At 43.8% G+C, this 66,407-nt stretch overlaps 3 protein-coding genes and 1 long non-coding RNA gene across 7 annotated transcripts in view; 1 reads left to right on the top strand and 3 right to left on the bottom strand.

The window, feature by feature from the left end:
- The first annotated feature begins 8,387 nt into the window (after positions 1-8,387).
- Positions 8,388-37,123, top strand: LOC139370774 (rho-related BTB domain-containing protein 3-like). The gene is made up of 12 exons (XM_071110529.1): positions 8,388-8,543; positions 9,052-9,280; positions 10,100-10,292; positions 11,955-12,112; positions 12,337-12,445; positions 14,445-14,849; positions 26,915-27,024; positions 27,749-27,858; positions 29,053-29,222; positions 31,769-31,935; positions 36,059-36,155; positions 37,005-37,123. Coding segments are annotated over exons 1-12 (1,869 nt in total). The 5' UTR covers positions 8,388-8,541.
- Positions 27,927-32,180, bottom strand: LOC139370775 (uncharacterized). Its single transcript, XR_011627179.1, has 2 exons — positions 31,864-32,180; positions 27,927-29,234 (listed from the first exon to the last, which is right to left on the bottom strand). It is a non-coding gene; the product is annotated as an uncharacterized lncRNA (long non-coding RNA).
- Positions 36,653-42,300, bottom strand: LOC139370773 (glutaredoxin (thioltransferase)). The gene is made up of 3 exons (XM_071110528.1): positions 41,998-42,300; positions 40,189-40,317; positions 36,653-37,143 (listed from the first exon to the last, which is right to left on the bottom strand). The coding sequence occupies exons 1-2, from the start codon at positions 42,202-42,204 to the stop codon at positions 40,204-40,206; spliced, it is 321 nt and encodes a 106-aa protein (XP_070966629.1). The 5' UTR covers positions 42,205-42,300; the 3' UTR covers positions 36,653-37,143; positions 40,189-40,203.
- Positions 42,301-48,509: 6,209 nt separating this feature from the next.
- The window catches only part of LOC139370772 (RNA polymerase II elongation factor ELL2-like), a 24,906-nt gene continuing 7,008 nt past the window's right edge, over positions 48,510-66,407 (bottom strand). Inside the window, exons 4-12 of one of the 4 annotated variants that reach the window (XM_071110524.1) lie at positions 66,347-66,407; positions 63,110-63,369; positions 61,419-61,543; positions 61,208-61,280; positions 60,175-60,967; positions 54,198-54,264; positions 53,831-54,002; positions 53,189-53,233; positions 48,510-51,470 (exon numbers count right to left, since the gene is read on the bottom strand). The exon at positions 66,347-66,407 is cut by the window's right edge and continues 103 nt beyond it. In XM_071110524.1, the coding sequence (XP_070966625.1) occupies positions 51,354-51,470; positions 53,189-53,233; positions 53,831-54,002; positions 54,198-54,264; positions 60,175-60,967; positions 61,208-61,280; positions 61,419-61,543; positions 63,110-63,369; positions 66,347-66,407 (1,713 nt within the window). In that variant the 3' untranslated portion in view covers positions 48,510-51,353. The remainder of the gene's footprint in view (positions 51,471-53,188; positions 53,234-53,830; positions 54,003-54,197; positions 54,265-60,174; positions 60,968-61,207; positions 61,281-61,418; positions 61,544-63,109; positions 63,370-66,346) is intronic. The other 3 variants (XM_071110523.1, XM_071110526.1, XM_071110527.1) reach the window with 3 other exon arrangements.

Below are 66,407 nucleotides of genomic sequence, written 5' to 3'. Positions count from 1 at the left end.
TGCAGCATCATCTGAATATGTTTGTAACAGAAGTTCAACATTTACCTTCTGCTACCATTTCTGTCGAGCCGGCTACGCATACAGTTTGATGCATATGTTTGATAAATACAAGGTAGGCACCACACAGAACGCACTGCAACTGAATCTGCAACAGAATGCTGCAAGACAAACATAGCGTTCCATTGGAAATTAATGTACTTCTGGTGTACCAAATTGCAACAGCACTTTCAGTGTGACCGAGTCATTATGTGCTGACCACACCGCTCGCGTTACAAAATAAATGTACACATACATGTTATTCAATCATTGCGTCCAAACTGCTTGCTTGTCAATGAGCGTCTGCAAAGCCAGACACTAAAATATAACTTGGTTCTATTTGTGATGCTTGAAGCGCTGCAAGAACCGCCTCATCCATCTCCTCATTGATTTTTAGGAGCATATACGCCCACGTGGGTGATTTAAGCAATAAGGCCCGAGGTGGTGTGGTATATGGCCAATATACCACGGCTAAGGAGTGTTCTTATGCATGACGCAACACGGAGTGCCTGGACACAGCCCGTAGCCATGGTATATTGGCCATATATCACAAATCCCATAGGTGCCTTTTTGCTATTATAAATAGGTTACGGACGTAATTAGAGAAGTAAAAATTTATGTTCTGTCATACAGAACACACATTTCAATGGTCCTTCGAGCAGGATGATGACTGAACCAAAGACAGGTGAAAAGAAAATGGAGGCGGAGAGGGAAGAATTGTCTCCACTGGAAGGAAGAAGAGAGGAGAGAGCAGCTGAGAGAAAGGTCTTGGAACAAAGGAAATATCCAGGAGCTAAGCCTAAAGCAACAAAGGCTTCATCCTCAATCACCAGCAGCACCAGAAGAACCAGGCAAGCACCTGGTTATCTTTCGGATTATGTGGTCAAGTTTCCGACATCAAAGGGCAAGCCCACCAGAGCTCAAAGTGTTGATGGATCAACTATATGTTTCAGCCATCAACCATCCCCTCTGAGCCAAGGACTGGAAACTGCTTTGGAGCAGGAAAGTGGTCTACATGAAGAACCTATGGAGGAGGTAACTCCCACCGCACAGGTCGACCAGCTTCCTGAGGCAGGCTCCACTCACTCCTTAACTAATGGGAAATCATCGAAGCACTCTAGACGGAGTGGGAGTTCGACCAGTGGATACCCCTTTGGGAGTGGCCATGGCAGCCGCCATTCACTAGCCCTCAGCGATTCACAGACCGCTGTCCTACAAGAGAGGATGAAACTATTAGCTTTGGAAGAAATTGAGCGTCAGATTGAGGAGGAATGACAGGCTGATGAATGATGTCACCAATTGGATGTGCAGGCCCGTAGAGCTCTACAGGAACGGGAATTCATTGCCAAGGAACTGGCACAGCAGCGAAGGCACCGTCAAGCCAGAAGGGAATTGGAGGAGGCACGGATGGTCTCATCCTTCCTGGAGAGGAACGAACAGGGAGTTGACCTGACCACCCCTCCACATGGACCTGAACTGTCTGCCTTTCTTTCCCAATCTGCCCCTCTGGTACAGCATGGCACACAGTCCCCGGAGGCTCCGGGGTCAACAGCCAACACGGAGCACGGGAGACAGGCCGCTCCGCCAACGCCCTCTATGCCAGTGACACAAGTTAGCATTCCTCCATCTGGACAAAGCATCACTCCTTCGCCTTTCCGCCAATTACCAACCAAGGCAAATCGTTCCTTTCGTCCAGGGCCATGGCAGTCCTCAAACAACAGGTCGGAGGGCTCTCGCCCAATTCCGGCTGCCACAAATGGTGGGTCTGGGAAAGTAGGGGACCGGCCCAATGAGGCCACAGTGGGATCATCAGAAGTCCCGGGTTTATCCTTCACGCAACCAGAAGAGGGAGCCAACATTATGAAACTTCTAGTAGCCTCAGCCTATGGAATTCCCAGACCCAAACTGCCATACTTTGAAAACGGAAAGGAGAGTGAATTTGTCCTTTTGGAAATGGCATTGGAGAGCCTACTGGGTATTCACAGTCATCTGTCAGAACACTACAAATACCAAGTACTAATGGATCATTTGCGGTTTCCCAGTGCATACAGGCTGGCCCAATCCTTTATGCACTCCGCAACACCATACACTGCAGCTCTCCAGGCCCTGAAGGAGAGATTTGGTGAGCCACGTCAGCTAGTCCAGAATGAACTAAACAACATCCTGAACACGTCTCCAATTAAAATGGGAGACCATGCTGCCTTCCAAGAATTATCCCTGGCTGTCCAATCCCTGACCTCGATGCTCCAATCCGTTGAAGGAGAAGACGGGAACGAGCTTAAATGTGGTTCCCACGTGGACAGGCTTCTTGGCAAACTTCCAGTGTACCTCAGAGACAGTTTCATTGAACATTGTTTGAATAAGGGCATCCTGAAAGAGGGCTCGAGAAGCACCTATGCTCTTGGAGACCTGGCCGCATTTTTGGAGGTGAAGGCAAAGGCGAAGAGCATCGCTCACCAGGCCACAATCTCAGCCATAGCCACCGGGGGAAGGAAGGAGTTTGAACGCCAGGAGGGACAGAAAAGGCCAAATCCCACTACCATGTACTTAAATAGTGAGGCCCGGGAGGAACCCGGGAAGAAGACCCCTCTCAAGAGCAAGAACATCAAATTCCAGCCTAACTGCCCATATTGCAATAGTAAGGGGCACTTCCTTGGCTCATGCCCCAGGGTAAAAAAGCTCACTCAAACTCAATTGAAGGCCTGGATCACTTCAGGCGAGCGATGCTACAAGTGTGCCCGTAGCCATAAGGCGGAGACCTGCACATTGAGGAAACCCTGCAACCGCTGTAAAGAAATCCATCTCACCGTGTTGCATGATCTAATTCCCCAAGCACAGAAGGAGCAGAGTATGCTCATGGTAGGAGCTGCAAAGGAGCTGTACCTCGACCAGCAGAACCGGTCTCCAAGGGTCATGTTGAAGGTGGTCAAGGTCACTCTGAAAAGTGAAGGGAGAAGCATTGATACATTCGCTGTTCTAGATGATGGGTCAGAAATAACAATCATTCTCACGGCGGCCACCCGTCAGCTTAACCTGGAGGGGACCCCCGAGACCCTTAATCTCAGAACGTTGCGACATGATGTTATCCAAATGAAAGGCTCTGCTGTAACATTTAGCATTTCACCTTCAGGAAACAGGGCCGTGGCCTATAACATCACCAATGCCTTCACAGCAGGTGGCTTGAATCTCGCAGAGCACTCCTGCCCGGTAAGTGTTCTACAGAAACAATATCCTCATCTACGAGGATTGCCTCTTCCTAACCTGGCCAGAGTAGCGCCACTTGTCCTGATTGGGTCAGACCACCCACATCTCGTCACCCCGACTGAGCCTATACGAGCTGGACCAGAAGGAGGGCCCATTGCTGTCCATACATCCTTGGGTTGGGCTGTGCAAGGTCCATCCCATCTACTTCTCTCCACCCAAGCTGTACAGTCACAGCAAGTCCACTTCACCAGAAGCAATCCAGATGCAGCCACTAACCTCCTTCGGAATGTTGAGATGCTCTGGAAGATGGACACATTCTCCAATCGGAAGCTACAGGAGGTCACTCGCTCGAAACATGACTCCTATGCATTAGACCTCCTGGAGAAGAGCACCACCACCACTGAAATGGATGGCGTTTGCAGGTATGCAACCCCACTGCTACGGGTGCCCAACCATCCTCCTCTGGCAACCACGACACGGGCTGTACTCCCACTACTGCGTGGAACGGAGCGACGCCTGGTGAAGAATCCTCAGCTGGATCAGATGTGGATCAGATGGAGTTAAGGAAGAGAAAGCAGCGAGATCAGGCGATGGCAATTTCCTCCTTTTCTGGAGTTGAGATCTGTCGGACATTTCCACCTGACCTAATTAGAGCGCCCCTGGTCCAGCTGAGTAAATGGCAATGAATTAAAGGAGTATTCCACCAACTCCATGGGCCTTTTCTACAGCCACCCCGGAAATTTGTTAAATTCCACACTCCTCAAAAAAGGCTCATTGCTCCCCGTCCTCTGTCATCTCAGGGAGAGGAATTAGTCGGGCAACTGGCCGAATATATGTCCGGTTCTTCACCTGGATCTCCACTGATCTAACACGACCATCGGTCCCAGGCATAGTCTTAGTTATACGGCCCACCGGCCAGGAGGCTCGAGGCAGCTGAGGGTCCACCATCATTACTACTTGGCCAGTTTCCAGGCTGGCCATTTCTCTCCGCCATTTCCCTCTGTGCTGTAGACTTGGTAGGTAATCCCGAATGAATCGGGCCCAAAAATGGTCAGCTAAGATTTGGCTGTGTCGCCACTGGCGTCTGCCTACGAGGTTGGTATCAGCATACATGGCTTGAGGAAGTGATGCATCTCGGCGTCCCATCAAGAGCATATTCGGTGTAACTGGATCGGGGTCAGCGATGTCTGCAGAGAGATATCCCAAGGGTTTGGAGTCAATGATAATTGGGTGGATAGCATCTGGGTCCAAAACCTCTGCTTGGCGCAGCCTCCCTCCGACTCTGATCACTCCAAGGATTGGATCATATTCTGGGGCAAGAGAGAGAAGACGGCTGTCCTTAGCCACTTCCCTACCGGCTTTCAGAGCTTTTAACTCCTCAGGGAAGCTAACTGCTTGTGCTTGCTGGAGGAGTAGTGTCTCTGCCGCGAGGGAGGTAGGTATAGAAGCCACCCCATCTGAGGTCTGGTTTGTGGCGGTGATCAGATCCGACAGTGTTTGGGATTGTGTTAGGTCAGGGAGAGCCGTTGTTGGTTCCGTAGAAATGCTGTAGCATTGGGCGGATCTCCTTAACTCATGAGCTTCAGTTGGTTGCGGAGGGGCCGTACGCCTGGGGGCTGTCGGCCACTCGTTCTCTGGTTGGGACAAGCCTGCCTTCACAAGGTTATGAATCTCTCGGTTATGAACTTCTGCAAGCTCAGGATTCTTCACCAGGCGTGGTATACGGTCTAATATACCACAGCTGTCAGCCAATCAGCATTCAGGGCTCGATCCACCCAATTTATAATGAAAGATGAACTGATGTCCACACTTCAGTCCAGTTGGTGGTGGTAATGCACTTTAAAGTTGGTTGCCAACCACCATATAAAGTCCAAAGAAGAAGAAGATGACTGAAGGAGGAGAGATTACTAGAAATGTACTCGGTTTACCCTTTTATCTGTGGATTAATTGTCGGAGTAGAGGACCTTGTGCATTTCAGGTAAAATAACAACCCAATGTTTATATCCCAGGAGAAATGAACTAGCAGCAGCAAGCTAGCTAGCTAAATTGCCATGAATATTTAATGCTTTTCGACCTGTCCCCAAATTAATATAGTTGGTTTGATATTTGAACCTGCATGTCCTGATCACGTCTGGTGTGGATGGACAAAATCAACATGAGCATGAGCACACCCGGTCTAGTCAGCATGTTAGGCTACACACACAAAAAAATGGTTCTAGTGCCAAATTAGGGTTATTTGGCTTGTAACCATAGCAGATACCTTTTTGGTGCTATATTGAACTCTTTTTTTGAAGGTTCTATAAAGAACCATGCTCATGGGGTTCTAAATGGAACATTTATGGTGCTATAAAGAACCCTTTCCTAAGGTTCTACAAAGAACGGTTCTATATAGCATGAAAAACGGCTCCGCTATTGTTCCAAACTTTTTTGGTTTTATATAGAACCCTTGTTAATGGTTCTATAAAGAACTTTTCTCAATCTCAAAGGTTGAAAAAACGTTTGAAGAACCATACATGTTTTTTTCCTTCTGGTTAGCTATATTATAGTGTTAAAATTACATAGGTGTTAATATTGTGTTAATTGACAAGTTGAATCATGTGTGCTGGTGTCACGACTCCAACCGAAGTTGGCTCCCCTTCCTGTTTGGGTGGCGCTCAGCGGTCGTCGTCACCGGTCTACTAGCTGCCACTGATCCTTTTTTCCCCCTTGTCTGTTTATTAGTTACACCTGTGTTTAGTTAGGTTAATTGGTTGGGCTTTATTATCCAGCCGGCTCGCCTGCTGGGTGTACGGGATTATTTTCTGTGTACTATTGTGCACGACTGTAAGTCACGGTTGTCCGTGTATGTGTGTTTTTCTAGACTGTTTAGTTCCCCGTGTTTTGGGGCATTTGTTTGGTTGGCGTCGTTTTCACCGGTGTGGTGAATTAAAAGTATAGCTATCTTGAACTCTCTGTTACCTGCGCCTGACTTCTTCCTCCACTACAACCAGGGCATTACAGCTAGCTGGCGGTACATGAGGAGAGAATTGAGAACCACTGATTTAATCAACAGTTCTCAAGTGACACAATGCCTTACACGAGTATTTCACGAGACACCATTACTGGCCATATGTTATTTAACATCTAATGAAACAACACAACGGATTAGATAAGCTACAATGTCACTCTTACTCACGGTTGCACAAAAAGAGCTCTGCGCAAACCACGCCCCAAAATATTAGAATGAGCCACTGCATCTACATTTTAGTTATAACTAAAAGATGGAACCCTCTTTTCTTAATGTATATTTTTGGTTCAAAGACAAGGACAACGTTGCTAAGCATTTGAGTGCAAAGTTTGCAAGTCTTTCTTCTGAAGACATGAATATAAATATAAAACATAGTCTGCTATGTCAGTCATAGGTCTTTGACTCCTCTGCATCAAAAGGGTTGGAACCATAGCCGCGGGAAGTAGGGGTGCTGAGGGCGTTGCAGCACCCCGGAAAACATACAAAAATAAAAAATATATATATATTAAATCATCGCTGCACCCCCACCCCCAAACTACTTCCCGTGGCTATGGTTGGAACCATGGTCTTCTATACACTGAACTAAAGCAAACGCATCACACAATCCAAAACATGTTACACTTCACCCCCTTTTGACCTCTTCTTCTTCGCAGATATACATCCAAGTCAGAACTGCGGACTCAGACTGTGTTTGCCCACTGAGCTAAAGGGCAGCCGGTAGCCTAGCGGTTAGAGTGTTGGGACAGTAACCGAAAGGTTGCTGGTTTGATTATCAGAGCCAGCAAAGTGAAAAGTCTGTCGATGTGCCCTTCAGCAAGGCACTTTACCCTAATTTTCTACAGTGGGATCTGTACTACTATGGGTGACCCTGTAAAATAACATCTGGTGTATGTGACAATAACAAATATTTTTTTTGTAAAGGCATTAGCTCTGAGTGTCAACGCAGGTCTTCAGGTCTCACTCAGGCAAGGTTATTATCTGAGCGTGGTTCACCGAACAACCTCTATTACAGTTAGGCCGCTTGTCTTGAGGTCCATCCCTCACAGTGAACAACCCCCGTAGGTCCTAGAGACTCTACTTATACTGCACATAACTCATTAGAATTGACTACAGTATCACACCGCATCAACCCTAACACCAATTATTCCACCGACTCAAGCTTAATCAGCATAACAGCCCACTTCAACACTTCTTCATTATCATGTCATTATCATTGTATAGGGCAACATGTCTTGGTGTGCATATGGTGTCTTGGTGTATAGGCCCTATTAGCAATCATGTCATAAACTTAAAGTATTGCAAGTCAATTCCATACATTGGGAGAGTAAAATAGCCTTATTGGTTATACATGATCCTGAGAGACACAACGTTGGAGCGGTCAAATAGCCTACAGTGAGAATAGAGCAATGTTTGTCACTGTGTCGATGTTCCATGTTTTAAAGATTATCCGGCCTAATTACATTTTATTGGAATGTATTTGTGTTCACAGCCACTGAATAATGCTAATCTAAGACCATGTTGGGAAACTCCATCCCTTGCATTAATTAATAATGGGAGCTGGAATAATGAGAATAAATAAGATTAGGTTAACCAACGGGCGAGATTTTTTTTTTTACAGTCCGGAGAAAACACAGTGGGTGTGTGGAGAGGTTCGCCTAATGAGGTAAGGACATAACAATAGCAATTTGTGCTGCGCGTCATTTTGTGGCTGTAGATGTGTACTGCTGTTGGCGTGCGTGCGCGCGTGTATTGTTTGCTGCTGAGTCAGGCGCGTCCACTCTCCATCAGCACGGTCTGTTGCTCTATCCCAGTCTCTCTCGCTCTCTCCGTGCATTACCTCCCCACTTTTCTTCCTCTGCCCAGTGGACTTTGTTTTATACAGCGACGTCAATTTTCATTGGATAAAGCGGTGGCATGAGTGCCAGGAATATTGAGGTGCTGGTTTCTCCGCGTCGTTTATTTAAAAAAATATTTTTTAGCTATTGACAACTTGTTAATTTTTTTAGCGCAGTGGTAGTCCACGGCGCCGGCTGGATCCAACCAGTAGTGTTTACATTCCTTTACATTACCGTAAACTGTAAGAGGTTTTGCTTTATGAATGAACAACGAGAAGGAAATACACGGGATTGTGAAACTCTTCAACCGCGGTCGCGGGGAGCGAGTCACCGATATGAGGGATTAACGTCCCCATACTCGGGACTCATTGCGGAAAAGCCTCTCACTGCGGACCCATGTGAAAACGCACGGTGGGAGAACGTGTTCAAGGCATTGACCAGCATAAACCCGTGGTGACCATGTAAGTTGCTGTCTGCACCTCATGAATTGATGCAAAAGACAGGGTAGCCTACTTTCCTCCCGCGTTTCTACTGTGTGCTTGTACCACGCATGTTTTGCCAATAATGGGCTATGAATAGGAGAATTGCATAATAATAATTCAATTCTCAATTGTTTTTTTAATCTAAACAAATACGACAGAGCAACGCCTGTCGGTGTCATTCGCTCAATGACACAACCTGATGCAGTGTCTCCGTGATAGACATGTATAATAAGAGGAAAAGGCTCTTAATTCCCTCCTTGTTGCATCTCTCACAGGCGCAGTATTAGAGACATGTTCACCTGACTTCCCCCTAATTCCCTCCTTTGCTGCATCCCACACTGCATTTGAGAGACACATCACATTCACCCTACCTACCCCGTAGTGTACCAGGCAGCACACCATATCTGTCAGCCCATCTCTGCTTGTCTGGTTCCTAATGGGTCTGACCCTGACTGTGTCCCCCCCATCTGGTGTGCTTTACTTACAGGTCCATTCATATTGTTGCGCTGGGCAGTGAGTGCCCCGGGGGAGTGGGGCCAGGAGAAGAGGCCATGGGTCAGGGCCAGCTCCAGGGGGGCCTGCTGTGGAGTTATTTGGGCCATGGCGCCATGGCCGGAGGGCCTGAGGAGAACAGCCTGTCCAACCCGGCCTTCATGGAGTACACGTCCCACGTTTTTGGAGACGTCACTGTGGTGGTGCAGGACTGCCCTAGCTGGGTAAGTGTGTGTGTGTTTTGGCTCTGGAGATGTTGGGGTGGGTGATTATTTTTATATTATTTAAAAATGTTTCTCGCTGCATTGTTGGGAAGGGCCCTAAAGTAAGCATTTCACTGTTAGTCTACTTTCCTGAGTTTTGTCTTCACCCAATGGTGGCTAATCTTTTCCCTTTCAGAATAGATTTCATTAGTGGAGACAGATGTAGGTTATCAGGGGCCAAGCCAGACCAATAAGCAGGCAGGGAAAAATGCATTTGTATGGTCAGATGAATATTGTCGTTATAAAGGAGTGAGTCACTCTGCCAGCCACTGTTTGTGTTTGCTTCCTTGAGTGTGAGGAGCGCTCTTAAGATGCACACGCATTTTGATTTCCGAAACTGTTTCAGCAAGGGCAGTGGAACAAATCTGACCACTTCTTCTCAGGTCTGATGGAGACTAATTACAAGTCGCAATTAACAGTTATTTTTAGGGGGGGGTGGGGCTTAAACTGGATCTGGGAAACGGGCCCTATAATGTTGATACTAAAAACACCAGCCCCTTGTGTCACACTTAAACAGCCTTGGTTATCAATGCAACTTGTAGTGCAGATATTTAGGGGTCTCGGGCATGACAGTACGTGGCCTTCAGATTGCAGGACTGCATAGGACAAAGGCAAAGCAGCTAGCAAAGTACTGCTCTGTGTCAGCTGTCATGGGCAGCCTAGCAGTTTGGGGAAAATTATATCTGTGTCCTGTAAAATGTTTGAATCCTCGACTGTAATGTGATTTGTGGATTCAAATAAAGTATTTAAAATGTGTGTATGTACTCTGTGTGTGGACAGGATCTGTTGGACAGTGACTGGGCCAGTGTGCGGAGCGTTCTAGAACAGGCTGACATCCTGGTCATCAAGTACTCGATCAACGACAAGATGGCCTTCCAGCAGGTGCGCAACGGATATGCCCCTAGACTCCGCCCCCTGCTACGTCACTGGGGCGTGCCCGTCATTTTGGTTGCTGTGGGCGCACGCCTAAACGGTGAGATCCCATTGGTCTATCCTTGACCACAACACCATTTTGTCCTGTTGGGACGTGTTGTGTCTTCTTGTGCTGTATTACCGTGCACTTACCACATGCCAGGTCATCATCTTAAATAAAATACAAATCTTAATGGACCTGCCTGGCTAAATAAGGATGATATTTTGTATCATGAGTCAAGTGGTGAAGTTTTGCTAGGCAGTCTTACATTCCGTTGCAGTCAGTGGTTGCCTCATAGCACTTAGAGTATAGAAATATTGACAATGATTGGTTATGTGGCCTCACACCATTCATAAAAGGTTATGACATCCAACCATGTTTATGACATTTGACTCAACTCTGTTTTTACGATCCAATAAACCCAAACTAATATCATCCAAAAATCACAGAATTTTGAGTCTTTTGAAATAGTCTTAATTAATTGATCTTTATATTTGCAAATTTGACAAATATGGCTTACCAAACGATTGCTACATTACATACTCTCGGAGCAGGGAAAATTGCTGAAGGAGTGGATTTGTCTTTTCCCTGTCCTCTCAGTTAAGAGCATGATGCTCATCTTATGATTCAATCTCAAACAGGCCCCAGGATTTTGTCTCTAAGTAATGTCTTTGTGGCTAAAACAACAAACAAACCAAGCATAATTTGATGCAAGAAAGAAGTAGGCAAAGTCCAAAGCCTGACACACACACACACACACACACACACACACACACACACACACACACACACACACACACACACACACACACACACACACACACAAAAAGAACCACAGGTCATTTTGGTGGTACAGTGTGACATGTAGCATTGCCCAGGTCGGTGGTATTAAACTAGCAAAGTATTAACCCTCAAGCCCACTTTAATGTCTATTTGCGTGACCATAAGTCATTTTCATTTCAGCGGTATAAACAAATCCAGGACATTCATGATGGGTTACTTTTTAGCACAGTGAGATGCTTTTAGATCTTGCCAGAGCTTCATTGCAAGATGATAATAGTATTTGATAACTCTTTGGTGGTGAGAGAGGGGCCTTGTGGGGTAGTGGTGGACCTGACACTATGTTTTCGTGTTGTTTTGTCACTGCTTTTATTGTCTATGCTAAAACTATCCCCTAATGAATGTGGAGAATGACAGCTGTGTTTCCTGTTGCCTTGTTTTAGGAGACCACCTAGGGCAGAATCATTGCAGGACACGTCACATACTGTACACACACATGCACACACACACCACAGACAGTGTCTGGCTTTCACTCTATGCCTGTAGTTTTATTAGCAGAGTGATTTATCCCTTGCATTTGGCACTGAGCAGACCGCCACACTCTTTCTGTCTCTCTCTCCGGCTCCTCCTCTGCTTTTATGCTGTTTCTGTATCTCTTTACTCCTCCCTCCATTTCCCTGTAATTTTCTCTTCATATTCTCACACTCTGACTGTCTCTCTGCATGTAGGCTACAGTATGCGCATGCACGGTGTGCCTCTGTGCATGCATTGTAAATCTGTCTGAATTTCAGTATGTGGTTATATCTTTGATGGATAAAATAAAATCTTGATATGTTCCGCTGGAAGTTTTGTGGGTAATATCTATTTTTTGCTGGTGTGCGTTTAGAGGAGGTAAATGTTGTCCTGTCTCACTCACCTCTTCTCTGTCCCCTCACTGTCCAGATGAGGGGCCCCCCTGCACGTGCCCCCTGTGTGCATCAGACTGGAGCAGCTGTGTCCCCCATAGTGAGGGCCTGCAGCTCTCTAGGGACCTGGGGGCCACTTACCTGGAGCTGCCCTCTCTGAACCATGTCTTTGTGGGTCGCTACTTTGGCAGCGTGGTGAGTGTCGGCATCAGCCAGTTATGAACTGATTATATTGTTTGATGGTGTGGTATATAATTGGAGTGTTCTATGCTATCAATCATCATTGATGATGCAGATGGCAAATTATTGGCCATTGTACTAGTGAAGATAAGAATTGGGACTGGCTGCTATGTGATTAAAATGTTTTATTGGTGTGTGTGGGTTTATTCTAACAAGCGTGTGTTTGTGTATGTTTTCAGCTGGAGTACTTTATGATTCAGTGTTTGAAGCAGAAGGCCAAAGAGAGGCCGGAGAAGAGGCGGAGCAACAAGCTGAATGAGCCCCACCCACCTCATCTGGAACAGCCAGGTGAGAGACTGGCATTGCAAGATGAGAAGCCCCTTTAAATAATTTATATGCGTCTTTGTATGGTATCAACTTTACTTGTGGTGTTCCTCAGGGTTCAATTCTCAACCCTTTCTTGTTCTCTCTGCACATGCTGCTGTTGTTGTTAACATGCTACTAGATATTATTATTAACTTAATTAAATTATATTTAAAAATTTTAAATCAGCCGACAGTTTGAGTTTGAACTAAATCGATAGCAGACACAGATTAGTGGAATAGTGTTAAGATGTCTTTGACAATTGCTCCAGTATAGTAGATTCATTACTTTTTATTATTGCATGGATCCAAAGTCTGTGAGATCTGAGATGAGAACGCCAGGGCTATTTTGGGCTCATGGACTTAATTTTGAATTATGAAAAGTGAGTAATTGCACACATCCAAACATGCCACAGGAGACAAATAAAGCAATGAAAATGAATACAGACTCACCGTTTGCTGCTCCTAAAGAACAGTTAGTGAAGCTTAGTGATAGTACTACAATACTCAAGTGACGAAGATCATATCATGTTGGTTGAAACATTGTTGAAACGTTGTCACTTCAATAGAAGATCGCATTTCTGTGTAGCAAACAGTTAGTGGACAATTTTCTTCCTTTACTAAATATAGAATATAGACTTTCATTGCTTTATCAAAGTTTCGAATCATCTGTTAGTCAGCCCTTCACCCTATAGTGTTTATTATTTTATTCTTTATTCCTGTAAATGTGCTATTACAAATTTGACACCTATCTGTGTTCATGGACACAGAAATAAATCAAATCAAATCAAATTTTATTTGTCACATACACATGGTTAGCAGATGTTAATGCGAGTGTAGCGAAATGCTTGTAGGAACACACGGCTAAGCCAATAGAACACACGGCTAAGCCAGCCGTGACCGGGAGTCCCATAGGGTGGCGCACAATTGGCCCAGCGTCGTCCAGGTTAGGGGAGGGTTTGGCCGGGGTGCTTTACTTGGCTCATCGCACTCTAGTGACTCCTTGTGACGGGCTGGGCGCCTGCAGACTGATTTCGGTTGTCAGTTGAACAGTGTTTCCTCCAACACATTGGTGCAGCTGGCTTCCGGTTTAAGCGAGCGGGTGTTAAGAGATACGGCTTGGCGTGTCATGTTTCAGAGGACGCATGACTCGACCTTCGCCTCTCCTGAGCCTGTTGGGGAGTTGCAGCGATGAAATAAGATCGTAATCACGTAATTGGGGAGAAAAATGGGGCAGAAATAATTTAAAAAAAATCTATAATAAAAATCTAACACACGGCTAAGCTACAGTTAACGTACTGAATATAGCAGCCTTCCATTTTGCTATGTCTGATGAACTTTGGCCTGGTGATTGACAGATAAGAGCAACACTGCCAAAGTGGGTGCGTGGGTGGGCTGGCTTGGCTGGTGCCCGTCCAACTACTTAACTTTCTCTCCTTATAGTGCACAGTCCATGAAATATGAAGTGCATTGATTCCTGGACAGCCATGCCTGTATACCAGGCTAAAACAGAGTGGCCATAAAAAAGTGATGAGGTGCACAGGGGTACAGCATGGATTAAGCATAAATAGGTTTATAATAGAACAGTGATTTACATACCTTCACACGCTCTCGCTCTGTTTACCTTTTACTTAATATTCTCTGCTTTTCCCTCATCCCTCGTTCCCACGCCCAACTCCCTAAGCTAACTGTCTGATCATCTTTCTGTTCTCCCTATTTTTTTTCTCATCAATCCTTTATTCTTTCGCCCCCTCTTTCAACCTTCTCCCCTCCATCCATCTGTCTGTTTCTTTCTCTTGATCTCTCTCTCGCTAACCTTCCCCATTTTTATTCCATCGGAGCCACATACGTAACAATGTTGACACTTACTCCTCCCCTTTTCCCTCTGTGCTTTTACTCTCCTCTCTCATTCCAACATCTCCTCTCTTCCCTTTTCTCCCACGACTCCCCCTTTCCTGTACACATCTCTCACTCCATCCCTTCAGCGCGTCTTCCCCCCATCCGAGTGGAGGAGTCCAGCTTCTCTAAGGACCTACAGTGGCTGCTGGAACGTGGCGGCCAGTTCGCCGACGTGGCCTTCTACTCTGGGGACTCTGGCAAGGAACTGGGCTGGGGGCACGCCGCTGTGCTCTGTGCTGTCAGTCCCTATTTCAGACAGCTGCTGCTGGGCCCCAAGGCCAGGGAGAGGCCCATATCGCGCTGCGCCTGCCGGGGGGATGGCCGGGGGGATGGTGGCCCCCCATCGCTGCTCTCCACCTGGGATGGGGGCCTGGGCATGGAGGACGGGTCGCGGCCAGACGGGCATCTGGCCGGACGGCTATCGCGCCTGGTGGTGAAGGACCCACTGCTGTGCTTGTGTCTATGGGAGACACTCATGTTCCTCTACCGAGGTAAACTACTGGTTTAAGTGCTGTTGTTTTGAAACAAGCTTAAATGTCAAAGTTAGTTTAAGTGCCAAGTGCTTTAAGCATGTGGATCAGCACTAGAGAGCGAGGCTTTAGCTAAGTGAGCTAATGTCTGCTTTGGTGGGTGCAATCATTTGCAGTGGATAATTTCCCATCACTGTATGAAGCATCCTGCTATGACTCTATCCGTAGTCTCCATGGTGTGTGTGTGTGTGTGTGTGTGTGTGTTGGCTGTGCTTAGTCATGGTACCACACAAAGATCATCAGTGTTTAATTAAGATGATTTTACCCTCCATTTACCCTGCATTGTGAACCAAACTAACCAATTAACCTTTTCCTTGAGTCGACCTACCGTTGTCTTGGAGGAAATTTCAGCAGTTGATTTTCAGCGAGAAAGCTTTATGTCACAGCTTGGAATTAATCTCCTGAATGAGGTGTTTGTGGGATATTACCCTGCGCTGGGTGTTTAAATTAATCCTTGTATCAGCTAAAGTACCTCCATAAAAAATGATGAGCTAATACCCCTATAACTCACCTCCTCATGCTGCAATGGTCTGTTTGCCTTCATATTTGAAGGAATACTCCACCCACCCCTTCAACCTTCAAGGCTGCCTGAAGGACTGTTGTTTGATGATTTCAAGGAATATGCTAATTGAAAGAGTTTTCCTGCCTTTTCCTTGGGATACTAACTCACGGTCAATGGTTTTTCTTTCTCGCAGGTACTTTCTGAAAAGTAGGCCACTGTGATGTAGTTATGAGTGTGACTCCTATGCTACTCGGTGGATCTTTTCGTATTTGCATTGGTGTTCCTACAATATTATGTTATATGAGAGAGAGTACACAAAGTTGTTTATATTTGAGTCAATAACCATGTTTCCAACCACAGTTTTTATGCGAGTGATGGAAGTTTCGGTACAATTTCATTCTGGTGACATGATGATCGAAGCTTGACTGCCATTTGACAAATAAATATTCTCGCTCTTATCCATAATAATCTCATCATTTAGACTACCCGCACAGCCTACCCGCACTGTATCTGCGAGCTGTTGTCTAGAATGCATATGTCAAGACTAGAATAGGCCCATATGTTATTTAACGCAACAGTTTTTGTGACAAAACCATCGGTAGAGTTGAAAATGCAATTGAAACATATTGCAATTTAGATTTGTATTCGGTAGAGGAAAATGTAAGCGAAAAAGTACATTTTGTCTGCACTGCGTGATCGCACACTGATTTTTATCCGTAAACAAGTCAGTTGGTGAAAACATTCCACTGGTGGGGAAATTAGCATATTTTCTTTATGCAGATTTATGTGGTAGCATATGTATTCGTTTTTCTGTGGTAGCCTATATATTAGTATTAGGGTTTATGTGAGTCTGTGTCCGGGGTATATATGAGTATATCTGTTTCCGTGGTATGAGTATTATAGTGTTTCTATGGTATGCATGAGTGTTTATACACTGAGTATACCAAACATTAGGAATACCTTCCTAATATTGAGTTACACCCTTCCCCTCAATTTGTCGGGCCATATACTCTACAAGGTGTCAAGCGTTCTACAGGGATGCTGGCCCATGTTGACTCCAATGCTTCTCACACTTGTGTCAAGTTGACTGGATGTTCTTTGGGTAGTGGACCATTCATGAGACACACGGAAAACTGTTGAGTGTGAAAAATCCAGCAGCATTGCAGTTCTTGACACAAACCGGTGCGCCTGGCACTGTACCCCGTTTGAATGCACTTAAATCTTTTGTCTTGCCCATTCACCCTCTGAATGGCACACATGCACAATCCATGTCTCAAGCCTTAAAAATCTTCTTTAACCTGTCTCCTCCCCTTCATTTACACTGATTGAAGTGGATTTAACAAGTGACATCAATAAGGGATCATGGCTTTCACCTGGTCAGTCTGTCATGGAATGTTTTGTATACACACTCAATACTGTATATGAGTGTCTGTTTCTGTGGTATACAGTGGCAGGAAAAAGTATGTGAACCCTTTGCAATTACCTGAATTTCTGCATAAATTGGTCATCAAATTTGATCTGGTCTTCATCTAAGTCACAATAGACAAACACAGTGTGCTTAAATAACACACAAATTATTTTTCTTGTCTATATTGAATATATAATTTAAACATTCACAGTGTAGGTTAGAAAAAGTATGTGAACCCCGAGGCTAATGACTTCTCCAAAAGCTAATTGGAGTCAGGAGTCAGCTACCCAGGAGTCCAATCAATGAGACGAGTTTGGAGATGGTTGGTTAGAGCTGCCCTATAAAAATACTCACAAAATTTGAGTTTGCTATTCACAAGAAGCATTGCCTGATGTAAACCATGCCTTGAACAAAAGAGATCTCAGAAGACCTACGATTAATAATTATTGACTTGCATAAAGCTGGAAATGGTTACAAAAGTATCTCTAAAAGCCTTAATGTTCATCAGTCCACGGTAAGACAAATTGTCTATAAATGGAGAAAATTCAGCACTGTTGCTACTCTCCCTAGGAGTGGCCGTCCTGCAAAGATGACTGCAAGAGCACAGAATGCTCAATGAAGTTTAGAAGAATCCTAGTGTCAGCTAAAGACTTGTAGAAATCTCTGGAACATGCTAACATCTCTTGACGAGTCTACGACACGTAAAACACTAAACAAGAATAGTGTTCATTGGAGGACACCATGGAAGAAGCCACTGTGGTCCCAAAAAAACATTGCTGCACATCTGAAGTTAGCAAATGAGAACCAGGATGTTCCACAGCGCTACTGGCAAAATATTCTGTGGCCAGATTAAGCTAAAGTTGAGTTGTTTAAAAGGAACACACAACACTATGTGTGGAGATAAAAAGGCCCAGCACATCAACATCAAAACCTCATCCCAACTCAAAAGTATGGGGGAGGGAGCATCATGATTTGGGGCTGCTTTGCTGCCTCAGGGCCTGGACAGCTTGCTATCATCTACAGAAAAATTAATTCCCGAGTTTATCAAGACATTTTGCAGGAGAATGTAAGGCTATCTGTCCGCCAATTGAAGCTCAACAGACGTTGGGTGATGCAACAGGACAACGACCCGAAACAGAGAAGCAAATCAACAACAGAATGTCTTCAACAGAAGAAAATACGCCTTTTGGACCTCAACATGATTGAGATGCTGTGGCATGACCTCGAGAGTGGTTCACACCAGACATCCCAAGAATATTTCTGAACTAAAACAGTTTTGTAAAGAGGAACAGTCCAAAATTCCGCCTGATCCGCAACTGCAGAAAATGTTTAGTTGAGGTTATTGCTGCCAAAGGAGAGTCAACCAGATATTAAATCCAAGGGTTCACATACTTTGCCCACCCTGCACTGTGAATGTTTACACGGTGTGTACAATAAAGACAAGAAAACATATAATTGTTTGTGTTATAAGTTTAAGCAGATTGTGTTTGTCTATTGTTGTGACTTAGATGAAGATCAAAGTTTATGACCAATTCATTCAGAAATCCAGGTAATTCCAAAGGGTTCACATACTTTGTCTTGCCACTGTACATGCGTTAAAAAGATCAATCGAACTCTGACAAATCAATGGAAACACCCCTATCGGGTCCCGCCGTGTGGGAAAGATTCTGAATCTCCTTATTGTCTCCCAGCAAAATTAGCATTAAGGCTAATGCTTATGTGTATTCACACTATTTTGGGGTAAAGAGCAGAGTATAATGCAGATATGGATGTCAACACCAGTACATGTCCACGTCATTGTTACCAGTCAACTGCATTACACTTACAAAAGACTCCAACTACCACTTCCCATTTCTATATGGCTAGCCATGCTACCAGCTTACATGAACTGGAGTTAGCATTTAGTAAAAGGACAAATATTTCCAAATCAGATTTTAGTAACCACATTGTGGGCTTGTTAGAACACTGACATCATGACGGATTTGAGGAATATCCACTTTGTTAGATCAGATTTTTTGAATGGGCACCAATTTATTTCCCAAATGGTCTGTGTTCCATTGATCTCTTTGCCGCATCTATATATACACTACTGGTCAAAAGTTTTAGAACACCTACTCATTCAAGGGTTTTTCTTTATTTGTACTATTTTCTACATTGTAGAATAATAGTGAAGACATCAAAACTATGAAATAACACATATGGAATCCTGTAGTAACCAAAACAAGTGTTAAACAAATCAAAATACACTGCTCAAAAAAATAAAGGGAACACTTAAACAACACAATGTAATTCCAAGTCAATCACACTTCTGTGAAATCAAACTGTCCACTTAGGAAGCAACACTGATTGACAATACATTTCACATGCTGTTGTGCAAATGGAATAGACAACAGGTGGAAATTAGAGGCAATTAGCAAGACACCCCCAATAAAGGAGTGGTTCTGCAGGTGGTGACCACAGACCACTTCTCAGTTCCTATGCTTCCTGGCTGATGTTTTGGTCACCTTTGAATGCTGGCGGTGCTTTCACTCTAGTGGTAGCATGAGACGGAGTCCACAACCCACACAAGTGGCTCAGGTAGTGCAGCTCATCCAGGATGGGACATCAATGCGAGCTGTGGCAAGAATGTTTGCTGTGTCTGTCAGTGTAGTGTCCAGAGCATGGAAGCGCTACCAGGAGACAGGAGACGTGGAGGAGGCCGTAGGAAGGCAACAACCCAGCAGCAGGACCGCTACCTCCGCCTTTGTGCAAGGAGGAGCAGGGGGAGCACTGCCAGAGCCCTGCAAAAGGACCTCCAGCAGGCCACAAATGTGCATGTGTCTGCTCAAACGGTTAGAAACAGACTCCATGAGGGTGGTATGAGGGCCCGACGTCCACAGGTGGGAGTTGTGCTTACAGCCCAACACCGTGCAGGACGTTTGGCATTTGCCAGATAACACTAAGATTGGCAAATTTGCCACTGGTGCCCTGTGCTCTTCACAGATGAAAGCAGGTTCACACTGAGCATGTGACAGACGTGACAGAGTCTGGAGACGCCGTGGAGAACGTTCTGCTGCCTGCAACATCCTCCAGCATGACCGGTTTGGCAGTGGGTCAGTCATGGTGTGGGGTGGCATTTCTTTGGGGGGCCGCACAGCCCTCCATGTGCTCACCAGAGGTAGCCTGACTGCCATTAGGTACCGAGATGAGATCATCAGACCCCTTGTGAGACCATATGCTGGGGCGGTTGGCCCTGGGTTCCTCCTAATGCAAGACAATGCTAGACCTCATGTGGCTGGAGTGTGTCAGCAGTTCCTGCAAGAGGAAGGCATTGATGCTATGGACTGGCCCGCCAGTTCCCCAGACCTGAATCCAATTGAGCACATCTGGGACATCATGTCTCGCTCGGATGCTTTAGTCCAGGTCTGGGAGGAGATCCCTCAGGAGACCATCCGCCACCTCATCAGGAGCATGCCCAGGCATTGTAGGGAGGTCATACAGGCACGTGGAGGCCACACACATTACTGAGCCTCATTTAGACTTGTTTTAAGGACATTACATCAAAGTTGGATCAGCCTGTAGTGTGGTTTTCCACTTTAATTTTGAGTGTGACTCCAAATCCAGACCTCCATGGGTTGATAAATTTGATTTCCATTGATAATTTTTGTGTGATTTTGTTGTCAGCACATTCAACCATGTAAAGAAAAAAGTATTTAAGAATATTTCATTCATTCTGATCTAGGATGTGTTATTTAGTGTTCCCTTTATTTTTTTGAGCAGTGTATATTTTATATTTGAGATTCTTCAAATAGCCACCCTTTGCCTTGTTGACAGCTTTGCACACTATTGGCATTCTCTCAACCAGCTTCACCTGGAATGATTTTCCAACAGTCTTGAAGGAGTTCCCACATATGCCTTGCACTTGTTGGCTGCTTTTCCTTCACTCTGCGGTCCGACTCATCCCAAACGATCTCAATTTGGTTGAGGTCGGGGGATTGTGGAGACCAGGTCATCTGATGCAGCACTCCATCACTCTCATTCTTGGTAAAATAGCTCTTACACAGCCTGGAGGTGTGTTGGGTCATTGATCTGTTGAAAAATAAATTATAGTCCCACTAAGCCCAAACCAAATTGGATGGCGTATCGCTGCGGAATGCTGTGGTAGCTATGCTGGTTAAGTGTGCCTTGAAGTTTAAATAAATCACAGACCAGCAAGGCACCTACACACCATCCATAACACCTCCTCCTCCATGCTTTACAGTGGGAAAAACACATGCGGAGATCATCCGTTCACCCACACAAATCTCCAATTTGGACTCCAGACCAAAATACAAATTTCCACCGGTCTAATGTCAATTGCTCGTGTTTCTTGGCCCAATCAAGTCTCTTCTTCTTATTGGTGTCCTTTAGTAGTGTTTTTTGCAGCAATTCGACCATTAAGGCCTGATTCACACAGTCTCCTCTGAACAGTTGATGTTGAGATGTGTCTGTTACTTGAAGTCTGTGAAGCATTTATTTGGGCTGCAATTTATGAGGCTGGTAACTCCTCTGCAGCAGAGGTAACTCTGGGTCTTCCATTCCTGTGGCGGTCCTCATGAGAGCCAGTTTCATCATAGCGCTTGGTGTTTGCGACTGCACGTGAAGATACTTTAAAAGTTCTTGAAATGTTCCGTATTGACTGACCTTCATGTCTTAAAGTACTGATGAACTGTCGTTTCTCTTTGCTTATTTGAGCTGTTCTTTCTCAAACGCATTAAGAAGGAACTAAATTCCACAAATTAACTCCCTCATTGTCGTCACACGTCATCGGAGTGCGCAGCTGAACACTATATGCTGGAAAACACCCGGTTTGTTATTTTTGATTAAAACAAAACCGCTACATATATTGCTAGAACCTATTTTTAAAATTTTAAATATCAGACATTTGAAAGATCTAGTTTTGACCGTCATAATACCTCTGACGGCAGTAACTTTATGAGCACTAATTATGGTCAATTTAGACTGAGAATAGTATCTAGTTATGGTAAGGGGTGAAATAAGTATAGCCAGTTATAATTTTAATGGTTTAGCAGATATTAAAAAAATATCAGTCTTTACGTGGCTAAAAGAAAAGGAATATAACATACTGTTTACAGGAAACACACTCTACATCCTTAGATGAAGTTGTGTGGAAAAAGGAATGGGGTGGTGAAATATTTTCTGTCATGGACAAAGGAACTCAAAAAGTATGATGATATTAATTAACAAAAATGTTGATCTGAATGTGCAAATAGTTGGGAATTATTCGCAATTTTAGGTGGATCTTTTTTAATATGAAAGTGGACGAAAAAGAGATTTGGCTCATTAATCTTTTATTTATTTTATTTTACCTTTATTTAACTAGGCAAGTCAGTTAAGACCAAATTCTTATTTTCAATGACGGCCTAGGAACAGTGGGTTAACTGCCTTGTTCAGGGGCAGAACGACAGATTTGTACCTTGTCAGCTCGGGGGTTTGAACTTGCAACCTTCCGGTTACTAGTCCAACACTCTAACCACTAGGCTACCCTGCCGTGTGGTGGGGCAAAAAAGTATTTAGTCAGCCACCAATTGTGCAAGTTCTCCCACTTAAAAAGATGAGAGGCCTGTAATTTTCATCATAGGTACACTTCAACTATGACAGACAAAATGAGGAAAAAAATCCAGAAAATCACATTGTAGGATTTTTAATGAATGTATTTGCAAATTATGGTGGAAAATAAGTATTTGGTCAATAACAAAAGTTTCTCTCAATTATTTGTTATATACCCTTTGTTGGCAATGACAGAGGTCAAACGTTTTCTGTAAGTCTTCACAAGGTTTTCACACACTGTTGCTGGTATTTTGGCCCATTCCTACATGCAGATCTCCTCTAGAGCAGTGATGTTTTGGGGTTGTTGCTGGGCAACACAGACTTTCAACTCCTCAGAAGATTTTCTATGGGGTTGAGATCTGGAGACTGGCTAGGCCACTCCAGGACCTTGAAATCCTGCAGTGCCAGACGTGTCCCCCTGCTTAAGCCAGTACATGTCCAGGCCCGTCTGAAGTTTGCTAGAGAGCATTTGGATGATCCAGAAGAAGATTGAGAGAATATCATATGGTCAGATGAAACCAAAATATAACTTTTTGGTAAAAACTCAACTCAACCTACTGTGAAGCATGGGGGTGGAAACATCATGCTTTGGGGCTGTTTTTCTGCAAAGGGACCAGGACGACTGATCCGTGTAAAGGAAAGAATGAATGGGGCCATGTATCATGAGATTTTGAATGAAAACCTCCTTCCATCAGCAAGGGCATTGAAGATGAAACATGGCTGGGTCTTTCAGCATGACAATGATCCCAAACACACCACCGGGGCAACGAAGGAGTGGCTTCGTAAGAAGCATTTCAAGGTCCTGGAGGGGCCTAGCCAGTCTCCAGATCTCAACCCCATGGACTTTCAACTTCCTCCAAAGATTTTCTGTGTTGCCCAGCAGCAGCCCCAAAACATCACTGCTCTAGAGGAGATCTGCATGGAGGAATGGGCCAACATACCAGCAACAGTGTGTGAAAACCTTGTGAAGACTTACAGAAAACGTTTGACCTCTGTCATTGCCAACAAAGGGTATATAACAAAGTATTGAGAAACTTTTGTTATTGACCAAATACTTATTTTCCACCATAATTTGCAAATAAATTCATAAAAAATCCTACAATGTGATTTTCTGAATTTTTGTCTCATTTTGTCTGTCATAGTTGAAGTGTACCTATGATGAAAATTACAGGCCTCTCATCTTTTTAAGTGGGAGAACTTGCACAATTGGTGGCTGACTAAATACTTTTTTGCGCCACTGTATATATGAGTATTATAGTGTTCTATGATATACAGTGCATTTGGAAAGTATTCAGACCCCTTGACTTTTTCGACATTTAAATCGTTTTGTTGTCCTCATCAATATACACACAATACCCCATAATGAGACAGCAAAAACAGTTTTTTAGACATTTTTGCATAAAAAAAAAAAACTTAAATATCACATTTACATAAGTATTCAGACCCATTACTCAGTACTTTGTTGAAGCACCTTTGGCAGCGATTACAGCCTCGAGGCTTCTTGGGTATGATGCTACGACCTTGGCACACCAGTATTTGGGGAGTTTCTCCCATTCTTCTCTGCAAATCCTCTCAAGCTCTGTCAGGTTGGATGGGGAGCATCGTTGCACAGCTATTTTCAGGTCTGTCCAGAGATGTTCGATCGGGTTCATGTCGGGGCTCTGGCTGGGCCGTTCAAGGACATTCAGAGACTTGTCCCGAAGCCACTCCTGTGTTGTCTTGGCTGTGTGTTTAGGATCATTGTCTTGATGGAAGGTGAATATTCGCCCCAGTTTGAGGTCCTGAGCACTTTGGATCAGGTTTCATCAAGGATCTCTGTACTTTGTTCCGTTTATCTTTCCCTCGATCCTAACTAGTCTCCCAGTCCCTGCCGCTGAAAAATATCCCCACAGCATGATGCTGCCACCACCATGCTTCACCATATGGATCAGTTTCCTCCAGACGTGACACTTGGCATTCAGGCCAAATAATTCAATCTTGGTTTCATCAGACTTGAGAGTCCTTTAGGTGCCTTTTGGCAAACTCCAAGCGGGCTGTCATGTGCCTTTTACTGAGGAGTGGCTTCCGCCTGGCCACTCTACCATAAAGGCATGATTAGTGGGGTGCTGCAGAGATTAATGTCCTTCTGGAAGGTTCTCCCATATACACAGAGGAACTCTGGAGCTCTGTCAGTGACCATCAGGTACTTGGTCACCACCTTGACCAAGGCCCTTCTCTCCCGATTGCTCAGTTTGGCCAGGCACCCAGCTCTAGGAAGAGTCTTGGTGGTACCAAACTTCTTGAATTTAAGAATGATGGAGGCTACTGTGTTCTTGGGGACCTTGAATGCTGCAGACGTTTTTTGGTACCCTCCCCCAGATCTGTGCCTCGACACAATCCTGTCTCGGAGCTCTACGGACAATTCCTGACCTCATGGCTTGGTTTTTGCTCTGACATGTACCGTCAACTGTGGGACCTTATTTAGACAGGGGTGTGCTTTTCCAAATCATGTCCAATCAATTGAATTTACCATAGGTCTACTCCAATCAAGTTGTAGAAAAGTCTCAAGGATGATCAATGGAAACAGGATGCACATGTGCTCACTTTTGAGTCTCATAGCAAATGGTCTGAATACCTATGTAAATAAAGTATGTTTTAAAAAAAAATGTAATAAATGCAAAAATGTCTAAAATGCAGTTTTTTTGCTTTGTCAATATGGAGTATTGTGAGTAGATTGGTGTGAGAAATGTATTTATTCCATTTTAGAGTAAGTCTGTAACGTAACAGAATGTGGAAAAAAGGGGTCTGAATACTTTCCGAAGGCACTCTATACGGTATGAGTGTTTATATATTTTATATGAGTCTGTCTGTTGCTGTGGTATATACAGCGCCTTGCGAAAGTATTCGGCCCCCTTGAACTTTGCGACCTTTTGCCACATTTCAAGCTTCAAACATAAAGATATAAAACTGTATTTTTTTGTGAAGAATCAACAACAAGTGGGACACAATCATGAAGTGGAACGACATTTATTGGATATTTCAAACTTTTTTAACAAACAAAAACTGAAAAATTGGGCGTGCAAAATTATTCAGCCCTCTTAAGTTAATACTTTGTAGCGCCACCTTTTGCTGCGATTACAGCTGTAAGTCGCTTGGGGTATGTCTCTATCAGTTTTGCACATCGAGAGACTGAAATGTTTTCCCATTCCTCCTTGCAAAACAGCTCGAGCTCAGTGAGGTTGGATGGAGAGCATTTGTGAACAGCAGTTTTCAGTTCTTTCCACAGATTCTCGATTGGATTCAGGTCTGGACTTTGACTTGGCCATTCTAACACCTGGATATGTTTATTTTTGAACCATTCCATTGGAGATGTTGCTTTATGTTTTGGATCATTGTCTTGTTGGAAGACAAATCTCCGTCCCAGTCTCAGGTCTTTTGCAGACTCCATCAGGTTTTCTTCCAGAATGGTCCTGTATTTGGCTCCATCCATCTTCCCATCCATTTTAACCATCTTCCCTGTCCCTGCTGAAGAAAAGCAGGCCCAAACCATGATGCTGCCACCACCATGTTTGACAGTGGGTATGGTGTGTTCAGGGTGATGAGCTGTGTTGCTTTTACGCCAAACATAACGTTTTGCATTGTTGCCAAAAAGTTCAATTTTGGTTTCATCTGACCAGAGAACCTTCTTCCACATGTTTGGTGTGTCTCCCAGGTGGCTTGTGGCAAACTTTAAACAACACTTTTTATGGATATCTTTAAGAAATGGCTTTCTTCTTGCCACTTCCATAAAGGCCAGATTTGTGCAATATACGACTGATTGTTGTCCTATGGACAGAGTCTCCCACCTCAGCTGTAGATCTCTGCAGTTCATCCAGTGATCATGGGCCTCTTGGCTGCATCTCTGATCAGTCTTCTCCTTGTATGAGCTGAAAGTTTAGAGGGACGGCCAGGTCTTGGTAGATTTGCAGTGGTCTGATACTCCTTCCATTTCAATATTATCGCTTGCACAGTGCTCCTTGGGATGTTTAAAGCTTGGGAAATCTTTTTGTATCCAAATCCGGCTTTAAACTTCTTCACAACAGTATCTCGGACCTGCCTGGTGTGTTCCTTGTTCTTCATGATGCTCTCTGCGCTTTTAACGGACCTCTGAGACTATCACAGTGCAGGTGCATTTATACGGAGACTTGATTACACACAGGTGGATTGTATTTATCATCATTAGTCATTTAGGTCAACATTGGATCATTCAGAGATCCTCACTGAACTTCTGGAGAGAGTTTGCTGCACTGAAAGTAAAGTGGCTGAATAATTTTGCACGCCCAATTTTTCAGTTTTTGATTTGTTAAAAAAGTTTGAAATATCCAATAAATGTCGTTCCACTTCATGATTGTGTCCCACTTGTTGTTGATTCTTCACAAAAAAATACAGTTTTATATCTTTATGTTTGAAGCCTGAAATGTGGCAAAAGGTCGCAAAGTTCAAGGGGGCCGAATACTTTCGCAAGGCACTGTATGTTATTTGTGTGCCTATGGTTCTGGTGTGACCCAGGGGCGTGGGAGTGGGAGCACCTCCAGGAGGCCGTGGGGGAGAAGCTGAAGAACTCTCTGGCCGTGGCTCAACTCATGGACCGCGTCCGCTCCTTCATGGGCAGAGACAAGGTGACCCATGGTTAACATGGACTCGCACACACAAAAAAATACACCATGTGATACCCTATTCCCCCATATAACACAATACATGTGGTTCTGATCAAAAGCAGTGTACTAGCAGTGCACTAATTGATTGAATTGGGATAATGTTTACTCTCAGATTGAGCAAAGGGAATGGGATGTGGGCCGCCTTAACATCAGGAGACATGTGACATGCAGGTTCATAATTCGATCTGGTGACCAGGCTTGAGTTCCTTCTATTTCAATTCCATCAGAAGTGAAGTGCAACTTTTGCACTCATCATTTACATTTATCATTTCTCAATACAAGTCATACGCTTGGTTCCAATCCATCTACAGGATTGACTAAGCAGTTGAAAGTCAATGATTTGTGTACTCTAAACCAGCAGGCTCTGGCACAATGCGAGCGATGTTATATCACTGCAGCATAATGAAGCCAATGGGTTTGATATGCAGACTGCTCTGGAAGCGAGCCTGCCTGCCAGTCTGTTTCAGCATTAGCCAGCTCCATTGAGGCGGTCTTGGCAGGGAGGGCAGGGACAGTGGAGTTGGCCACTGCTGAGGCAGGCGTGTAGACAGGCTATTTCTATGCCACGGGTGGGTGGTGGAGATGGAAGCTCAGAATGAATGGCACTCATGGTAGTAAATACCAACAGTGGTGGAATCCTCAGACATAACCCACGCTGTGTGTGTGTGTGTGTGTGTGTCTGTAGGGCTCCAGGGATACGCCTAACGCTCGGCCCGCCCAGCTTGGTCCTCAGTCTCTGGTCAACCTCTTCAACTCTCCTCTCTACTCTGATGTCATCTTCATGGTGCAAGGCAAGTACACACACACACACACAGTAAACTTTTTTCTATTACACATGATTAACTGATTTCTTCACTGAGGGCCCTCAGGTAGTCAGTCCATTTCATTATTGCACCAGAGAAAAAATGGCATCAACATATTTAGGGTGCCTTGTATGACGTACACTTGATATACAATAGTCGCAGTGCTTTAGACATTCATGGCAGATTTTGTACAATTCTTCTGTTTTGTTTATAAGAGCTTAGTAATACTACAGACACCCTAATATTATGTTTACAGATGTTATATTATGTATACAATTTTATAAATGACTTTGCTGCAGAAACAGTACATAGTTTTTATGACAAACTCTCTCGCAGGGTGATGCCAAGCTCCAAGTTCATAAGCAATCATCTACAATAACCCATGTAATGAAATATATATATATTTTTTAAATATGCCCGACACTTCAAAATGTATCCACTTTGCAGCATGTTCTTCACCTGCGCTGCACCCAACTATAGAGGGCTGTCATAAGTGACACAATGTCTGTCAAGACTTCAAGACAACCATTATGTCATGCTTTATAGCTGTCATAAGCTCTGGGTTAATTTAAACGACCCGTTGGGAGACAGTACATGAGCAGATCATTCGGTAGATGTGAAGCTGTAGAGGCTTGTCTGTTTCTTTCAAGAAAATAAAAAAATACAGTGAATAGCTTTCGCTATTATCCTCCACTGTATCGTGAAGAGGCTAAAAACCTTCCCCTTACAATAGAGGTATGTCAAGAGTGTGATTAGCAACACGTTACCGAAAGCTCTCTCTCTTCACCTGAACCATCATTCAACCCCTCTCCTCCTCAACTCTTCCCCAAGGCCTTGCTGGCATGGAGAATGTGTTCTCAGCAAAGTAACCTGGTAAAATAAGGACTACATTCAAGCAATAAGGTCCGGGGGGGTGTGGTGTATGGCCAATATACCACGGCTAAGGGCTGTTCTTAGCACAACACATCGCAGAGTGCCTGGACACAGCCCTTAGCTGTGGTATATTGGCCATATACCACAAACCCCCAAGGTGCCTTATTACTATTATAAACGGGTTACCAATGTAATTCAAAATAAATTGGTCATACCTTTGGTATATGGTCTGATATACCCTGCTGTCAGCCAATCAGCATTCAGGGCTCGAACCACCCAGATTATATTTAAAAATAGACTGTGTTTCAGGGAGTGTGTTACCAGCTCACCGGGCGGTCCTGGTGGCTCGCTGCGATGTCATGGCGGCCATGTTCAGCGGGAAGTACGCAGAGGCACGGAGTCGGGTGGTGCCCATCCACGGAGTCTCCTCTGACACCTTCCTCTCCTTCCTGGAGTACCTCTACACTGACACCTGCTGTCCTGGTGGGTCCACTGCTGCAGGGCAGGAGCAAAAACAGGCACTTTGTAAAGGTCCCACTCCGGGTAAACATGGGTTAGGGCTAGACATGGCCTTGAGACCAGGGGTGGCCAAACCATCATTCTGGAGAACTATTGTTCCAACCTTGTTCTAACTTATGCTGCGTTTAGATGGTACGAGGTAGACGGCAAACCCAGATGTCATAGTTTTCAATAAAAGCACAATGGTAGACGGGACTTGTCGCCAGAGTTCAGATATTTCAATGTTGATTTGCTCTGTTTGTTACTGAAATCACCATAGCAACGCAAACCATCGTGCTGGCTTGCTTTTGCATTCACCCTCTTTCTTGCTTTCTTGTTCCGCTATACCGTCTGGTATGCCGTTTTTTTTGTGTCCCTCATCTAAACGCAGCATAACACTCAGTATTCAGCCAATTAAGGTCCTTATTATGAGCAGCTGATTCCCTAGAATAACAGGAAATTAGCTGTAAAAATGCTATATTCTCTGAGCCTCATTGTGTAGAATAGCATGAGATTAGCTATAAAACTGCAAATTTTTCTTTAAGTCCCATGGCAATATGTGTAGAATTGCAGGAAATTAGCTTTAGCTCAGACTAGGGATGTAACAGCTCACCAAACCCAGTTTGGGTTGGTTTCGGTACAGTGGGAAAATGAAATGCCAACAGTTACTGCAGTAAATATTTGTTAATTTAAGAATATATTAAGTGTTGGTATTCATGTTTCCATATACTGTATGATCATGAGTCATAATGATGAGGGCACAATCAGGAATACCAACACATTGTATTTTCTTAAATGAAAACACGATTACTCATGAACAACACTAAAGTAAAGTGAAATATGCTTGTGAAATCAATGTGTAACCATGGCTAAGATATTGTATAATATCTTACAAAGAGAAAAATATGTGACTCTCACAAAGAGGGTGTGTCTGAGGCATGGTACTTCACATGTCCTACTCCTGGGTAATGTGATGGGCTATCACTATTAAGTAGCTCTCTGTAGCCCTGGAGGTCCATCCATCTGTATTACGCAAAACACGGGGTGCATTGGCCAATTCATTGACAACATTTTGCTTTAGTTTGCTTATATAGAGCGGGTACTCCCAGTTTGCTGAAATGGGTGCGAGAGAGCCACGTTCATAATGTGGCTCGAGCACTTTCACGAGGTGCTGAAACCCCTTATTTTTCTCAACCACCGAGAATGGGTGCATATTCACGGCCAGGGGGGCAACTTTCACTGGGGACGGGCATATCCCCCCCACATTCTGAAATTGCATTTTTGTCCTCCCAGTTTTGTCATTGGAATGTGATACAAAACGTGACAACGGTGTGCTTTAGGACCATGCGGACGCCTCCAAGAGGTCGGGTAGGCTGTTTGGAGTGTTTATCCGACTGGATAAAAAAAATTATATATATATAAAATCCCCCCCCCCCCCCCACACACACACTTCTAAAGCCAAAGTGGCGCCTCTGTCCGCAGCTATAAACATACCTATCGCTCTAGTAATTTCTTTGGCCCGGTCAGAATCCGCTGCAAAGGGCTGCTTAAATGCAGAGGGGAGACAAAGTTGTGTTGTTTTTGTGTGTTTCTGTCTTGCTCTGTTAATAAGAAACATGGGCTGAAGTAGGCATAAATGTGTCAACATGTTTGAGGTGATGGCAGCTGCATAGGCTATACTCATTGAGCATTGTCGACATACTCGCTCTGTCCATCACCGTTGTAATCTACTGGGAAGTGCAAATGTTCCCAAACTAGAGATTTAAATTATGGAGAATTCTCCTCCGACCCCACCACTCGCCATTGTACAGAACTAGCTCCCAGCTGCGACAAAAGGATAGATTGAAATGCTCCAATTAAGATGAGAATTTTGATAACATTGATGTTTTCTTATTTCAGATTTACTCAAGCCTATAGGCCTAGCGATTTTATATTTTAAATATATATTTTTATGTATTCAGTCAGGTTCACAGTGCAGACCGAACAGAGGTCTCCATACCAAACAGTTCGGTACGAATACGTGTACCATTACACCCCTAGCTCAGACCTTGAAGGGGCCCTGCAAAACTGCGGTACGCCACTGTCCGGGTCCTCGGTGCTGGTCAGTAGAGGCTGTGACATGATTTACGGTGGATTTACATGCTCAGATGGTATAAATAGTATCTCTTATGGCCTAAAGGGATTTGACTGTCAGCTCCCCAAAGAATTGACAGGCTGGGGGGACATCAAAAGAAATTGGAGTTGACACTGACCCTAGTACGATATGATAAATAGTACTGTAATGCCCGATTTGTTTGGAGGGTGAGCGAGTGAGTGTGAGTTGTTATCTGGTCGTTGGTTTATTTTTCACAGCTGTGTGTAATGTGATATGATTGACAGTACAGCAAATGGAGACATTTGCTGCGGTCTGTGTGCGGTTTATAAATCCCAACAATGGCATGGATTTCAACCACAATTTACAATCAAATCCGTGCATGATTTTCTAAATGAGGCTCCAGTATGTTTGACAGTGTCTATGTATGTGTGTCCAGCCAGTGTGTTGCAGGCCATGGCCGTGCTGGTCTGTGCAGAGATGTACCAGGTGAAGCGCCTGCAGCACCTGTGTGAGGTGTGTGTGTGTGCCTACCTCCAGAGCATGCCTAGCCGAGAGCTGGCATCAACCGGCATCAGTGTGATCCGGCTTCTCCGTAGGGCTAAGGTAGGTGTGTGAAAGATATTCTCCATTTCATCTTGGCACTCCTGTAGATCTGAAACGTTTGATAGGTGTGAGCAATATATTGAAGATTCTCATACGTGTTTGATTCTTTCAAATCTACCAACATGGCCTCAGGGAAATCAATAGGATTTGGGAAGTTTATTTGTACCCCTCCTATTAGTATGATATGTTACAAATGGAATAGTTGTCATACATCATCATTTGAATTGGAGGAAATATAGTATTGTAATGAAACATTCAGGGAGCAGGTCTTGAACCCTCAACCTTCTAGCCCGAAGTCCAGCGCGCTATCGACTGTGCCCCAAAAAAACATGCTCAAACGGCAGAGTCGATATCCGCGCTTATAAACCCAGGGTTGTTACACTACTCCCTCCTTTCAAAGAGCGCGTCCTCATGCTAGCTTACGACTCTGTCTTATATGAACGCACTCCATTGGCCAAGCACACGCACTGTCGTGGATGCAAGGTCCGATCACTTCTGACACCAATGTAATGAAACAGGCAGGGGGCAGGTCTCAAACCCTCGACCTTCTAGCCCGAAGTCCAGCGCGCTATCGACTGTGCCCCAAAAGCATGCGCTAGCGGCAGTCAATATCCGCGCTTATAAACCCAGGGTCATTACAGTATCATACTACTGTAACAATGGCGCCGTAGAAGAAGGCTGACTATTTACGTGTCCCCAACTGATGGTGTTTTTTTTGTTCGTTTGTTTGCAACTTATTATTTTAACTTATTTTGTACATAGTGTTCCGCTTATGTCTCTAATGATCGAAAATAACTTCTGGACTTCAGGACTGGGTTTACTCACCACGGACTGGCAGAATCCTTTTTTTCCTTTTAACGAGTCTGACGCAAATGATATACTGCTTTCTCGGGAACAGGCCCAGATCCCCGTGATTTGGGTGTCGAGGAGGTGGAGAAAAAGGGTCCAGAAGGCGGGCTGCCTTCTGAGAATTCATAGGCGATCGAATAAACCTCCACTTCCTTCCATTCTGATAGCAAATGTGCAATCTTTGGAGAATAAAACAGATGACCTAAGCGGGAAGATGAATCTACCAACGGTAATATCTTATGCTTCACGGAGTCATGGCTGAACGATAACACTATCAACATACAGCTGGCTGGTAATGTGGCGGCATCTGGTAAGACAAGGGGCGACGGACTATGTATTTTTGTAAATAACAGCTGGTGCACAATATCTAAGGAGGTCTCAAGCTATTGCTCGCCTGAGGTAGAGTATCTCATGATAAGCTGTAGACCACACTATCTACCTAGAGAGTTTCTGTATTTTTCATAGCTGTTTACATACCACCACAGACGGAGGCTGGCACTAAGACAGCATTGAATAAGCTGTATTCCGCCATAAGCAAACAAGAAAATGCCCACCCAGAGGCGGCGCTCCTAGTAGCCTGGGACTTTATTGTAGGGAAACTTATCTCAGTTTTACCAAATTTCTATCAGCATGTTAAATATGCAAATGGAGGGAAAATAATTCTGCACCACCTTTACTCCAAATACAAAGCACTCTCTCGCCCTCCATTTTGCAAATCTGACCATAATTCTATCCTCCTGATTCGTGCTTACAAGTAAACATTAAAGCAGGAAGCACCAGTGACTAGATCAATAAAAAAGTGGTCAGATGAAGCAGACACTAAGCTACAGGACTGATTTGCTAGCAGACTGGAATATGTTTCGGGATTCCTCCAATGGCATTGAGGAGTACACCACATCTGTCATTGGCTTCATCAACAAGTGCATCAATGACATCGTCCCCACAGTGACCGTAAGTACATACCATAAGCCATGGATTACAGGCAACATCCAAACTGAGCTAAAGGCTAGAGCTGAAACTTTCAAAGGAGCGGGACTCTTAACCCAGAAGCTTATAAGAAATCCCGCTATGCCCTCTGGCGAACCTTCAAACAGGCAAAGCATTAATACAGGACTAAGATCGAATTGTACTACACCGGCTCTGATGCTCGTCGGATATGGCAGGGCTTGCAAACCATTACAGACTACAAAGGGAAGCACAGCCGAGAGCTGCCCAGTGACACAAGCCTACAAGACGAGCTAAACTACTTCTATGCTCGCTTCGAGGCAAATAACACTGAAACGTGCATGAGAGCATCAGCTGTTCCGGAAGACTGTGATCACGTTCTCCGCAGCCGATGTGAGTAAGACCTTTAAACAGGTCAACATTCACAAGGCTGCAGGGTCAGATGGATTACCAGGACATGTACTGCGAGCATGCGCTGCCCATCTGGCAAGTGTCTTCACTGACATTTTCAACCTCTCCCTGTCCGAGTCTGTAATACCAACATGTTTTAAGCAGACCACCATAGTGCCTGTGCCCAAGAACACTAAGGTAACCTGCCTAAATGACTACCGACCTGTAGCACTTACATCTGTAGCAATGAAGTGCTTTGAAAGGCTGGTCATGGCTAGGCCTGATCAACGACAAGACCATTGTGAAGAGGGCACGACAAAACCTATTCCCTCTCAGGAGACTGAAAAGATTTGCCATGGATCCTCAGATCCTCAAAAGGTTCTACAGCTGCACCATCGAGAGCATCCTGACCAGTTGCATCACTGCCTGGTATGGCAACTGCTCAGCCATCACTGGGGCCAAGCTTCCTGCCATCCAGGAACTCAATACCAGGCGGTGTCAGACGAAGGCCCTAACAATTGTCAGACTCTAGCCACCCTTGTCATAGACCGTTCTCTCGGCTACCGCACGGCAAGCTGGACCGGAGTGCCAAGTCTAGGTCCAAGAGGCTTCTAAACAGCTTCTACCCCCAAGCCATAAGACTCCTGAACATCTAATCAAATGGCTACCCAGACTATTTGCATTGCCCCCCCCCCCTTCTCTCTTTTACACCGCTGCTACTCTCTGTTATCATCTATGCATAGTCACATTAATAACACTACCTACATGTACATATTACCTCAACTAACCGGTGCCCCCACACATGGACTCCGTACCGGTACCCCCCTGTATATAGTCTCGCTATTGTTATTTTACTGCTGCTCTTTAATTACTTGTTACTTTTATTTCTTATTCTTATCCATATTTTTTAAAACTGCATTGTTGGGTGGCGGCTCGCAAGTAAGCATTTCACTGAAAGGTCTACTACAGCTGTTGTATTCGTCGCATGTGACTAATATAATTTGATACGCCATACCCGGTCGTACAATATCATACGAATTGGAGGACGTATAGTATCAGACGTTATACAATATCACACAAATTGGATGCCGTTAGCACCCAGCAGGTTAGGAGAATTTACATTGCAGGTTAGTAGAATAAGGTTAAGTGGAAGGGTTAGCTAAAATGCTACAGTCGTCCTCGACACGACCATGCAACCTCTGGGTTGCTAGACGGTCATGTTATATGCCAACCCGTCCAACTGCCCTACTTTTTGTTAAGTAATTGTAAGCATTATTTTATTGGTAATGTAACACGTCATAGCAAATAGAGGTACAAATGTAAGTAACATACCCTACATCTGTTTAATATGGTCAGGGTGAATTTACAGAAGTAAGAAGCCTAGGGGAAGGATTTTGGATTCAGCAAGAGTGTGTGTTCTGACACAATAGCTTATCTTCAGTAGCATCCACCACATTGCGTTCCACTCAGTGGAGGTATAGAGTGAGAGAAGACAAGGAAGTCACTTCAGACTATTCAGATGATGCACCCCTTGATGTTTCAATGTTTCTAATATTCAGTGCCCCAAAAAAATAATGTATGATTAAATAATTGTAGTTTTATTAATGATCCTTACCACAAACCTGAGAGGATTTGGTTAAGGAAATAACTTGTACCGAACGCTGTGAAGGATTAACCCACCAATGTGCTGTCACCTATCCAGTTCTTTCTGGTCATTGGTTTAAAAACACTGGAGGCAGGGAAAGCAGAGAATATGCATGCATGCACATTGCACATGCACAGGGTTGGAAAATGTCATTTTCCGTGTGGAAGTCATTGCTGGTGTTAATTTATTCCGCCCCATATATTCTAAATCTTCAACAGTTACACAATACATCTTTGCTCAAATAGCTGACTCCTCCCCTCTCTCCTTCTACCTCTTTCTCTCTCTCGCTCACAGTGCCACAACGCAGAGCAGCTGTACGTATGGCTTCTCCACTTCATAGCCAATAACTACCTAATCTTCAGTCACAAGCCCGACTTCCTGGAGCTCTCAGGTGAGAGATCAGACACAAGACATATTGATAACTCAAACTCACTAAGTGTGACTGGTGTTGCAAAATCCATGCTGTCCAACTAAGGAAATGGACACATACGAGTCACCATGAGCTAAAACCGATCCCAGCTGTTGTGAAAGCGATTGACATTTTACTGACAGCTTTGTGTAGACCGTATGTTAAAGGGAAGTAGTGAAGTGTAATCCATATAGGCATAATGTTAGTTTTGATAGCACATATTAAGTAGGGGACATATGAATTCTGAAAGGGAACATACTACTGGTCAAATAAGCAGTTCTGATTGAGGATGTAGTGGATTGTCATAGCATGTAAAAAACATTTACACACCTTTACATTTTCTAAATAGAGCTTGCACACCTATGACGCTAAATTAGCATTGTTAGCGTTTACCGTTCTTGACGCTCGTCAAGCCACTTCATCCCAGATTATGACACATTTTATAAAGCCCACACTGGTTAATAAGCACACAGGGAAGGTTTAGTTGCATCTACAACAGGTTTATTTCCATTAACAAGGTCATCGTACACCAGTGCATATTTAAGGTCAAATGGACGGATCTTTAAGGGCACAAGTGAAGTGATACACGATACAAAGACTAAATAGTACTACACAATATTATTCACATTGGTCCAGCTCTTGGGTGTAAACACAAGTGTTTCAGGCAGAGCATGCATGTGGCTTGATGATGGCTTCATAGAAATGTTGGTTTAGGCAATGACGGATAAAAATAAATACTGGCACTGTGTGTGTACGCGCGCATCCATGTGTGTGAGAGAGCGGGGTGACATCGTCATGGCAACCTTGTTTTTTTGTTGTCTTGGTTGACAGAGGAGGAGCGGGAACAGGTGGAGAGACTGCGCTGGCCTTCCCGAGGTTACCTTCAAGAACTGAGCGAGTACCAGCAGCGCCGACGCAAACTCAAGAAGTCCCGCTGCCTCGTCATGTGACACCCACCCGCCGCCACACCCTGGAGAAGTAGTGAGAGGCAGAGAGGAGAAGAGGAAGGTGTGGGGCGAGAGAAAGGAGGGGGAGAGGAATTGGGAGAAGGCATTAAAAACAGAACATAATTGAGTCATCTGCCTCAAATGGACAGTGAAAAAGAGGGACAGAAAGCTAACCAGCTCGGGAGGAAACCCAGAGGGTTAAGCGCAGAGCTGAAAGGTCGAAGAGGCCTGGTCGAAAGGCGATGTCTACGGGAGGTGACAAAAGACTGACGCACTCCGGTTCCCGAAGAACAACACGTGACTGTGTCCCCGGGACAAAATGACTGATTTACTTAACCAGGGAGAATTTCAAATGACAGCTGAATTCCACTGGAAACCAGGGCGTAAAAAATTTAATAATGGCCATGTTTGTCCTTTTTTAAGTCGCGCTGGCTGCATAGCTCATATGTTTTCTATATCATACTTATGTGGTTTCTGATATGTAAATCCTTCTCCAGGCATTGTGCACATGCAAAAAAGATGACCTGGAAAGCCACCATTATCTGTTCATGGAGCACTGTATCTGTAGCCCAATGAATAATGGTATAAAAATGGCCCTTTCCATGGCAAATAACTAGCCATGGAGAATGGACAGTGATTCTCTTTGCCATCTCCACACAGGAGAGAGAACATTTTGGTTTTTAGCAGAGAAGGTGCTCAAATTTATAAATGTGCGGAAACACAGGAAAACAGTCAAAGGAACATGCTGAAATGTATCCAAAACGTTTGGGAGTCTGTCTAATGAACGTGACCCGGGATTGTGCGTCTATAGAGGATGTCTGTATCTAATCTATGCTTGACACAGAATCCTACAGTCCCAAATCAACCCAAGGCGCTACATACACCCTTCTCATTGAAGCCACAAAAGTTCAAGGTCGACCATGGTACTGCAGGCATTGGTAGCAGGAAACAGGATCCCCCATTAGAGTAAATGGAAAAATGGCAATCCTCGTGTTAATAAAAAAAAAAGCTTCTAATATACCAGATGCCCTTGAACTGATTATTTTCAAAATCGCACACAGAAGTTAAGGACAATTGAGTTGCTAATATTGGCAGACTGCGGTACCCTGGTCAGCCTTCAACTTGAGGTACTCAATGAGAGGGGGCAGCACTTAGCTAGCCTGCAACATCACTTCCTGGAGTAGCTGAAACAGCGCATATGTCTCCATGAGACACCATCTTAACCGACTTAATTTGGATTCAATGCGCTATTGAGTATTCACATAGGAATGAATGGTGTCACGGGATCTATGTTTTTGTCCATTCAATATATACAGTTATTGGCTACACCCTACATACAACTTAATGTCCCCTTCTTTTATGTCTGTAATGGGTCATCAAGAAGTGCCTAGGGCTATAGGAGTTGATCTGGGACTAGGCCAACATAACTGTGAGTACATAGTGGTCCTACATGGCTGTCTTATTGGGTTATTCTGCAATGCTAAATCCTCTTAAGAGTGTTAACAGCATTGGGGCACCTGGAGACTTAAATTACCACACACACCTTCTGTGGTGAACAAATGATTTGATCTGTTCATTGAAACCATAACCAACAACGCCTCTGGTTTGACCTCATTTTTGCCACGAGATTATAATTTGACAGTGCTGCGACTATTTTTGTAATGTGTACTGTCTGTACCAGGGGGTGTTCTATGTGTTTTTTTTAAACATCTGGAGTAGAGCTAACTGCGTAATGCACCCAGCATGTGGAGACTAGAGGGTGCGGGGTGTTTAGTTTCGTGGCCCTCTAGCCACGGGGGATGGCCGTGTACAGTAATAGTTGTGACCTCTGAGTCACTGGGAATAAAGACATGTTTTAGAAGAACACGTTGGCACATCGCCTACTGAATCGTTGACATGCATCTGCTCGGTACGAGAGGTCTGTCACGTGTGTGTGTGTGTGTGTTAGTGCTTAGTGTGCATTAATAATGCACATACATATTCACATACAGCATGTCATGTGTTGAAGGTTAGTCTGAAGCTTGGTTGCTTTTGGCTTGAATTTAAACTACATACATTTATACACACACAATATGATTTGAAGCAATTTCAACCTCAAACCACATAAGCAAATTACTTGCATTCCTAAGCTTTTTGTGGGTGTATGGCTCTTTATTACTCATGACCCCTTATGTTGAAAATGTTAGTGTAGTTAACGGCTCTGCATAAGCTCTAAATTAATCAACCTTGCGCAATATTAACATTTTCAATTTCACCTCATCCACGTGCGTGTGACGGAGAGTAAGTCACATGTTGGTGTGAGTAACGTGCATTTATGCTCTCCCCCCCCCCCCCGGGTTGTATCAATGTTGCCAACAACACAAGTTGTGACTAACAGGCCAACTGGTGTATTGAGACATACTGTATGTTGGGATCTCTAGCAGAGAGGTTGAGGGATACCTTGCTGTGGGTAAAAATGCTTCCGTTTCACAGTTCGCTCCCTTCTGCCTTGTTAACAAGCTAAAATGCTGCATGCACCGCAAACGTCAATTTAATCTTGTGTTGCCAGATTCCGTAATCTCACATTTGCTCTGAAAGGGAAGGCTGAATTGAGGCTAACAACAATCTAATCCATACACTCTTTAGTCTGTTTCTGGAGGAGAATAGCTCCCACTCGCTGTACCTTGGTGGAAGCTTATGACTTATGACCTTTGCCTCTGGGGTCATTCATAAGTCAAAACGGGTCCCCTAAATGGACAGAAATATTATTTAAATCTAGGTCCTTAGGCTATGTGTTGTTTTTATTTAACTAGTCAAGTCAGTTAAGAACAAATACTTAGTTACATGTGTCCCAAGGTGGCTGTGGAGGATCCGTTTGGCCAGCAGGTGGCGTGGTTCTCTGGCCCCTGAGCTATCTGTTCTCTAGCCTCCTGAAACACCACCTCAGCTTCTCCCAGTCTGGAGGCTTGCTGAAGCACCACATTACTCCCCCACCCCTCACTCTCGACAACTTCCCTCTCTACATTACAAACTCTAATCCCCTGCCTTGCGCCTCCCTCTCCCTCACTCCCTTTCATGCGTGTACATACCTGGGGCAGTGTGTGTCACTGCAGCGCACCAATGGACTGCAGCATCCCCTCCAGTTTCCCACTTTCGTCCAGATCTGCCACGTCACTGCCCCCTCCCACACACTCCTCACCGATGAACACCCGCGGGACCTACACACACACCACACTGTACTATTTATATTTGACAACTTTATACTTCTCTACATTCTTAAAGAAAATGATGTACTTTTTACTCCATACATTCCCTGACACCCAAAAGTACTCATTACATTTTGAATGCTTAGCAGGTCAGGAAAATGGTCTAATTCACACACTTATCAAGAGAACATCCCTAGTCATCCCTACTGCCTCTGATCTGGCAGACGCACTAAACACATTTTTGTTTGTAAATCCGTACATTTTAAAAAACAAGAAAATGGTGCCGTCTGGTTTGCTTAATATAAGGAATTTGAAATTATTTTTACTTTCAAATCAAATCTTATTGGTCACATACACGTGATTAGCAGATGGTATTGCAGGTGTAGTGAAATGCGTGTGCTTCTAGCTCCAACAGTGCAATATCTAACAAATTACACAACATATACCCAATACACACACATCTAAGTAGGAATGAATTAAGACGATATACATGTATGAGCAATGTCAGAGCGGAACGGACTAAGATACCGTAGAATAGTATAGAATACAGTATATATAGATATGAGATGAGTAATGCCAGATATGTGAACATTATTAAAGTGACTAGCATTCCATTCCTTAAAGTGGCCAGTGATTTCTAGGCTATGTCTATAGGCAGCAGCCTCTAATGTGCTAGTGATGGCTTTAACAGTCTGATGGCCTTGAGATAGAGACTGAAAAACAGCTTCTCGGTCCCAGTGATGTGTACGGCAAGGAACTTTCTCCACTGCGGTCCCTTTTATGTAGAAGTCCACAATCACCTCCTTTGTTTTGTTGACAATTTTATTTTACCTTTATTTAACTAGGCAAGTCAGTTAAGAACAAATTCTTATTTTCAATGACGGCCTAGGAACAGTGGGTTAACTGCCTGTTCAGGGGCAGAACGACAGATTTGTACCTTGTCAGCTCGGGGATTTGAACTTGCAACCTTTCGGTTACTAGTCCAACACTAACCACTAGGCTAGTGAGTGGTTGTTTTCCAGGCACCACACTTTGTAAGTACATTTAAAACCAAATACTTTTGGACTTTTACTCTAGTAGGATTTTACTGGGTGACTCACTTTTACTTAAATCCATTAATAAGGACAGTAAATGAATAGCTGAATACATTCACATGTGATGAGCTTCAAGCCAATCAGCGTTCATAGATTGCTGAGTCATTGCGATGGACGATCGAACTGTTATGCCGCGTTCAGAACAACTGGGAACTCGGAAAAAAACGAGCTCAGACTGGGAAAAATCAATTTGAACGGTCATCCAACTCGGAATTCCAACTCGTGAACTCGGGCCTCTTTCGAGAGCTCCAACTTTCCTACCTGAAAATCATTGACGTCATTAGTTTCCAGTTTTTTTGAACGGGAAATAACACAAACAAAAAAAATTATCATGTAACGTTACAATAGTCCGCATATTTTTTTTAACTCCGGTATGTATTTTGCTATACAAAAAAAATGAGACGTCGAGATATTACGCTCGTTATGAACTCTTTCACCGAAAAGCACTCTTTGTTCTCAAAAATCCAATTGAACGACAGCCATCTTTGAGATCGCGCCCAATTGTCTGGATACAAAGTTACATGCAGCGTTGTACTCATCACAACAACAAAGGAATAACGAATTGAAATACTGGCAATACTCGAATGAAGACACTCACCGTCCGAGCTCCAGTTATCTCCAAAAAGTAGTCCTGTAAACTACTCATATCGCTCCGTCCAGTGATGTCAATAAATTCTAAATGCCCAGCTTTGAATTTGTACTTTGTCAATACCTCTTTGGCCGTAACGCAATACGGGCACGATGGTTTGAGAAATATTGTAACTTTGTCTCCTCTAAGTTTAGTTTCGACAAATTCCTGTGCCATTCTAGCGGTAGTTGAAAGACAAAAATATTGGCTTGCAAATTTGATATGAACAGCTCGGCGCGATTAATGTTTTGATGAGCAGTCTACTTCCGTATTGTGTCAGAGGAGGCGTGTTAATAAATCGTTAGGACATGTGTGAAGATAGCCACAATTGGGGAATATTCGGTTTGCCTTCAAAATAAAAGTGAAACTGTTGAAACTGATCAAAACGGATACATATATTGGAACAATTCCATATTTGGACTAGATCATGTTTAACAATGTTAGAAATTAAAATAAATACAAAACTTAATGCATGTTTCAATAAACAGTCAAAGAAAAACTGTTCAAATCCCACTGTGAATGTATTAGACTGCATAAATGTATTGGGGGCATACATACAGCTCTGGGAAAAAAATTAGAGGCCACTGCAAATATCAGTTTCTCTGGTTTTACTATTTATAGGTGTGTGTTTGGTAAAATTAACGTTTTTGTTTTATTCTATAAACTACTGACAACATTTCTCCCAAATTCCACCTGCTGTCCCCAGTCCACCTGCTGCTGCTCCAGTATTAACTGTTCTGTCTGCGGCTATGAAACCCTGATCTGTTCACCGGACGTGCTACCTTGTCCCGTACTGTTATAATCTCCACCCAGCACAGCCAGAAGAGACCACCCCTCAGAGCCTGGTTCCTCTCTAGGTTTCTTCCTAGGTTCCTATGGAGTTTTTCCTAGCCACCGTGCTTCTACATCTGCATTGATTACTGTTTGGGGTTTTAGGCTGGGTTTCTGTATAGCACTTTGTCATCGGCTGAAGTAAAAAGGGCTTTATAAATACATTCGATTGATTTGATTTATTTTCAATCACAGCTTTAATGCGTCTTGTCATGCTCTCCTCCAGTCTTTCACATTGATGTTGGGTGACTTTATGCCACTCCTGGCGCAAAAATGAAAGCAGCTCGGCTTTGTTTGATGGCTTGTGACCATCGATCTTCCTCTTTCAATGGGGTTCAGGTCTGGAGATTGGACTGGCCATGACAGGGTCTTGATCTGGTGGTCCTCCATCCACACCTTGATTGACCTGGCTGTGTGGCATGGAGCATTGTCTTTGTGGAAAAAACAATCCTCAGAGTTGGGGAACATTGTCAGAGCAGAAGGAACCAAGTTTTCTTCCAGGACAACCTTGTACGTGGCTTGATTCATGCGTCCTTCACAAAGACAAATCTGCTCGATACCGGCCTTGCTGAAGCACCACCAGATCATCGCCGATCCTCCACCAAATTTCACAGTGGGTGCGAGACCTGGAGAGGCCTACAAGCCACAGTGTCTCTTGGTGAATATGTCTTTGTGAAGGACGCATGAATCAAGCTACATGCTCTAATTGAAAATATATTTATTTGGAATTTGGGAGGAATGTTGTCAGTAGTTTATAGAATAAAACAAAAATGTTAATTTTACCCAAACACATACCGATAAATAGTAAAACCAGAGAAACTGATCATGTTGCAGTGGTCTCTTAATTTTTTCCAGAGCTGTATATGCACTGTACAGCCAAGCCCTAGCACTTGATCATGACTCTCAGTTCCATGACATTACACATAAGAGTCATCGAACGAAGACGTCTTCTGTACGGGGGAGCCCCAACGCTTGGTCTGAACATTAACACGTATTCGCTTGCAGTACAGTTTTGAAAGCATTATCTTTCATATCAGCGAGAAATCATTCCACAAAAAAAAGTTCAATTGATACACACCTTTTAAAGGGTTATGGTTCCCACACGGCCATATCTTCATGTTACAGTCAACCACCTCTCTTAATGAGCTATTAGCTAATTAGCTTCTAACACCTGTGTGTAATCGGAAGACGGACGCCACAAAAGGGTTGTCACTGAAAAATACTGTTGGCTGCAACTGTGTTAAAACAGTGTACATACAGTAAATGTGTATTTTGCATTTGTGAAATTATTTTGATACGATATGAAAGTAGATATATTTATGTTTCTAGAACCATCGGATGACCCAAGCAATTGAAAATCGATTCATGTTTAGGTGGAGTATTTGGCTGTTTTGGCTTCCAGAGCCTTTAAAATGTAAGGTCCATGTAAGGTCCTTGGACTATAACAGGTAACATTAGACTCCTTTAGTCCCACTTTGGGCTATGTACTGCCTTACCTGCCTGCACCCATGGAATTGGGTATGAGCCTACTCAGTGACACCCACAGATTACAATTCCAAAGAGTTTACACAAATACCAGCTTCATAGCTCTTATTGCAGGACTATAAAAGGAACCACATTGACACATTAAACTCACCAGTCATTCATATTGGACTGCAAAGCCTTACCTTTAGATTGTGCACCAATGAAATGAGTGTGCACCAATGAGTGTGCACCTATGAAATGGGGTATCTGCCCACACAGAACACAACTACGTAGAGTTTACACAATTACTAGCTCTTATTGCAGGACTCTGAAACTAGCTCACCAGTCATATTGTGTGTATTGGACATTCATATTGTACTGTACAGCCTTACAGTGGTTTGAAAAAACCCAACCCATGGAAAACATTTACGAGACCATTCATTCAGTGATATACATTTTTTTCCTAATTATCTCGCAAATCTCAGTTTTGGAGAAGATTGAGTTTGACCAAAATTGTCCTATTTTCACTTTGTAGTCAATTTTGACACTATAATAAATGTTTATTACTAATAAATGTTTCCGTTTTCTACCAGAGAAGTTGTTTAGCTGCTCTTTAAAGATGCGGTGTGGTATAATTTTTAATACCCTGTCATTTTTTCTATCTGAGTAGAAAACTGTGAAATAAATGTCAATTTTGTTATCAGATATATTTTTATATCAGTGTTCAAGAAAAATAAATAGACCAATCATTCAACCAAATCTACTAATGTAGATTGCGCCGAGACCCTTAGAAGGTGTAGTTCTTCCTGATGTGCAATTACATCTAGGTGTCAATGCAGCCAGTCCAGCCGGCTATACAGTTGTTTATATACAGTACCAGTCAAAAGTTTGCACACATCAACTCATTCAAGGGTTTTTCTTTATTTTTACTATTTTCTACATTGTAGAATAATAGTGAAAACATAAACTATGAAATAACACATATGGAATCATGTAGTAACCAAAAGTGTCAAACAAATTAAAATATATTTGAGATTCTTCAAGTTAGCCACCCTTTGCCTAGATGACAGCTTTGCATACTCTTGGCATTCTCTCAACCAGCTTCATGAGGTAGTCACATGGAATACATTTCAATTAACAGTTGTGCCTTGTTAAAAATTAATTTGTGTAATTTATTTCCTTCTTGATGCATTTGAGCCAATCCATTGTGTTGTGACAAGGTAGGGGTGGTATAGAGAAGATAGCCCTATTTGGTGAAAGACCAAGTCCATATTATGGCAAGAACAGCTCAAATAAGCAAAGAGAAACGACAATCCATCATTACTTTAAAACACGAAGGTCAGTTAATAAGGAAAATTTCAAGAACTTTGTGCAGTCGCAAAAACCATCTAGCGCTTTGATGAAACTGGCTTTCATGGGGACCGCCACAGGAAAGGAAGACTCAGAGTTACCTCTGTGGCAGAGAATAAATTCATTAGAGTTAACTGCACTGCAGATTGCATCCCAGAGAAATGCTTCACAGTGTTCAAGTAACAGACATATCTCAACATCAACTGTTCAGAGGGGACTGCGTGAATCAGGCCTTCATGATCAAATTGCTGCAAAGAAACCATTACTAAAGGACACCAATAAGAAGAAGAGACTTGCTTGGGCCAAGAAACACAAGCAATGGACATTAGTAAAGTGGAAATATGTACATTGGTCTGATTAATCCAAATTTGAGATTTTTGGTTACAACCGCAGTGAGACGCTGAGTAGGTGAACGGATAATCTCTGCATGTGTTGTTCCCACCGTGAAGCATGGAGGAGGAAGTGTGATGGTGTGGGGGTGCTTTGCTGGTGACACTGTCTGTGATTTATTTATAATTCAAGGCACACTTAACCAGCATGGCTACCACAGCATTCTGCAGCGATACACCATCCCATCTGGTTTGCGCTTAGTGGGACTATTATTTGTTTTTTAACGGGACAATGACCCAACACACCTCCAGGCTGTGTAAGGGCTATTTGACCAAGAAGGAGAGTGATGGAGGGCTGCATCAGATGACCTGGCCTCCATAATCACCCGACCTAAACCCAATTGAGATGGTTTGGGATGAGTTGGACCGCAGAGTGAAGGAGAAGCAGCCAACAAGGGCTCAGCATATGTGAGAACTCCTTCAAGACTGTTGGAAAAGCATTCCTCATAAAGCTGGTTGAGAGAATGCCAAGAGTGTGCAAAGCTGTCAAGGCAAAGGGTGGCTACTTTGAAGAATCTAAAAAATATTTTATAACTTTTTTGGTTACTACATGATTCCATGTGTTATTTCATAGTTTGATGTCTACGATGTAGAAAATGGTAAACAAAGAAATCACTTAAATGAATAGGTGTGTCCAAACTGGTACTGTATATTCACAGTTATTATTTGACCATAATAACCATTATTATTATTTGACCATGCTGGTCATTTATGAACATTTGAACATCTTGGCCATGTTCTGTTATAATCTCCACCCGGCACAGCCAGAAGAGGACTGGCCACCCCTCATAGCCTGGTTCCGCTCTAGGTTTCTTCCTTGGTTTTGGCCTTTCTAGGGAGTTTTTCCTAGCCACCGTGCTTCTACACCTGCATTACTTGCTGTTTGGGGTTTTAGGCTGGGTTTCTGTACAGCACTTTGAGATATCAGCTGATGTACGAAGGGCTATATAAATAAATTTGATTTGATATACACACAGACACACACAAAATATTGGAAATGATGCAGATAATTACATTGATGGAAGCTACAATCTGCAATATTAAAGCGGTTCTACACCCATTTTTTTATTAAATATTTAATCTCAAAAAAACACGGCTTGGGTCATGGACACAAATCAGGTCATCCAAAAGAAAACCAAACCCAAGAAGGAAAATTCCTCTGCAGAGGAGTAGCTGCCATCGATTATGGAGCCACACAGATGCCAGATCCTATCAGATAACAGGATGACAACACTTGCTCTTCCCCAGATGGTCTTTCAATGCGGTATTCCCTAATCACATTTGCAGAGATCTCAGATACTGTTGCATTGATGACATCCTGACAAATATGGGGCATCTCAGGTCATGGAGGACTGAATGCCGTAATCTTGGATTCAAACCAAATACTACTTTGAGCGGCCAAATTAAGATATAGCCTTCATTTTCCTTGCAAAGCAGCAACACGAGTTAACATTGAGCGATCATCAGGACCGTGATTAGTTGATTCAGGTGTTAAGAGCAGGGCTGCTGCCAGTGCAAGCGATTGGGGTTTGCACAAGACTTTGTTTGGGGGAGCGAACCAAAGTCCTCAGGCAAGGTTACGAGTGTGGCGAACCAAACTACCTTTCCTACACTTCACCCTTCTCTAACCACCTCCTCTCTGAATCAACTGACAATCCAAGTCACTGCACCAATGTGACTAGCTGGGTTTGAACCTGGGTCACCCACGTGCCTTGTCTGTTAGCACGCAGAGCTAAAGCCTGTAGGCATTTGCTCAAGGAGACAGCTTGTTTTCAGGCAAGATTACTCGTCACATGGTTCACCAAACCCTTCTTACAATAGTTAACATTTAATTATAAAATGGAAAAAGTACCGTCTCTGCCCTGTAATGTATAAAATTGCAGGCACATGCATGTGTTGAAATATTAATGTAGTCACTGACACTTGGAAGGAAATGTGCATTTGTTCATTCAAACTTAGACCAGCTCTGCTAGTCTCCCCCCCCAGACCACAACATTGCCAAGAGCTTCCCGGTACAATCCAACTTGTTTGCGACTGTTCAAACAAATGACTTTTCCATGTGCGCACTAGTGCCGGATCTGGATACCTTTACAAAGATGGAGCATCTTCCCAGTTTGCAACAGTCTAAGTTCCTATCGGCTCAGCATGATTTTCACACCAATCATGGTGAGACATAAATGTGAAGTCTTGTTAGCCGCAATAATCTATCAACATTAAAGCATCCAACCCACCTTCTTAACAATGGGTTGCATTTATATGGCACTTTTAACCTCAAGGCAACCTCAAGGCCACATTGTGCTGGGGGTACATGACACTAATATGTATCCATGTCAATATACAACTTATTGACCATAACATGGGACCTGTTGGAGGACAGTAGTCATTTCACATGGGAAAGACATGGATGGCATGCAAAACAAAATGTAAATAAAAGAACACTCCACAACGTTCAATGTAGAACCAAGTTGGCTTTTATTGTACTGATTTAATGCATTTTCAGGTGGGCAGGTTTACCACTCCTTCACAATTCATACAGTTTTGAAATGGTGTTTAACACTTGTTTGCCCTTTCTCATTAAAACTTGACCCCTCCTCCCCCAACATAACAAAAACAACTCCTCTACTTTTGCGCTCTCAGCCCTCCTTCCTTGCTTCCCGCAGTACTGATGAGTCACTTAGCGGCCTGCCATGTTAAGACCCCGCTAAATGTCCTCTGACCCATCTCCTGGCGGACGCTCCTTTAGCTGGGCATTAGCCTGCGGGGTCGCGGCGAGGACAGCCTCTCCCTGAGCCGCAGTATGAGAACGATTAGCGATTAGCAGAGTGGCTTACTGCTTCAGAGGGGCTGGAAGGGAGTGGGGCTTAGCAGCAATGCAGCTATGTTACAGAGCTGTCTTTAAAAAGGAGGAAGGAGGGGGGGGGGGGCAGTGAGACGGACTAGACCTTGGGAGTTGTGTGCAGCCTAGCGTACATTTTGGCTATTGGGTCAACCTTGGGTGACTCACAAATTCTGGGAAACGACTGCAATAGTTATGGGAAAAGGGAAAAAAATAAAATAAAAGCAGCCCATCACACAAGTTATTTGAGTGAGGCTCTGACCAAGTACCCACTTTCCTGGGAATGGACCCTGTACTTCAGTACTCCTCTTGGGACTCACGAGTGTCACAATTATTCAGGATCTGCAAATAAGTATTTTTCACGTCTACAAATCCCTCTTAAGCATGTTGAGCTCATGGTCCTGATAGAGTTTGACTATTAAATTGAAATACAGCAACACTGAAATATAGTTGGCTTTTGTGACTGGAGAGAGCCAAGCTCCTGTTTTAAAAAGTGACACTACCTCTGGAAAGAGTCGGTCTGCTGCAGAGACTGGCCCATTCAAAGGAAGCCCCAATCATTTCACGACAGTTGATATGAGCTCTATCACAGACTTACATTACACCATACTGCAGCAAGTTTGCATCTTCAGTTTCTTACAATTATATATAATTATAATTTTTTTATACCCCCCACCCCCCTGAAACAGAAAAAAAGTTCAAATGAAGAAGTATTAGAATACCCCCCCCCCCAAAAAAAAAGAAGAAAAAAAAAGAAGCAATTTTCCAGGGAATACATTTCATATCCTGTCTCTGGTATCAGTGTGACAACTGGTAGGTAGACACCCCACTGGAATACCAGAACAGTACATTTTTGGGCAAACATTCTAACACAGGTTTGTAAACATAATGTTTCCCTTGAGCTCAAAGGAGCTTGTTAATTAACGAGATCATGAAATAAAGACTCAAAAGTAGATTTTCATAACCCATCCATCAAACTAAATCAGCATGAGTTTAATTCAAAAACCTAAAACAGAAACGCTAAATCGTCGTTCTTCCATAGTTCTGCTGCACTGCCAAAACTGGAATCGAGAAGAAAATAATACATTTTTCATCGTAATACAGATTTGTCTTCAGGTGGATGCATTCTTTTTTTTATTTTTCTCGTCAAACAGAACACAGCCTGTTTTCCTTTAAATAAGCTGGCGAGGCAACGCTGTAGTCCTAGAGATTTGCTACTCTAGAACAGCCTCCCAATTAAGAACATGTAACTTTAGCCAGGTTGATCCTGAGGGCTCTGGCTCTTCAAACAAAGACTAAAGCAGCTTTTTTTTACTTTTTTCTTTCCCCACTTGTGTTTTCGCCCCAACCCGTTAATCCCCCCCCCGTTTTACATTGGCGCCCACCCATACACAGGTCACACTCACACAAACCACCCTGACCTTTGTAGCCCCTCTTGATACTCCCTCACCTCTCAAAAAGGTACCACCTAACCTCAGACATATTCTTTACTGTGTCGTCTCCCCCCCCCCCCCCCCCCCCCCCCCCGACACACACACACTGGTCTGTGTGACCTGTAGCCAGGTGGTTGTAGTTCCCCCGTGTTGCCTTGGGGACCCTAGAAGTCTCAGCGACTCGACATTGCAGTGTAAACTAAACACGTTAAGGCACCCTTTTGCACTGAGGGCAGAAACACTGGTGGTGCTCAGGGTAGCACGCCCCTGCTGTCAGGGGACGGATACTCCTAATTTACCCATCCCACCCCCATTATAAGCCATTTATAACCCATGCACACACACATTGGTGTTACATCTCAATTGCTCAAGTGGATTCCTTTCCTTGAGCCCCCTACTTTACAATGAAGATGAGCCACTTTGGACCACTGGGATGCAGCATGGGATCTCCTCTCACGTGCAAAATGGCTTCATAAAGTCAAACACATAAGGCCCATGTTTTTTTGCATTGCTTTTGGAAAATATAAACTTTTTAAACAATAAATCATCTGTGGACCGCTCCTCCATCATAACAGTCCAAAATAAATAGATCTCCCTCTTTATTTACTTAAATACAAGTGTAAGTATAATATTTTCTCTGCTTTCAAAAATAAGTTTAATTTTTGTTGTTCATTTTTTAGGGATAAGTCCTTCAAAAGGTAAGAAGCGTTAAGTATTTTTGCCCTACCACCCCCTCACATGTAGCTCCCTTCCTCTAGACCAGTGTTGTAGTAAGAGAGAGGAGGTCCAGGAGAAACCAATACGAGAAAAGGTAGGGGGGGGGGGGGGGGGGGGGGGCAGTGAATAAGAATTTTAAGATGGTGTACTGTAGCCTCCTGCAGCCTGTGGAATCAAAAGGTAGAAAGAAAGGGTAAAGGAAGGAAGCGGTGGCAGAGGGGTCTGAATAAATAAAAGCCAGTTGGACTCCCCTTGCTCTGCCCACCCCTTAAACCACCTCAACACTGTGGTCTTGAAGCTGGTGCTCTAGCGCCAGGACTGGGCCCTGCGCTGGTCAAAGTCAGCGATGAGGCGCTTGATGTGGGCCAGCTTGTTGTGCAGGTACTCGCAGCGCTGCTTCTCCACCTGGTAGTTTGGGCTGTGCTGCAGGGTGACAGACACACAAAGAAATTAGAGACTCCATAATATGTTACATAAGAAAGCCATTGAAAAAGGTTTGTGTTTATTTACTTTCATTTGACTGTTCAAAGTTCCAACGCTGTGTTTGGTTGATAACGCAGTGCCTTGAAGTGTACAGAATGCTTGCTTTTGTTGGCGGCCGCCCTGCGCTGACTCAGCCAAGCAAATCAACCTAGGTAATGTTAAAAAGCTCCCACTAATATTAACCCTTGGTTCACCCATTTTTGTGACACTAACAAGCTAGAGTCATTAGTGGTTTGCTAGCAATTAGCACTGGTCACATAAGCGAACTAATGCACAGCGAGTAAGCCAGATAGCTAGCCAACCCTTTGGCTGTAAACAAGTTTCAAGTCTTCCTTCCACAACTGGTTATGACTCGTGGAGCACAAGTACACAGTCAGACTTCAACTCCACTCCATCTGGTGCTATATAGCTAGCGATTAGTGTCATGTAAAAAGTGTTGGTCCCATGTTTGTGATCTTTTATTTCAGCTCATGAAATGTTCCATATGCAAATTTCTTTCACATCCCTGTTAGTGAGCATGTCAAGATAATCTGACAGGTGTGGCATATCAAGAAGCTGATTAAACACCATGATCATTAAACATGTGCACCTTGTGCTGGGAACAATAAAAAGGCCACTAAAAATGTGCAGTTGTCACAACACCACAGATGTCTCAAGTTGAGGGAGATGTTGCCAGATAATTGAATGTTCATTTCTCTACAATAAGCTGCCTCCATTTTAGAGAATTTGGTAGTATATCCAACCGGCCTCACAACCGCAGACCACATGTAACCACGCAAGTCCAGGACCACCACATCCAGCATCTTCACCTGCGGGATCGTCTGAGACCAGCCACTTGGACAGCTGATGAAACTGGGGGTTTGCACAACCAAAGAATTTCTGCACAAACTGTCAGAAACGTTCTCAGGGAGCTCATCAGTGTACTTGTCGTTCTCAACAGGGTCTTGACATGACTGCAGTTCAACGTAGTAACAGACTTCAGTGGGCAAATACTCACTTTTGATGGCAACTGGCACACCGGAGAAGTGTGCTCTTCACAGATGAATCCCGGTTTCAACCGTACCGGGCAGATGGCGGTGTGGGCGAGCAGTTCGCTGATGTCAACGTCGTAAACAGAGTGCCCCATGGTGGCGGTGAGGTTATGTATGAGCAGGCATAAGATACGGACAACGAACACAATTGCATTTTATCAACGGCAATTTGAATGCACAGAGATACCGTGACAAGATCCTGAGGCTCATTGTCGTGCCATTCATCCACCGCCATCACCTGATGTTTCAGCATGATAATGCACGGCCCCAAGACGCAAGGATCTGTACACAAAGCTGAAAATGTCCCAGTTCTTCCATGGCTTGTATACTCACCAGACATGTCACCCATTGGGTATGTTTGGGACGCTCTGGATTGACGTGTACGACAGCGTGTTCCAGTCAACATCCAGCAACTTCGCACATCCATTGAAAACACATATATCTATATTTTTAAAGGTATCTGTGATCAGATGCATTTCTGTATTCCCAATCATGTGAAGTCCACAGACCAGGTCCTAATGAATTCATTCCAATTGACTGATTTCCTCAATCAGTAAAATCTTAGAAATTGTTGCATGTTGCATTTATATTTTTTTCAGTGTATACTGCATTATTTGTTTGACTTACTTGTCTCATTTTATTGTACTCCTGCAACACTTCTTCATGTACTTCCTGAAAAAGTACAAACAATGCTTACAGTTACATGAGCAAAATGTGTTGACATTTTCCCATACATTTAAAAAAAAAAAAAAACTGACCCGGTACTCGTGTAGTTTGTTATATTTAGACCTGGTACTAATGGTGCTGTCAGAGTTACTGGCAATTCCGACTGACGTTTCACTTTAACGACCCTCCAAGTAGAAATTACTAGTGGGAAACTCAAAAGAAAATATTGCTACCCGAGTTGCAATGTTTCACCACTGACCTTCCACCTTTTCAACAAAAAGATGTAGCTAGTTTGACCATATTGTCAATGCAAGCTAGCTAACTTTATTATTAGCAATGTTAGCCATCTTATCTAGCTAGCTAAAATCAAATTGGTAGAACAATCGTCTTCTGACTTCAAAAGCACTTGGAACACAATCATGTCGGACTTCTTATTGGGACGTTTTGCATTTCCGACGAGCACATGAATGCAGCATTACTCGGTGGTGAAGTTTGGTAGAATCTGGCCTGGTACTCTTTGGTGTAGTTTATTATAATTTGATCTGGTGGTGAAGTTTGTAATATTTTCTCCTTGTATTGTGGTGTAGCTTGTTATAATCTGACCTGGTACTCTTTGGTGCCGGGAGGCAGCCTCCTGGACTCGTTGTCTAGATGGTGGAAGCGGCGGGTGATGTTCTCCACACGGGTATGCAGGACGCGGTACTCCTCATACTCAGCGTTGAATTCGTCCTTGTAGGTCTGCCTCTGGTCCATAGACACCACTGCCGTGTACTTACTGTAGGGGGACAGCAGCACAGGTCAGCGACAAGGAGACACACAGGGTCCTTCATGTGTATTTGAGAGGGGTAAGAAATGAGATACCATCCCCCGAAAGGCTGATGATTGGTAGCAGTGGTGCTCTTCTGTGGAAGCCTTATGTCCCACATAGGAACAAAGAGTATTAAGTAAGTAAAAAGGGGGTAGTACTCACCTTATGTAATCTGGCATCACAGTGGTGGAGGATAGGTCTGACGAGTGGACTGGCCTCTCTTTAGTGTCTGGGGAACAGCAAAGACATCAGACAATTATTCTCCATAACCAACTGACAGCCGAACAGCTCTCTTCACTAGTGGTAGCCTTAAATTTATGAGCCATTCAAAAGTACTGGTCTTGAAACAGTTGTTAGAGGCAGAACAAAGAGTCAAATGGACTGATTTCTGAGTCTGCTGCTCAGGGCAGGTCATTATTTGACCACCTTAATATCATATACTAAATACTACCTACTAAATATCAAACCCCGAATAAATGCTAACCTCCCCCGTTATTGGTAAGGTTAATGTCTTGTGGGTATGATCTTTGTGCCTCCAACTTTCTCACTCATTCACAATTCATTCAGGATTATCCGTAATCACGGTTACATCCACATTAACGTAGAAGTGTTTAGAAACATATTCTATTAATTTACAATTAGTGACAAAATGACAATACATTATTTACCATTAATTTAATATTGGGCACAACATAATCTGAAACAACCAAAACAAACTGCAAATATATCCCACAAGACTGTAGAGACACAAGCTTGATGTAATCATTGCGTGCTAAGAATATGGGACGAAATACAAAACTTTTGACTACGTTAATTCACATATACACACAAACAAGTGTACAAAACATTAAGAAAATTTTCCTAATATTGAATAGCACACACACTATCCATGTCTAAATTGTGACCGCTAACCACTGCTAGCGGTCATCAGCTAACCTTTAGCTCGAAAAGCTCTCACCAGTTTGAACAACGTGACTCAAACCAGAGCATACCAGACCTATTTTCTCTCCATATCCCCGGATTCCTACCGCAAGCTCTGGACCTTTTCACCTGGATCATCGCAGATAGCTAGCTGCTATCCGAGTGACTACTCCTGGCTAATCATCTAGCCGAAATCAAGCACCAATTAGCCTGGAGCTAGCCCATCCTATAGGCCCTCCTGGGCTACAATACCCGGACCCCTTCAACTGCCGGAACGGGGCAGGGAACCCCGCCAATCCTTCACGACTGGACTACGACGTAATCTGCTTGAGGGGGTATTCAACTGGCCCTAACATCGCAACGTCAACTGAATGCCCATCTGCTAGCCACAGCCCGCTAGCTGTCTCGAGCATATTGGACTGTTAGCTGAATAGAGCCATCGGCCAATTTCTTGGGCCACTATACCTATTTTGCCAATTGGACTTGGACCCCTCTGCTACTCGGAACACTAATCCATCACGACTGATCTATCGATGTCACTGCACGCGGAGGCTAAAACAGACTTTCCTCCGTCGAGACATCCCTCTAAGGCCCATCTGCTATCCTCGGCCTGCTAGCTGTCTGAATTGCCGTGTCTCCAGCCAGCCCAACCACTCACTGGACCCCTATGATCACCCAGCTACGCATGCCTCTCCCTAATATCAATATGCCTTGTCCATTACTGTCCTGGTTAGTGATCGTCTTGTTTTCACTGTAGAGCCTCTAGCCCTGCTCAATATGCCTTAACCAACCACTTAGTTCCACCTCCCACATATACGGTGACATCACCTGGTTTAAACGTCTCTAGAGACAATATCTCTCTCATCATTACTCAACGCCTAGGTTTACCTCCAATGTACTCACATCTACCATACCTTCGTCTGTACATTATGCCTTGAATCTATTCTATCGCGCCCAGAAACCTGCTCCTTTAACTCTGTTCCGAACGCACTAGACGACCAGTTCTGATAGCCTTTAGCCGTACCCTTATCCTACTCCTCCTCTGGTGATGTAGAGGTTAATCCAGGCCCTGCAGTGCCTAGCTCCACTCCTACTCCCCAGGTGCTCCCAATTGTTGACTTCTGTAACCGTAAAAGCCTTGGTTTTATGCATGTTAACATTAGAAGCCTCCTCCCTAAGTTTGTTTTATTCACTGCTTTAGCACACTCTGCCAACCCGGATGTCCTAGCCGTGTCTGAATCCTGGCTTAGGAAGAACACCAAAAACCCTGAAATTTCCATCCCTAACTATGACATTTTCCGACAAGATAGAACTGCCAAAGGGGGCGGTGTTGCAATCTACTGCAGAGATACCTGGATAGTAAGACAGAACTCTGCAGGCTATGTACCCAAACAATTCGAGCTTATAAAAATCTACCTTTCCAGAAACAAGTCTCTCACCGTTGCCGCTTGCTATAGACCACCCTCTGCCCTGGACACTATACGTGAATTGATTGCCCCCCATCTATCTTCAGAGCTCGTGCTGCTAGGTGACGTAAACTGGGACATGCTTAACACCCCGGACATCCTACAATCTAAGCTTGATGCCCCCAATCTCACACAAATTATCAATGAACCTACCAGGTACAACCCCAAATCCGTAAACATGGGCACCCTCATAGATATCATCCTAACCAACTTGCCCTTCAAATACACCTCTGCCTTTTTCAACCAAGATCTCAGCGATCACTGCCTGCATCCGTACTGGGTCTGCAGTCAAACGACCACCCCTCATCACTGTCAAACGCTCCCTAAAACACTTTCTAACCAACCTGGCCCAGGAATCCTGGAAGAATATTGACCTCATCCTGGCAGTAGAGGATGCCTGGTTATTCTTTAAAAGTGCCTTCCTCAAAGTCTTAAATAAGCATTCAATTCAAAAATTGTAGAACCAGGAACAGATATCCCTTGGTTATCTCCAGACCCGACTGCCCTTGACCAGCACAAAAAAATCCATTGGCGTACTGCATTAGCATCGAATAGCCCCCGTGATATGCAACTTTTCAGGGAAGTTACGATCCAATATACACAGGCAGTTAGGAAAGCTACGGCTAGCTTTTTCAAGCAGAAATTTGCATCCTGTAAACTCAAAAAGGTTCTGGGACACTAAAGTCCATGGAGAATAAGAACACCTCATCCCAGCAGCCCACTGCACTGAGGATAGGAAACACTGTCACTACCGACAAATCCACTATGATTGAGAATTTCAATAAGCATTTTTCTACAGCTTTTCACCTGGCTACCCCGATCAACAGCCCTCCACCCCCCACAGCAACTCGCCCAAGCCTCCCCCATTTCTCCTTGACCCAAATCCAGATAGCTGATGTTCTGAAAGAGCTGCAAAATCTGGACCCCTACAAATCAGCCAGGCAAGACAATCTGGAACTTCTTTTTCTAAAATGATCTGCCGAAATTGTTGCAACCCCTATTACTAGCCTGTTCAACCTCTTTCGTATAATCTGAGATGCCCAAAGATTGGAAAGCTGCCGCGGTCATCCCCCTCTTCAAAGAGGGAAACACTCGACCCAAACTGCTACAGACCTATATCCTACCATGCCTTTCTAAGGTCTTCGAAAGCCAAGTTAAACAGATTACCGACCATTTCGAATCCCACAGTACCTTCTCCTCTACGTAATCTGGTTTCAGAGCTGGTCATGGGTGCACCTCAGTCACGCTCAAGGTCCTAAACGATATCATAACCGCCATCGATAAGAGACATTACTGTGCAGCTGTATTCACGACCTGGCCAAGGCTTTCGACTCTGTCAATCACCACATTCTTATCGGCAGACTCAACAACCTTGGTTTCTTAAATGACTGCCTCGCCTGGTTCACCAACTACTTCTCTGATTGAGTTCAGTGTGTCAAATCGGAGGGCCTGTTGTCCGGACCTCTGGCAATCTCTATGGGGGTGCCACAGGGTTCAATTCTTGGGTCGACTCTTTTCTCTGTATACATCAATGATGTCGCTCTTGCTGCTGGTGATTCTCTGATCCACCTCTATGCAGATTACACCATTCTGAATACCTCTGGCCCTTCTTTGGACACTGTTAACTTCTTATGGCTGGGGGCAGTATTGAGTAGCTTGGATGAATAAGGATCCCAGAGGTGCCCAGAGTAAACTGCCTGCTACTTAGTCCCAGTTGCTAATATATGCATATTATTAGTATATTTGGATAGAAAACACTGAAGTTTCTAAAACTGTTTGAATGATGTGAGTATAACAGAACTCATATGGCAGGCAAAAACCTGAGAAAAAATCCAACCAGGAAGTGGGAAATATGAGGTTTGTAGTTTTTCAACTCATTCCCTATTGAAGATAGGAAGTGCAATATGACCGATATCCCACTTTGTAAGGCTTCCACTAGGTGTCAGTCTTAGAACCTTGTTTGATGCTTCTACTGTGAAGGAGGGGGGAATTAGTCAGAGGTCTGCCAGAAAGCCACAAGCTGGTGACCCTCGTTCACGTGAGAGCGAGCTCTGTTCCATTGCATTTCTACAGACAAAGGAATTCTCAGGTTGGAACATTATTGAAGAGTTATGTTAAAAACATCCTAAAGATTGATTCTATACATCGTTAGACATGTTTCTACAGACTAACAGAACTTTTTGACTGTCTGCTCGTGCGTCATGAATTTGGATTACTGTGCTGAACGCGCTAACAAAAAGGAGGTATTTGGACATAGATTAACTTTATCGAACAAATCAAACATTTATTGTGGAACGGATTCCTGGGAGTTCGTTCTGATGACGATCAAAGGTAAGTGAATATTTATAATGGTATTTCTGACTTCTGTTGATACACAACAATGGCGGATATCTGTTTGGCTTGTTTTGGTCTCTGAGCGCTGTACTCAGATTATTGCATGGTTTGCTTTTTCGGTAAAGTTTTTTTAAAATCTGACAGCGGTTGCATTAAGGAGAAGTTTATCTAAAGTTCCATGTATAAGGCTTGTATTTTCATCAACATTTATGATGAGTATTTCGGTAAATTGATGTGGCTCTCTGCAAAATCACCGGATGTTTTTGGAACTACTGAACATAACGCGCCAATAAATACTGAGATTCTTGGATATAAATATGAACTTTATCAAACAAAACATACATGTATTGTGTAACATGAAGTCCTATGAGTGTCATCTGATGAAGATCAAAGGTTAGTGATTAATTTCTCTATTTCTGCTTTTTGTGACTCCTCTCTTTGGCTGGAAAAATGGCTGTGTTTTTCTGTGAATAGGCACTCACCTAACAATCGTTTGTGGTGCTTTGCCGTCAAGCCTATTTGAAATCGGACACAATGGTGGGATTAACAAGAAGTGTATCTTTAAAATGGTGTAAAATACTTGTATGTTTGAAGAATTTTAATTATGAGATTTCGGTTTTGAATTTGGCACCCTGCACTGTCACTGGCTGTTGTCATATCGATCCCATTAGCGGGATCTCAGCCTTAACGAAACCTCCAGACGAGCTTCAATACCATACAACTCTCCTTCCGTGGCCTCCAACTGCTCTTAAATGCAAGTAAAACGAAATGCATGCTCTTCAAGCGATCACTGCCCGCACCCTTCCAGCATCACTGCTCTGGACGGTTCCGACTTAGAATATGTGGGCAACTACAAATACCTGGGTGTCTGGTTAGACTGTAAACTCTCCTTCCAGACTCACATTAAGCATCTCAACTTGCACATTCATCTTCTGCACATCTACCATTCGTGTTTAATAGCTATATTGTAATTATTTTGCCACCATGGCCTATTTATTGCCTTACCTCCCTTATCCTACCTCATTTGCACATACTGTATATAGACTTTTCTACTGTATGTTTGCTTATTCCATGTGTAACTCCGTTGTTGTATGTGTCGAACTGCTGTGCTTAATCTTGGCCAGCTCGCAGTTGCAACTGAGAACTTGTTCTCAACTAGCCTACCTGGTTAAATAAAGGTGAAATAAATAAAATATACATACATGCTCCAACTCACACAAGGCAATGCAAGCATGCCATCATGTTCAAAGCATGCACACACTTATTGCAGTGTTTTTTTCTCCCCTTCCCGAGGTTTGAAAGCAACCACTACGTCACTTGAAAATGAAACCTTTGGGAATTGGGCCATGCACGCTAATAAGCAAGCACACTTTTCCCTTTTAACCATGAAGCCAAACCAAGACATTAAGGCAGACTACCTTCGTCCAGGCAGACTGGGCTCTTGGCGGGGATGACTGGCGTTTGTTTCTCCTCCGCCTTGGCGCGGTGTCTCTTCCTGGGCCTCTGAGCGTCCACAACCGGCACCCCTCGGGGGCTGACACCAGGGCCATCGCCTTTACTGCTTCGCACATCCTTGCGCCTCTCCTTCTCGCTGTCCTTCTCTTTGTGCTTCTTTGACTTTTTCTTGGACTTCTTGCTACTGCTTGGCGAGGGAGGGGGGATAATGGTAGAGGATGATGAGGAGGATGAAGAAGAGATGGTGAGGGCTGGGTGGCTTTGGGGACTGGAGCTGGCTGGTGGCGGCATGCAGGGGCCATAACGGTCAGTGGTCCTGCTCGGGGGGCTGGAGGTGGCTATCGGTGAGGGGGGTTCCAGGCAGGTGGAGCTCTGGTCCAGGGGCAGGTCCTGGGTGCCACGGCCCTCGGGCGTGCTGGGCGAGTTGGAGTTGGAGCCCGGGCCAGACTGATGCGACGGGGGAGGGCGTTGAGAAACCTGGAGCTGGGAGGGAGGGGGAAGGTGGTGGTGGTTGAGGGGCGGGCCAGCAGTGGTGGTGGTACTGGCTGGGAGAGACGAGCGCTTTGTGTTGGTGGTGGCAGCAGCGCTGTGGTGGCTGTCGTCCTCCTTCGGGGGGGCGCGGCGCTCTCTAGAGGACGAGGTGGGGATGGGGGTTGGGGCGGCAGGGGGCCCTTGGCTGGTGACATGGGAGATGCGGGGCTTCTTCGGCATCAGGGGGTCGGTGAAGTGAACCGGCAACTCGGGCTGGCACTTCTGCTAAAAGACCATAATCAAACCATCAAACAAGGATTTCTACGGTGAATGAGTGATAAATGACCAATGTTTCCTTTTGATCTTAGCAAACAATTCATTGCATAGGTTTAAGATAAAAATGTGTCTTTACAGGAGAGAACTGGTCATTTAGTTTGGCTCGGCTTGTCTGTTCGCTCTGCATTGGTTTGTGCAAGTAATACTGAAAGTGTTTGTGTCCAGCAGGGTGTACTGTTGAGGGGTTACCTGTGGGGAAGCCGGGAGGCCGTCTTTAAGAGGACTGCTGGAGGAAAGTGTCTCAGTGGGAAGGCCCAGTTTCCTGAGAGAAAGAGGAGACGAGAGGGTCAACTGACCGTAAGCCGCCGCTACACGGAGTACCGTTCGCAATAAAATGGAGGGGCCTGTTCAGGAGGGTGCAACGTCGCAAAAACATTCAGACAAATGCGTTGTGACCTACCGAACCAAGATCCCGTTGACCTGAACGCGGTCATCCTCGGAGTAGCCCGGCCAGTCCCTCTGCACATCGCGGTACACAAAGTCCTTCAGAGAGTAAGAGTTATCTTTGGGGTTCAGGTTGGCCACCTGCAGACAAACAGACACGCGAACAAGATTAGCAGCGTCTAATTTTGTAGTCGTTCCTTTTCAAAAAAGTGCTGCCCAATAATTTGGGATCATTAAAAGCAACAAATACAACCACTGGTAATATTTTTGCCTCTTTACTTGAGTCAAACAAATCCTAAGGGTTAAAGACTTTTCTGTTGGTCCCTGCCCTACTTGCGTCAACCTGGGTATGAAGTCAGTGCATTTAATTAGCATTTCATCCCCAAACTCAGTGTCTCTGCATTCTCCATCACAACATTATGCAAATCCCTAAGCAAGTCTGTGTGTTGTGTTTTATGTACCCCAAGCAAGGGGGTAGTCAGCATTGTAGTCAGACAACTCATTTGCTTTAGGCAAATAAACCAGTTTGAGTATGTTATCTATAAATGTGTGGTTCATGCTGTATGTGTGCGTGTACACACACACACACACATTGTCTGTGTGTGTGTACGACTAATGGCTTTAATGTATAGCTGCTTCATTCTTGCTGTGTGCTATGTTCAGTAGTGGTGAATGAAGGTCTTTGTACTCAAGGGAACAGGTCCTCTGTGATTTGCATTCTGTGGTCTAATGCTTCAGAAGGGTGAAGATTCCTAGGGGCAAACCGGGACATGTGTCTTCTCATACAGTGCTACCAGTTACTCATACTTTAAAATATCTATGAACTTAAGTGCATATTTAGGAATCACTTTATATATCCACGTATTATTTATTCAAGCTCTAACCATCTTATCTGTGTGGTCTAGTGCTGAGCGATTAACAGAAATCGGTTTTTAAAACTAATCGGTTCAACGATTAGAATGTCATTGTTAGGTTTTTTTCTGTGAGCTCAATCTGCACATTGCGCAGTTTCTCTAGAAATAAGATCAAGCCCGAGCGGTGCGATGTAGTAGGGAGTTGTAGTTTCCAAAAGGCCAATAGTGAACATAATCACCATGTTTTCTGTGCTAAACTAACTACAATGACCATAATCCATTGCACTCGTACTTTCCCAGTTTGTGTTTCTTTTACATCTGCTAAGTTAAAGAAGAACGTGTGATCAATATTAACTCGAGAGCAGTTGCTTTGCAAGGTATCTCTACCTGAAAATACATGATCTACTGCAAGTGATTGATAGCTGGTATTCAGCAGTCATAAAAGCATCCCTTATTTACGTTGAAGAACTTCTCAAATAATGATTTTGCTGGACAGCGTAGGCAGCAGCTCTATAGAAATGACTTGGAATGAAATAGTAATCAAATAATAATGTATGTAATAATCACAACAACTTATTCAAGTGATTAATAAGTGATAATGGAATGGGCAGTCGCTACCATTATGGGACTTTATTTTATTCTGTGTGTTCAACCCACATATTGCATGTAATTATTATACTTTTTTAAAAACGTGATTATAAAAAAGATTATCAGCGCTAATGTGTTCCCCTACCAGTTTCGGGGAAGGCTCTGTAGATTTGTTGGCCCCTTCTCCCCCCGGTTTCATCAAAAACTACCTATGAAACACTATCCTCCACCCTCTTGGTTACTTGTTGCAGGGCACTAGCCTTACTTGTTGCAGGGTGCTCCCCAGAGAGCTGCGGTCCTTCTGGCTGACCCCGTCCCGTTGCAACCTGGCCAGTAGCTCCAGCTTCTTGTAAGAGCGCAGAGCCAGCAGGTGGACGAGGCGGTCGCGGTAGGGCCGCTGGGACACCGGGTTGTTGGCAAGGCACTTGCGGATGGTGTTGGCTGGGTTGATGGGGGTGGAGCGTTTGCGCTCCGCAACTGGTTCGGAGCCTGACGGCGCTGGCTTGCGGATCTGGACTTTCTTACCTGATGTTAGAGGGGTGAGGAAGGCATAGACGAGAAATGTATTTATTTGATCCGTTTTTGGTTTCTCTTATGCTTAAAATGGACCAATTAAAATGTTTTCTTGTTAATACCTCAGAATTGCGTTTACAGCAGAAATGACTAACTCGCTAACTAGCAGCTAAGTCACTTGCTGTCAATCCCACAATGACATTTTTTATCAACATGACAACAATGTTATAGGGTTATTGGATACTGACTGAAAGATAAGGACAAAAGCCAGCAGACACTTGGAACCCTAGAGGGTCAAAGTTGTTAGGCAACCATTTTGTGTTCAGAAATGTGGATTGAATTTGAACTAACCGTGCACTACTAGTACGAGTTGAATCATACAAGCCTGATTTGAAGAGACTGAGTTCCCAATGTAAATGTCATTAAGAGCCTACATAGAATCTGGCCCCCAGCTCATTAGTCTTCTGCTTAGTCAGGATGCCTTGACATCTCTTCATACTGTTCTCAGTGATCATGAAAACCTAAAGCTCTTTAAGAGATTAAGGTTAGAGAGAAACTTGTACCCTCGTCTGCCCCCTAGTCCCTTCGTCTGGGCAAATGCTGATAGACATGCGAGAGATCTCTAAGCACACAAACCACACACATTTTTGCTGTCTCAGCCTGGTGAGACTGAGGCAGGTATGACGCTTGCATCAGCTGCGAATTAGTTTTGTCTGCAAGCATTTGGCCAGCCTAGTGAGTCTATACAGTGAGAGATAAAGAAAGGACTGCAAGACAACACAGCAAGTCTGTTGGTTTCCTAACAGAATTACATGGTGTCTGCCATGATATGCATGTGTTTAGTGTACTAAACTCTGAATGACATCAATTAAATAGGCTCTTATTTATGACAAACTCTGTATAGGGTCCCAGACCAATATACCTAACTGACATACCCTAAACAAACCAGAAAATGCAGGTTAGGGCTCATTTTTGCTAATGTTAATAGGGTGCTTCTATTTGAGCCAGCTGTTACATGCCCAAACTCCACCCCTTTCCTCTGCTCCCCTCTCAGTTTCCATCTGGGCCATTGTATGCAAATTAATTCCCAAGGGAAAGAGGGTTTAACTGACTAAGTTTCTGAGTGGGTGGGACTTCAAGTTCAGAGCCACGACGAGTAAAGCAGATTTCAGGGATTCCTGCAGTCAACTATAGTTCAAGAGTGGCGTTAAGAGGTATTAGAATAAACCTCCCACCAAAGATAAGAATGTGCTTACTGTTGAATTTTATTAGACAGACAATACCAATTTATGTGGATAACTGTTAGTTTATTTCTACTGGTAAGCCCTGAACACCCCCCCCCCCTCCACTAGGGCCCTATAAAATCTGTTAAATGCTTTGCCCTATCCAGTTTTTTTCCCAAAATTCAATTGATTCCTCCATTTTGTTTTTATAGGTTTCAGATTTGTTCATGTTTTTGCTCTCAAAAAAAATCACAATTAGTTTAATTTAACTTGGCAAATCAGATAAGAACAAATTCTTATTTACAATGACGGCCTTGTTCAGGGGCAGAACGACAGATTTTTTTTTACATTGTCAGCTCGGGATTTGATCGAGCAACCTTACGGTTACTGGCCCAACGCTCTAACCACTAGGCTACCTGCCGCCCTTGTTTTTATTATAGATTTAGGTGTTTTAAGTCCCCAACATAATTATTTTTGGGGCGTAGATATCCTTTTATTCAAGTGTGCACCAACAAGAGCCTTGCTTGGTTAGAGATGTTTCTGTAGCACACATGTGATTGCAGTTTGCTAAACAAATCACCACTGGATTGATGCAAATAATCATGAGATCATTCTGCCTGGTAGAGTGACTACTTTTTTGAGAAAGCATTTCCAGCTACTGGAAAACGGTTGTCATTAGCATAATCACTAACGGCGACACAAAGTGTTATACAAATGCTCACACACACAGAGGGGAATGTCCACACTGTTTCCTCTTGAGAAAGATGAAGGAAAATACAAATCACTTATGCATTTTGTTCATGTCTTATAATCTTGGGCAAATTAATACAAATTTGAATAAGTTTAATATATTTAGAAGCTAATATTATATATATATATATATATATATATATATATATATATACATATATATACACACACACAAGTTGAATTTCGAAATTTCTGGATTCCGTGATTCGGTCATCACGGATTTTAGAGCCCCACTACACCCTCTCCACGATTGTTACCATGTGAGAACAAGACAGATTTATAATAGAATATATCACATATAAATACATCTATGGGGAACATATTTTAGAGTTCTATAACTGGTAAAAAAAAAGGGCCCTTTCTGTGACACCAAAACCTCTGTAGCAGTTCGGGGCTAGAAAAGAAACGATTTGCCAGTGAAGCTCAGTATATGGTTCTCTGCTGTGGGAGAACTGAGTCCCAGGTCAGCAGAGGCAGATTTGGCATGACCAGTTAAATCAACACTGAGCTGTTACATTGCACACTCTCAATCTCCATCATATCTCCACCGGCCAGACAGGACGGGAGATTGTGACAGAGTGAGCGGCCAAATTAGATTAGCTTTTACTTTTCCACTTGCCCAACCTCAATCTAGTTGCAGCGTATTAGAAAAGGCAAGACAATTGGTTTACAGGTGTGTGTTGGGAGAGTGGGGCTGTAGGCCAGGGTTGTTAAATAAGCACTACTTAGAGTGCAACTTTAACCCAGATTTGGCTGTGTTGGCAGACCGTGTCAATATTCATAAATAGCCTCCTTCCCTCGCCTTGTGTAACCACTAATAGACTGAACCCAAAGGGCTTAGTCAGGTACAAACGATGGAAAAGTGGGCTTTAAGTTCCATTGCTTTTGACCAAGCTAGTTCTTAAGAGAATCAGTGGTTCAAAAAGAGAGGTTAGGAAAACAAAGCCATTTTGGAGTAGTGGGACCCGGCCTGTGAGAATACTACTGTTGGGGGTAGATTAGTGCATGGAACTTGCCTCTGAACTGGCCCACAGGCTTGAGGACCTTGGTCCCCCGTTTGCGACTGTCCTCCTCGGC

The sequence above is a fragment of the Oncorhynchus clarkii genome, chromosome 17 (assembly GCF_045791955.1).
Source record: "Oncorhynchus clarkii lewisi isolate Uvic-CL-2024 chromosome 17, UVic_Ocla_1.0, whole genome shotgun sequence".
NCBI classification, from domain to species: Eukaryota; Metazoa; Chordata; class Actinopteri; order Salmoniformes; family Salmonidae; genus Oncorhynchus; species Oncorhynchus clarkii.
Note: the sequence above shows the minus strand (reverse complement) of the source record. Positions and strands in the feature narration are given on the sequence as shown.

Bases quoted from the DNA above. Each gene is read 5' to 3' on its own strand.
- LOC139370774 (XM_071110529.1), top strand. The intron at 31,936-36,058 runs GTAGGTGTGTGA...TCTCGCTCACAG, and splicing joins GGCTTCTCCGTAGGGCTAAG to TGCCACAACGCAGAGCAGCT. The intron at 36,156-37,004 runs GTGAGAGATCAG...CTTGGTTGACAG, and splicing joins CGACTTCCTGGAGCTCTCAG to AGGAGGAGCGGGAACAGGTG.
- LOC139370773 (XM_071110528.1), bottom strand. From the start codon at position 42,204: ATGGCACAGGAATTTGTCGAAACTAAACTTAGAGGAGACAAAGTTACA. The intron at 40,318-41,997 runs GTGAGTGTCTTC...GTGTGTGTGTAG, and splicing joins AGATAACTGGAGCTCGGACG to GTCCCGCGGGTGTTCATCGG.